Source organism: Eleutherodactylus coqui, chromosome 13 (genome assembly GCF_035609145.1).
Source record: "Eleutherodactylus coqui strain aEleCoq1 chromosome 13, aEleCoq1.hap1, whole genome shotgun sequence".
NCBI classification, from domain to species: Eukaryota; Metazoa; Chordata; class Amphibia; order Anura; family Eleutherodactylidae; genus Eleutherodactylus; species Eleutherodactylus coqui.
The window spans coordinates 83795404-83867492 of NC_089849.1; the positions used below are offsets into that span (position 1 = coordinate 83795404).

Sequence of the window (72089 nt, forward strand, 5' to 3'; positions counted from 1 at the left end):
TTAAACCCAGATTTTAATACGGCATACGGCAAGCATGTTCTAAACTAATTCTGCATATATTATAATATGATATAGCATAATCCATATAGCGTAATAATTAGAGATGAGCGAGCGTACTCTTCCGAGCTTGATGCTCGTTCGAGTATTAGGGTACTCAAGATGCTCGTTACTCGAGGCGAGCACCACGCGATGTTCAAGTTAATTCCATTTCCTTCCCTGAAAGTTTTGCGCCATTTTCTGGCCAATAGAAACGCAGGGAAGGCATTACAACTTCCTCCTGTGACGTCCCAGCCCTATCCCACCCCCCCTGCAGTGAGTGGCTGGCGAGATCAAGTGACCCCCGAGCATTCAAAGTGGGGCCGCCCGCGGCTCGCCACAGTCACACACTGGCAGATATCAGGGACAGTGCTGGTGCTGCTATAGGGAAAGTGTTAGTGTAGGATCCTGTGTACAAGAACCCCAACGGTCCTTCTTAGGGCCACATCTGACCATGTGCATTACTGTTGTGGCTGCTGGTAGCAGTTTTGCAAATATTTTTTTTTTGCATATCGGGCGTGCAGCCCCATTACAGCTATAGCGTTCTCAGGCTGCAGTCTGTACTACATAGTATAGGGACAGCGTTGCTGAGATAGGGAGAGTGGTAGTGTAGGATCCTGTGTACAAGGACCCCAATGGTCCTTCTTAGGGCTACCTGTGACCGTGTGCATTTTACAGGTTGTCTGATGGGAGTTATAGTCCATCACTATTGCACTTAGGCCTGTTTGCGGCCTTCCTGACTATTTTTTTCTGCCTGGAGTTTGCCTTACTATACTGCTCTCAGCGACAAAGTCTATGCACATAATTCCAAGATTATTTACACCGGCCTGTGTCTGCAGTGAATTAGAGACGCACAGCATACGGCCACAGCGACTGATAGAGGGAAAGAGATATACACACTATATAGCCTGTATTCTTTGACCAAAAAAAACCAAAAAGCTCCTTCTTAGGGCTACCACTGACCATTTAAATTTTACTGGGTGTCTGGTGGGAGTTTAAGTCCATCACTATTGCACAGTTAGGCCTGTTTGCGGCCTTCCTGACTATTTTTTTCTGCCTGGAGTTTGCCTTACTATACTGCTCTCAGTGACAAACACTACGCACATAATTCCAAGATTATTTACAACGGCCTGTGTCTGCAGTGAATTAGAGACGCACAGCATACGGCCACAGCGACTGATAGACGGAAAGTGATATACACAGTATATAGCCTGTATTCTTTTACCAAAAGAAACAAAAAGCTCCTCAGTTGGGCTACCTTTGACTGTTTACATTTCACTGGGTGTCTGATGGGAGTTGTAGTCCATCACTATTGCACTTAGGCCTGTTTACGGCCTTCCTGATTATTTTTTTCTGCCTGGAGTTTGCCTTACTATACCACTCTCAGCGACAAACACTACGCACATAATTCCAAGATTATTTACAACGGCCTGTGTCTGCAGTTAATTAGAGACACACAGCATACGGCCACAGCGACTGATAGGGGGAAAGTGATATGCACACTATATAGCCTGTATTCTTTGACCAAAAAAAACTAAAATTTCCTTCTTAGGGCTACCGCTGACCGTTTAAATTTTACTGGGTGTCTGGTGAGAGTTTTAGTCCATCACTATTGCACAGTTAGGCCTGTTTGCGGCCTACCTGACTATTTTTTTCACGTACGTAATCTAATTCTCTCACTTCCTGATGTCATAAAAACTTGCAATTTGCACGAGCATTGATTATGTCATAAATAGGAAAATTTAATGGGTCCCAACTCGATTATTCAATTCTATGCGCAAAAGAATTAGCGTCCACATTTTATGTATGGAATCTAATTCTCTCACTTCTTCATGTCGTAGAAACATGAAATTTGGCATGAGCATTGACTATGTCATAAATAAGAAAAGTTAATGGGTCCCAACTCGTTTATTTAATTCTAGTGCAAAAGAATTAGCGTCGAAATTTTATGTACATAATCTAAATCTCTCACTTCCCAATGTCATAGAAACATGAAATTTGGCACGAGCATTGATTATATCATGAATAGGAAAAGGTAATGGGTCCCAACTGGATTATTCAGTTCTAAGCAGAAAAGAATTAGTGTCCAAATTTTATGTACGTAATCTAATTCTCTCACTTCCCGATGCAACAAATCTTTACTGCACAAATGTGAAATTTGCCATGACCATTCTTTGCATAGTAAATATTGAAAATTTAAAGGCTTGCAACTTGATTATTCAATCCTATGCATAAAGGTAAGTGACCCCCTATGTAACGTAACTAATAACACACATCTGTACTGCACAAACTTGAAATTTGGCCTGACCATTCCTATGTTATGTAACTAATAACATATCTGCACCCCACAATATATGACACAGTTATCTTCTCAGCAAAACAAAATACATTTACAAATATGAGTATATACTGACAGTAATAAAACTGACTGTCGTATGTATTGGAAGGCTGTAAAGTACAAAACAAGGTGGACATGGACTGCTGGGATGGAGTATGCCTTTAAGTATAACAAGGGGCTGCAACCTTCAGTCTGGGTAGGAAATTTGAATAAAAAGGGGCGTTACCGTTCAGGGTAAAAATGAGGAGAGTGTGTGAGGTGGCATATTCTGTGGAGAGACATTATCACATACAGTCTGAGATAAATCTGTCTCCTATCTGCCTATACACTGAGAGGAATCTAACTGACCTGTGGGTAATAAACAGCGTGTGTGAGGTGGACATTTTTACATACAGTCTGAGATAAATCGCTCTCCTATCTGCCTATACACTGAGAGGAATCTAACTGACCCGTGTGTAATAAACAGCGTGTCTGAGGTGGACATTTTTAGATACAATTTGAGATAAATCGCTCTCCTATCTGCCTATACACTGAGAGGAATCTAACTGACCTGTGGGTAATAAACAGCGTGTGTGAGGTGGACATTATCACATACAGTCTGAGATAAATCTGTCTCCTATCTGCCTATACACTGAGAGGAATCTAACTGACCTGTGGGTAATAAACAGCATGTCTGAGGTGGACATTTTTACATACAGTTTGAAATAAATCGCTGTCCTATCTGCCTGTACACTGAGAGGAATCTAACTGACCCGTGTGTAATAAACAGCGTGTCTGAGGTGGACATTTTTACATACAGTTTGACAGAAATCTCTCTTTTATCTGCTGATAGACTGAGCAAAATCTAACTGACCTGTGTGTAATAAACAGCGTGTGTGAGGCGGACATTTTTACATACAGTTTGACAGAAATCTCTCTTTTATCTGCTGATAGACTGAGCAAAATCTAACTGACCTGTGTGTAATGAGCAGCGTGTGTGAGGTGGACATTTTTACATACAGTCTGAGATAAATCGCTGTCCTATCTGCCTATACACTGAGAGGAATCTAACTGACCTGTGTGTAATAAACAGCGTGTGTGAGGTGGACATTATCACATACAGTCTGAGATAAATCGCTCTCCTATCTGCCTATACACTGAGAGGAATCTAACTGACCTGTGTGTAATAAACAGCGTGTGTGAGGTGGACATTTTTACATACAGTTTGAGATAAATCGCTGTCCTATCTGCCTTTACACTGAGAGGAATCTAACTGACCTGTGGGTAATAAACAGCGTGTGTGAGGTGGACATTTTTACATACAGTTTGAGATAAATCGCTCTCCTATCTGCCTTTACACTGAGAGGAATCTAACTGACCTGTGGGTAATAAACAGCGTGTCTGAGGTGGACATTTTTATATACAGTCTGAGATAAATCGCTCTCCTATCTGCCTGTACACTGAGAGGAATCTAACTGACCTGTGGGTAATAAACAGCATGTCTGAGGTGGACATTTTTACATACAGTTTGAAATAAATCGCTGTCCTATCTGCCTGTACACTGAGAGGAATCTAACTGACCCGTGTGTAATAAACAGCGTGTCTGAGGTGGACATTTTTACATACAGTTTGACAGAAATCTCTCTTTTATCTGCTGATAGACTGAGCAAAATCTAACTGACCTGTGTGTAATAAACAGCGTGTGTGAGGCGGACATTTTTACATACAGTTTGACAGAAATCTCTCTTTTATCTGCTGATAGACTGAGCAAAATCTAACTGACCTGTGTGTAATGAGCAGCGTGTGTGAGGTGGACATTTTTACATACAGTCTGAGATAAATCGCTGTCCTATCTGCCTATACACTGAGAGGAATCTAACTGACCTGTGTGTAATAAACAGCGTGTGTGAGGTGGACATTATCACATACAGTCTGAGATAAATCGCTCTCCTATCTGCCTATACACTGAGAGGAATCTAACTGACCTGTGGGTAATAAACAGCGTGTGTGAGGTGGACATTTTTACATACAGTTTGAGATAAATCGCTGTCCTATCTGCCTTTACACTGAGAGGAATCTAACTGACCTGTGGGTAATAAACAGCGTGTGTGAGGTGGACATTTTTACATACAGTTTGAGATAAATCGCTCTCCTATCTGCCTTTACACTGAGAGGAATCTAACTGACCTGTGGGTAATAAACAGCGTGTCTGAGGTGGACATTTTTATATACAGTCTGAGATAAATCGCTCTCCTATCTGCCTGTACACTGAGAGGAATCTAACTGACCTGTGTGTAATAAACAGCATGTGTAAGGTGGACATTTTTACATACAGTTTGAGATAAATCTGTCTCCTATCTGCCTATACACTGAGAGGAATCTAACTGACCTGTGTGTAATAAACAGCGTGTCTGAGGTGGACATTCTTACATACAGTCTGAGATAAATCGCTGTCCTATCTGCCTATACACTGAGAGGAATCTAACTGACCTGTGTGTAATAAACAGCGTGTGTGAGGTGGACATTTTTACATACAGTCTGAGATAAATCGCTCTCCTATCTGCCTATACACTGAGAGGAATCTAACTGACCTGTGTGTAATAAACAGCGTGTCTGAGGTGGACATTTTTCATAGTCTGACAAAAATCTCTCTTCTATCTGCCTATGTGCTGAAAATCAGCAAGAAATACGATTTATGAGAGGGTTTATTTTCAAAAATATATAAAGCCTAGGAAAGTTCGTTTTGGCACACACGCTACCTTTAGGCCTTTAACTTCAGGTAATAGGCAGCTGTTTTTGAGAAATTCATTGTCCATATGTTATAATTTACAATAAAATTGTTAATCTTGAAAAAAATGTAATTTATTTCCCATTAAACTATTAAATCAATCTTATCTGAATTTATATGTAAACATTGAATTCATTATTGTTGATGGACGCGCTACCCCACACAAAGTGGTAAATATTCCTCCGGATGGTTCATGTCTTTTCCACTCTTTATCTTATTTACTTTATGGAAATCTGACTAGAAGCAACCACATCCGCTGTCTTACTGTCAACCATGTACTGTGCTGTTGGCAGAGGTTAAAAGTCTGGACTGATGATGGGAGAGGTAGTAATTATTTAACAGAAGAAGAGGGAGGAAGCTGTCAGCTTGAGAAAGACTCTGTTCTTTGTGAGTCGAAACGTCGGTGTAATTTGGTCGTTTGGGAATAAAGATATTATGCATTAAAGACACACAAGCTGTGCCAGATATATCTTTGATATCCACACTACAACATCGTTTGGTGCTGCTTCCCTACTACACTGCATCTCTGGATTTGTTGAGGACGTTGGTCCAGTCCTTTCAAGAAGCCTGTATCTGTGTGTATTTCCAGCAAAGAAAAAAACCCCTCCTGAGTAGGATTTGTCGGTGAGTGCTGCTGCTTATAAATAGCAAATCTGTAGCAAAGTACACTAAAAAAATCCACAATGTCATAGAGACGCAGCATCTAAATACACCCAACAACACCCTGATGTAAACAGGAAGGCAGTTGCTAAATACACCCCACAACACCCTGAGGTAAATAGAGCCTGTGTTAAAAAGTACACTGGGTCAAATCCTAAAGTTCATCAAGATGCTGCAGCAAAATATGTCCAGACTTATCCACATGTTAATCGAGCCGCTGTTTCCAGATATGATCCACACAATGAAAAACGACTTCAGTGTAAAAAGCAAGTTTGGAGTAAAAAGAAAAATTCTGGATTTACATATGATCCTGATATTTTATATGAAAGTGATCGATCTGTCACTATAGGAAGTATGGAAACTGTTTGTTTTCTGTGAAGATCTAAAGTGGAAAGATGAGACTCCTGGAATGTGGTGTTGTAGTGGTAAAGTTCAACTTCCTCCATTTACAGACCTACCCATGCTTCTTAATTCCCTTTTCATAGGGGAACATCCTGAAAGTGAACACTTTTTGAATTTAATCCGAAAATACCACAATGCTTTCCAAATGACTTCTTTTGGAGCTAAGCAGGTTGTGGAAGGAAATTTCATGCCTACCTTCAAAGTTCAAGGACAGGTTTACCACTTAATAGGTAGTTTATTGCCGTCTCCTGAACATCAGCATACGTTTTTACAAATTTATTTTGTCGGTGATGAAGAAGAACAAATTAATATAAGATGTAAAAATGCATCTGTTGTCAATCCTAATTTGATTCGACAGCTTCAAAGAATGCTTCATGACTGCAACCCATGCATTAAAGACTTTAAATCTGCAGTGGAAAGTCTACCCAGTGATGACAAGGATCAGTTTCAAATAGTCATTCATGCTGAAAGAAATCCTGTAAATGATCATAAGGGCTGTTTTAACAAACCTACAGTCAATGAAGTTGCAGTCGTCATAGTAGGCCAAACATTTGAAAACAGGGATATTGTGTTACAAGCTACAGACAGCAAACTTCATAGAATCAGCGAAATTCATCGATCATATGATGCTTTACAGTACCCAATTATGTTTTGCTATGGAGAAGACGGCTATTCCATATCTCTGCCTCAGGTACATCCTACCACGAAACAGCCACGTAACAAAACAATCTCAGCTTTGAATTTTTATGCGTATCGTCTAATGATAAGACAAAATAAACAAAATCACATATTCCACTGTAGATCTTTGCTTAGCCAGTTTTTGGTGGACATGTATGCAAAAATAGAAACAGAGAGGTTAAATTTCATCCGAAATAACCAGAAAACATTGAGAGTTACATTCACCTCAAAGACGCCATTGATAAAAATGATGCAGACCTCAGACAGTTGGGCCAGGCTGTTATCTTGCCATCGTCATTCACAGGAGGACCACGGTACATGCACGAACGTACCCAGGATGCGATGACCTATGTGCGTCACTATGGCCGTCCAGACTTATTCATTACCTTTACATATAACCCAAAATGGACAGAAATTACAGAAGCTCTACTCCCCAGGCAAAAACCCCAGCATCGTCATGACATCACAAGTCGAGTTTTCCATCTTAAAGGGGTTGTCCCGAGGCAGCAAGTGGGTCTATACACTTCTGCATGGCCATAATAATGCACTTTGTAATGTACATTGTGCATTAATTATGAGCCATACAGAAGTTATAAAAAGTTTTATACTTACCTGCTCCGTTGCTAGCGTCCTCGTCTCCATGGAGCCGACTAATTTTTGGCCTCCGATGGCCAAATTAGCCGCGCTTGCGCAGTCCGGGTCTTCAGCAGTCTTCTATGGAGCCGCTCGTGCCAGAGAGCGGCTCCGTGTAGCTCCGCCCCGTCACGTGCCGATTCCAGCCAATCAGGAGGCTGGAATCGGCAGTGGACCGCACAGAAGAGCTGCGGTCCACGAAGGTAGAAGATCCCGGCGGCCATCTTCAGCAGGTGAGTATGAAGACGCCGGACCGCCGGGATTCAGGTAAGCGCTGTGCGGGTGGTTTTTTTAACCCCTGCATCGGGGTTGTCTCGCGCCGAACGGGGGGGGGGGTTAAAAAAAAAAAAAACCCGTTTCGGCGCGGGACATCTCCTTTAAAGTTAAAAAGATCATGACTTTGTTAACCAAAGGGAGTCTTTTTGGAAAGCCCAGATGTTACATGTATTCTGTCGAATGGCAGACACGTGGTCTCCCTCACATTCATATTTTGTTATGGCTTGAAAATGCAATCACACCAGACCGGATTGACAATATAATTTGTGCAGAGATACCAAATCCAAAAGAAGATCCTATTCTGTACAACATTGTTAAACGTAATATGATACATGGGCCATGTGGAAACTTCAACCCACATTCCTAGTGCATAAAGGATGGCAAGTGCTCCAAGAGGTACCCCATGCCTCTCCTCAGTGACACCCAGACTGGTGATGATGGGTATCCGAAGTACAGAAGAAGATTACCAAGTGAGGGTGGGTTTACAGTAACTATTGAGAAGGCTTAAGGGACTTGGGTACTTGATAACAGCTGGGTAGTTCCTTTTAATCCTGTTCTTCTCCGCACCTTTAATGCACACATCAATGTTGAGTACTGGAATTCTGTCAAATCCATTAAATATATTTGCAAGTATGTGAATAAAGGTAGTGATCAGGCCACATTTGCAGTGGAGAATGAATGTGATGAAATAAACATATACCAGACAGGTCGCTATATTAGCAGTTCTGAAGCCATTTGGCGTTTTTTTTCTTTTCAAATCCATGAAAGATTCCCTTCAGTAATGCACCTTGTGGTTCATCTGGAAAATGGGCAAGGAGTCTATTTCACTGGAGATAATGCAAAAGACAAAATTAACACCCCTTCAAAAACTACTCTTATAGCATTTTTTGACCTGTGTAAGGTTGATGGCTTTGCAAGAACCCTCCTATACCACGAAGTTCCTTCATTCTATTTATGGAAAAAAGATAGATTTGTTCGAAGAAAGCAAGGAACGTTTGTTATCGGATATCCAGGAGTGAAAAAAGACACAGTTCTTGGTAGAGTTTATACAGTGCATCCAAATAACTCTGAATGTTACCATGTGCGACTGCTACTGCATGAGGTTCGGGGCCCCACATCTTTCAGTCATCTAAAAACTGTTGATGGTGTGCTTCATCTAACATTCCAGTCAGCATGTAAGTCAGTCGGCTTACTTGAGGATGACAGTCATTGGAACAGAACATTGGAAGAAGCAGCTTTGTCTGATTCAGCAGTTAGGTTGAGAGAATTGTTTGCCATCATGGTGGTCTTTTGTCAGGTGTCTTAGCCATTGCTGTTGTGGGAGACTCACAAAGACAATTTCTCTGAGGATATCTTGCGGCAAGTGCAGAGACATAATCAAGAAATAAACATACAAAATAAAGAGCATATTTATAACAAGACCTTGATTTTGCTGGAAGACATCATTCTGTCTTTGGGAGGTCGAACCTTACAAGAGTATAGCTTACCGGAATCAATACGAACTGATGACATTTTGGAAAACCGAGAATATCTGAAGCAAATTAATTACGATGTTGCAATACTGAAAGACACAGTGACAAAACACGAAGCATGCCTTACTGATGACCAAAAGATTGTCTACCATAAAGTACTACTAAGTGTTGAGTCTAATTCAAACAAAGTCTTCTTTTTGGATGCATCAGGAGGAACAGGAAAAGCCTATTTGATAAATTTGTTGTTGGCCAAAGTAAGGAGCACAAAAAACATTGCAATCGCTGTAGCATCCTCAGGCATTGCTGCTACACTACTACAGGGAGGAAGAACATCACACGCCACCTTCAAGCTGCCATTAAATTTAAATCAAGTTGAAGCCCCAGTCTGCAGTATTTCGAAGCAGAGTGACCTTGCACGAGTACTCCAAGACTGTAAACTTATAGTGTGGGATGAATGTACAATGTGGCATAAAGCCGGAATAGAGGCAGTTGACCACACTCTTCGAGATCTCCCTAACAGCAACAAACTTATGGGAGGAGTCACAGTGTTGTTCTCAGGAGACTTCAAGCAAACACTACCTGTCATGCCCCGAGGTACTCGTGCTGATGAGGTCAATGCTTGCCTCAAGAGTTCCTTCCTTTGGCCAAAAGTAGAAAAATTATCTCTTTCTACAAATATGAGGGTTCATCTGAGGGGTGACATCCATGCCGGCGAATTTGCTCATCTTCTGTTAAAAATAGGCAATGGAGATCTTAACAACATCCATAGCATCCTTAGCATCCCACCAAACCTGTGAACTACTGTCAACTCTGTAGACAGTCTTATAGCAGAAATATATCCTGACATTAAACACCTCAGACAGAAACCTGCCTCTTGGCTACGAGAAAGAGCATTGTTAACCCCTACAAATGCTTCTGCCTCTGAGTTAAATTATTGTTTGTTGGAACGTCTTGGTGGAAGTGAGACTGTTTACAAGTCGATTGACTCAGTTCTGAACAGTGATGATGCTGTCAACTATCCTGTTGAGTTTCCTAATACACTGGAGCCGCCAGGAATGCCAGCTCACCGCCTTACTCTCAAGGTTGGAGCACCCATAATGTTGTTACGGAATTTGAACCCTCCAAAACTGTGTAATGGAACAAGGCTGCAAATAAAGACACTGCTGCCGAATGTTATTGAGGCGACTGTGTTCACAGGCCGTGGTGAAGGTGAAACAGTGTTTATTCCACGGATACCTATAATCCCTTCAGACTACATTTTTAAATTTAAGCGGATTCAATTTCCCATTAAATTATGTTTCGCCATGACTATTAACAAGTCGCAGGGGCAGTCACTGACAAAGGCAGGTATAGATTGTGTTGAATCAGCACTCCAGGGGTTAATCATGAATAAAACAGCACTTTATTCCTCAATGGTAAAAGACATAGCTGCAACGTTTCGATCCTACACACAGGATCTTTGTCAATCTTTGTCAAAGGCAGGTATAGATGTCAGACAGGGCTGTTTCTCTCATGGACAGTTCTATGTGGCGTGTTCCCGAGTCGGCCAGCCAAGTAACCTGTTCATACTGGCTCCTGGGGGTGAAACTGCCAACATAGTATACAAAGAGGCCCTCACCACTTAATACCATTATTTGTTTTCTATTTGTAAAATTTATGAAAAATGTGAAGTTTTAAATGTTTCTTTTAAGCAAAATTTTAACCTTACCTATATTGAGAGTTAGATTCCTGAGTTTAGTATTTTACATTCATATTTGTTATTTACAACAAAAAACTACCTTTTTAGTTTTAATGAGGAATTATTATTTTCTTTTAAAATTCAATTATTTTCTTATTTGTTTTTCACAAATCTTTTTAATTTTATTTTACATAAAGGAAACGACGCATGGTTACCTTCCGTAGTGTTTCCTGGGTAACGCAAAGAACCATGCAAAATGGTGACCATTAGAGATGAGCAAGTATACTCGCTTCGAGTAATTACTTGATCGAGCACCGTGATTTTCGAGTACTTCCGTACTCGGGTGAAAAGATTCGGGGGGCGGGGGGAGGCGTGGCGGAGCGGGGGGTAGCAGCAGGGAACAGGGGGGAGCCCTCTTTCTCTCCCTCTCCCCCCCCACTCCCCATTGCAACCCCCCACTCACCCACGGCGCCCCCCGAATCTTTTCGCCCGAGTACGGAAGTACTCAAAAATCGCGGTGCTCGGGCGAAAAAGGGGCGTGGCCGAGTAGGTTCGCTCATCTCTAGTGAACATATTTTTTTCTTTGGTATCTCTAAAGTAACCACGACTTCATAAGATTTTTCGTGTGAACACCAGATAAACACCAGTACCAAATTAACTCGTGCGAAGCCGGGTATATCAGCTAGTCTGACATACTGTGGATGCAGGTGCAATGTACTTTTCTGAAGTATCTAAATAAGGAAGAAACACAAACCAATGATGCCAAGTGTTGAATGAATGTCTGAAAGTTTATTCCATGTTATGGTCTCCCAAAAGTGATTAACTGATGGGTATGGGGAGGGGAGAGAGTTGTGGGGGTGGGGAAGGGGTGTAGGGAGAGGGTTATGGGAGTGGGGAAAGGAGAAGATTATGGGGAGGGAAGGGGATTGGGGATGGGGTTGGGGAAGTTAGATGTTCTAGCCATTGTCATCTGATATTCTAGGTTTGCAGCAGCACAATAGTCCTCGGATGACTCTAAATAAAGAAGAAAAAAAGTGTGAGACATTTCTGAGAGGAGACTCTTATGGGAACAGTAGTAACTAGAGAACAGGCTTCATACCAGAGGATGGAGGGTCGGGGAGGTTTAGTGGGGACTGAAGCCAGAAGTGCAGTGCAGCTTCAACTCCAGGTAATACAATAAACCAATGTGAGGGTTTAGGGGCTGCTTGACCCCCATTATCCTTCCCTACATGGAGTAGATGTACTTATCCTTATCTTGCTAAATTGTGCTTTTAGCTACTGAACATGAATCTGCTCATTAGTGATGAGTGAACTGAAACAGTCCAACCCTGTTTTGGATAAATGTCACTAAAAGTTCAGTTCAGCATGAACCCAAATCTCGGGCGGTTTGTCTCAGCCGAACCTCCACCACGGTTATACACTAGTTTTAGGGGTATTGGTGAAGTTCTGGTTCAGTTTAAACTAATGTGGAATGAACCAAACTTTATGCTGAAATTCAGTGAACCAGCCAAACGGAACTTTTGAAAAGTTCACTCATCACTACTGGTCATTATATGTTCATATACCCGCACAACATATAACTCCCGTATACAGTAGTATACACTGAGCACAATACAGGTACCTAATAACCATTGGATCACCATTACCTCTTATCTGTACATAGACAAATGTAGGGAGAGAATAAAGCTATAAAGCTTTGTTCACATCAGTGCCAGTTTCTGTTCGGAGCCGCTGGCGCAGATCACACATGAAACGCTGGACAAAGAAATGCTGCATGTCTGGTAAAACGCTGCCGGATGAGAGCAACTGAACAGACCGCATTATAGTCAATGGGGTCAACTCACCGCCTATTATAAAAAGGTCCTATTATAAAAAGGAACCGTTTGGCTGAAGATTCTGTTTTCCTGATCCCATAATAGAGCAAAAAAAACTAAATCCCCATCCCCAATGCAAATGTGAGCATAACCGAAGTTTTATTACCCTACCTCCATGAACCTCACAGAAAAAATACCATCAGACATAAAGAATAAATAAATTTGTATTTACCTGGTGAATCTGGCCCATCGTCCGAGGGGTCGGCTGCTTCTGCTGCTGGAAAAAAAATGTACAAGATGATAAAACCCAATGTCCCAAAACTAAAACATTGTATTCTATGGCCGTCCACGGCATACCATGAACTGATGATGGAATGCTTGTATGAGAGGTTATTCGCATTACTTCCCTTTCAAAATCCTCCCCTTGTCTCTGAAGTGTGATTTCTGATGAGGGAGTGCAGGGGATATCCAGTGGGATGAGCCCAGATATTGGGGTAACAGTCACTGATGCGGGGTCCTACAATGAGATTCATCTCATCATGTATCCCAATAAGCCCATTAGAGATGATTCTGTACTTACACTGGGATGTTATCTGATTCATCCACAGATGTCTCGTGGCTGGAGGATTCTTCACCATCTTCTTCCTCCTCATCTTCATCGCTATTAAACAATACATAAATATTATATATATATATATATATATATATATATATATATATATAGTGTTGTGTGATACATGGGGTATTTATGCAATAAGCACATTGGAGATGATTCTGTACTTACACAGCAATGTTATCAGATTCATCCATGGATGTCTCGTAGTAAGAGGGTTCTTCACCATCTTCCTCGTTGTCATCATCTCTGTTGAACAACATATAACATATATATACATTTAGTTCTGCCATCTAATGTGACCAGAAGATAATCAGAATCATCCAAATAGAACTAGGCACAAATGTGGGGAAATGTACGTCACTGTATATGGCAGTCTAAATCCGAAGTGCGCCAAATCTATTGAGAGGCAATCATTTCTTACTAAATTTGGCATATCTCTGGCCAATCTGTGTGCCAGAATGTGGAGTCTATGTCAGCTGTCAGCTGCTACAGATTTGTTCCATAACTTATGCCAGGTTTTGGCATAAATCATAGTAAGTCCCTCAGGAAGTTGAACTTCCCTTTTGCGTTCTCTGATTTTTTTTTCTACAAAAGTGGTGATTGAGGTGAAAAAATATAAAACATCACGATTTTTGTTCAGTTCAGTGTGCTGTAAAATTAGCTATTTTTTTCCCAACAGAAAACTGGCCAAAGACTCTAAGTACATTCTTCCCCTTGTAATGTGTGGATATCCATGACTAAACTAATGGTGCCATGTCTTGTAATGTGCAGCACAAGAGCGCCACCCAACGGCAATAATAATCGTATGCTAACATAAGTCCTATCCAGTCATCCCGTGAATGTGTCCTGTGTACCGACCCAACTCATCATCTGTGTGATATCCAGTGTGTACCGCCATGTTATTTATTACCGTCTGGATAATACAAGTCATTATCAATGAACTAGGTGTAATGTTGTGTCATATATGGTGTGTACAATAAGCCCATCGTAGAGGATGTGGTACTTACAGATCGATGTCAGAATCGTCCAGGTATGCATAGTTATAAGAATGTTCTTCCTCATCTTCATTGCTATTAAACAATACATAAATATTATATAGTGTTGTGTGATATATGGTGTATTTATACAATAGACACATTGGAGATGAGTCTGTACTTACACAGTGATGTCATCAGCTTCATCCATAAATGCCTCGTAGTAGGAGGGTTCTTCACTATCTTTCTCGTTGTCATCATCTCTGTTGAACAACACATAACATACATATACATTTAGCTCTGCCATCTAATGAGACCAGAAGATAATATAACTGTATAAAAAGAAAATCTATAGATGAGGGTTACAAATGAACTGTTATCCCTTTTCTTTTTAGGAGGAGAATTAAAAAGAAAAAAAAAAAAAAAACAGCAGATCCAAAACCACTAGAACAATAGGGTAATCGTGCTAGAAGATAATTACCGGTTATACACAACTCGGTTGTCCTCGGTATATTGCAGCCAACTGTGCGAGAAGAAGAATCTAGAACAGACAAAACAAAGACTTTTCAGTAACAACCAATCAGATTGCAGCTTACATTTTCTGGTGACTGCATAAAGGTCTATTTTGTATGATTGGCCTTCCATGGCCAGTCGGTGTTATAGGCTTCTCTTGCCTTGCAAAAGAGCAATGAGGAAGTATAACATGATAATAGGGGCTCCTGGGTGATGGTTGATATTTGTGTTATATTTCCTTCTACATTCCGGCTCTTATCACTGTGTTATCTATAGCCCCCCTTGTCCCTGACGTGTGATTATCTGATGAGTGTGTGGTTATTTCTGTGAAGAATAGCACCAGATATTTTGGTAACAGTCACTCTCATGGGGGTCTTACAGTGAAATAATTACATCTTTTGCACGAAGTCTTTAAGTTCTTTCTGTGGCTCCTCATCAGCATATAGATAATAAGTTGGTTCCAGGGAGACCACCGCCACTTGCTCCTCCTGAGTCCTATTGGAGAGTAAAGAAGAGAGTGAGTATCTTGTACATTGTCTTCCTACTACAAGGTATATAATTGAGGCACATCAGCGCCAGCCGTCATTTTCCCGATACAGGCAGCACTTCTGATACTGATGGATGAATAGATGGACATTGGCGTGTCAGATGAGAAACATCAGAGAACAAACACCTTGCAACCACTGCTGGAAGAACACAAGCCGGTGGAGGCAGAGTTATGGTCTGGGGAATTTTCCGTGGCATTCTCTGGGCCGCTCATCCATGTGGAGGGCACTCTGAACCAATTTGGTCTGAATCCATCCTTGCAGATCACGTACGCACATACATGGTTTTTACGGGAATTTTGTTTGACTAATAAAATGTGTTATATGTTTGTGATATTTGAGGGCGCAACAGGTTCTTCCTTATGGACTCTTTGTTTTTGTTGCCATTATCCTGGTTTATGCCATAAGTTGGTTGCACCTCGTTACACTTGTTTTTGTGGTGTCCATCTATTTATCTATATTTCATGCAAGGGTCATACAATAAGATACTTACATTCTAACTGGATATGCTAGCTTGAACTTTTTCTCGATATTCAGCTCACTCTCTCTCTATCTCTCTCTCAAAACTGTAAAAGAGTAAATAAGATAGTGAGAATCCAGGTATGAGGGTCAGCCATTATTCCTCCTGGGTGATAGTTGATATGTGTTATATTTCCTTCTACATTCCCGCTCTTATCACTGTGTTATCTATGGCCCCCCTTGTCCCTGACATGTGATTATCTGATGAGTGTGGGGTTATGTCTGTGAAAAATAGCACCAGATATTGCGGTAACAGTCACTATCATTGGGGTCCGACAGTAAAATACTTACATCTCTTCCCAGCAGTTTTTAAAATCATCTTGGGCCTCCTCATCAGAACAATCTTCAAAGTATGCAAAGTCTGGGCAGACCTCCGACACTTGCTCCTCCTGAGGCCTATTGGAGAGTAAAGAAGATGGTGACAATCTAGCACATTGTCTCCCTACTACAGGGTGTATAATTCAGGAACATCAGCGCCCACCATCATTTACCAGATACAAGCAGTACTTTGGAAAATGATGGATGGGTAGATGTCCATCAGAGCAGTTCACACCCTGCGCCATCACCACAAGACGGACAACCCTCCATCAGAATCATCCCAACCCATCTTGTCTCTGATACATGGCTCTACATGGAACTAGTCACACACATTTGGGGAAATGTACATTGCTGTATATGGCAGTCTAACTCCAAAGTGCGCCAAATAGTGTTGTGTGATATATGGGGTATTTATACAATAGGCCCATTAGAGATGATTCAGTACTTACTCAGTGATACTGTCGGTATCATCCATAAATGTCTCGAGGCCGGAGGGTTCTTCCATATCTACCTCCTCATCTTTGTCTCTGTTGAACAACATGTAACATATATATATATACATTTAGTTCTGCCATCTAATGTGACCAGAAGATAATCAGAATCATCCCAATCCATCTTGTCTCTGATACATAGATCCAAATGGAACTAGGCACAAATGTGGGGAAATGTACGTCACTGTATATGGCAGTCTAAATCCGAAGTGCGCCAAATCTATTGAGAGGCAATCATTTCTTACTAAATTTGGCATATCTCTGGCCAATCTGTGTGCCAGAATGTGGAGTCTATGTCAGCTGTCAGCTGATACAGATTTGTTCCATAACTTATGCCAGGTTTTGGCATAAATCATAGTAAGTCCCTCAGGAAGTTGAACTTCCCTTTTGCGTTCTCTGATTTTTTTTTCTACAAAAGTGGTGATTGAGGTGAAAAAATATAAAACATCACGATTTTTGTTCAGTTCAGTGTGCTGTAAAATTAGCTATTTTTTTCCCAACAGAAAACTGGTCAAAGACTCTAAGTACATTCTTCCCCTTGTAATGTGTGGATATCCATGACTAAACTAATGGTGCCATGTCTTGTAATGTGCAGCACAAGAGCGCCACCCAACGGAAATAATAATCGTATGCTAACATAAGTCCTATCCAGTCATCCCGTGAATGTGTCCTGTGTACCGACCCGACTCATCATCTGTGTGATATCCAGTGTGTACCGCCATGTTATTTATTACTGTCTGGATAATACAAGTCATTATCAATGAACTAGGTGTAATGTTGTGTCATATATGGTGTGTACAATAAGCCCATCGTAGAGGATGTGGTACTTACAGATCGATGTCAGAATCGTCCAGGTATGCATAGTTATAAGAATGTTCTTCCTCATCTTCATTGCTATTAAACAATACATAAATATTATATAGTGTTGTGTGATATATGGTGTATTTATACAATAGACACATTGGAGATGAGTCTGTACTTACACAGTGATGTCATCAGCTTCATCCATAAATGCCTCGTAGTAGGAGGGTTCTTCACTATCTTTCTCGTTGTCATCATCTCTGTTGAACAACACATAACATATATATACATTTAGTTCTGCCATCTAATGAGACCAGAAGATAATATAACTGTATAAAAAGAAAATCTATAGATGAGGGTTACAAATGAACTGTTATCCCTTTTCTTTTTAGGAGGAGAATTAAAAAGAAAAGAAAAAACAAAACAGCAGATCCAAAACCACTAGAACAATAGGGTAATCGTGCTAGAAGATAATTACCGGTTATACACAACACGGTTGTCCTCGGTATATTGCAGCCAACTGTGCGAGAAGAATCTAGAACAGACAAAACAAAGAATTTTCAGTAACAACCAATCAGATTGCAGCCTACATTTTCTGGTGACTGCATAAAGGTCTACTTTGTATGATTGGCCTTCCATGGCCAGTCGGTGTTATAGGCTTCTCTTGCCTTGCAAAAGAGCAATGAGGAAGTATAACATGATAATAGGGGCTCCTGGGTGATGGTTGATATTTGTGTTATATTTCCTTCTACATTCCGGCTCTTATCACTGTGTTATCCATGGCCCCCCTTGTCCCTGACATGTGATTATCTGATGAGTGTGTGGTTATGTCTATGAAGAATAGCACCAGATATTTTGGTAACAGTCACTCTCATGGGGGTCCTACAGTGAAATACTTACATCTTTTGCACGAAGTCTTTAAGTTCTTTCTGTGGCTCCTCATCAGCATATAGATAATAAGTTGGTTCCAGGGAGACCACCGCCACTTGCTCCTCCTGGGTCCTATTGGAGAGTAAAGAAGAGAGTGAGTATCTTGTACATTGTCTTCCTACTACAGGGTATATAATTGAGGCACATCAGCGCCAGCCGTCATTTTCCAGATACAGGCAGCACTTCTGATACTGATGGATGAATAGATGGACATTGGCGTGTCAGATGAGAAACATCAGAGAACAAACACCTTGCAACCACTGCTGGAAGAACATAAGCCGGTGGAGGCAGAGTTATGGTCTGGGGAATTTTCCGTGGCATTCTCTGGGCCGCTCATCCATGTGGAGGGCACTCTGAAACAATTTGGTCTGAATCCATCCTTGCAGATCACGTAGGCACATACATGGTTTTTACGGTAATTTTGTTTGACTAATAAAATGTGTTATATGTTTGTGATATCTGAGGGCGCAACAGGTTCTTCCTTATGGACTCTTTGTTTTTGTTGCCATTATCCTGGTTTATGCCATAAGTTGGTTGCACCTCGTTACACTTGTTTTTGTGGTGTCCATCTATTTATCTATATTTCATGCAAGGGTCATACAATAAGATACTTACATTCTAACTGGATATGCTAGCTTGAATTTTTTCTCGATATTCAGCTCACTCTCTCTCTCTATCTCTCTCTCAAAACTGTAAAAGAGTAAATAAGATAGTGAGAATCCAGGTATGAGGGTCAGCCATTATTCCTCCTGGGTGATAGTTGATATGTGTTATATTTCCTTCTACATTCCGGCTCTTATCACTGTGTTATCTATGGCCCCCCTTGTCCCTGACATGTGATTATCTGATGAGTGTGGGGTTATGTCTGTGAAGAATAGCACCAGATATTGCGGTAACAGTCACTATCATTGGGGTCCGACAGTAAAATACTTACATCTCTTCCCAGCAGTTTTTAAAATCATCTTGGGCCTCCTCATCAGAACAATCTTCAAAGTATGCAAAGTCTGGGCAGACCTCCGCCTCTTGTTCCTCCTGAGTCCTATTGGAGAGTAAAGAAGATGGTGACAATCTAGCACATTGTCTCCCTACTACAGGGTGTATAATTCAGCAACATCAGCGCCCGCTATCATTTTCCAGATACAAGCAGTACTTTGGAAAATGATGGATGGGTAGATGCCTATCAGAGCCGTTCACACCCTGCGCCATCACCACAAGGCGGACAACCCTTCATCAGAATCATCCCAACCCATCTTGTCTCTGATACATAGTTCTACATGGAACTAGTCACAAACATTTGGGGAAATGTACATCGCTGTATATGGCAGTCTAACTCCAAAGTGCGCCAAATAGTGTTGTGTGATATATGGGGTATTTATACAATAGGCCCATTAGAGATGATTCAGTACTTACTCAGTGATACTGTCGTTATCATCCATAAATGTCTCGAGGCCGGAGGGTTCTTCCATATCTTCCTCCTCCTCATTTTCGTCTCTGTTGAACAACACATAACATATATATATATATATACATACATTTAGTTCTGGTGGCTTATTGGGGCCAGAGGATAATATAACTGTACATATAAAAAAAAAATCTATAGGTGGCAGGGTTAACCCTTTAAGGACGCGGTCCTCTTTTTTTGAGTTTACTGTGTTTTTATTTGCAATGGTCTCCAAACACCTGTGGGAGAAGAAAAAGAAAGAATTATAAATAAGGAATTTTCAGTAACAATCAGATTGCAGCTGACATTTTCTGGTGACTGTATGAAGGTCTACTTTGTATGATTGGCCTTCCATGGCCAGTTGGTGTTCTCGGCTTTTCTCCCATTCCAAGAGCGCAATGAAGAAGTGTAACATGATAATAGGGGCTCCTGGGTGATGGTTGATATTTGTGTTATATTTCCTTCTACATTCCGGCTCTTATCACTGTGTTATCTATGGCCCCCCTTGTCCCTGACGTGTGATTATCTGATGAGTGTGTGGTTATGTCTGTGAAGAATAGCACCAGATATTGCGGTAACAGTCACTCTCAAGGGGGTCCTACAGTGAAATACTTACATCTTTTGCACAAAGTCTTTAAGTTCTTTCTGTGGCTCCTCATCAGCATATAGATAATAAGTTGGTTCCAGGGAGACCACCGCCACTTGCTCCTCCTGGATCCTATTGCAGAGTAAAGAAAAGGGTGAGCATCTTGCACATTGTCTTCCTACTACAGGGTATATAATTGAGGCACATCAGCGCCAGCTGTCATTTTCCAGATACAGGCAGCACTTCTGATACTGATGGATAAATAGATGGACATTGGCGTGTCAGATGAGAAACATCAGAGAACAAACACCTTGCAACCACTGCTGGAAGAACACAAGCCTGTGGAGGCAGAGTTATGGTCTGGGGAATTTTCCGTGGCATTCTCTGGGCCGCTCATCCATGTGGAGGGCACTCTGAACCAATTTGGTCTGAATCCATCCTTGCAGATCACGTACGCACATACATGGTTTTTACGGTAATTTTGTTTGACTAATAAAATGTGTTATATGTTTGTGATATTTGAGGGCGCAACATGTTGTTCCTTATGGACTCTTTGTTTTTGTTGCCATTATCCTGGTTTATGCCATAAGTTGGTTGCACCTCGTTACACTTGTTTTTGTGGTGTCCATCTATTTATCTATATTTCATGCAAGGGTCATACAATAAGATACATTCTAACTGGATATGCTAGCTTGAACTTTTTCTCGATATTCAGCTCACTCTGTCTCTATCTCTCTCTCAAAACTGTAAAAGAGTAAATAAGATAGTGAGAATCCAGGTATGGGGGTCCGCCATTATTCCTCCTGGGTGATAGTTGATATGTGTTATATTTCCTTCTACATTCCCGCTCTTATCACTGTGTTATCTATGGCCCCCCTTGCCCCTGACATGTGATTATCTGATGATTGTGGGGTTATGTCTGTGAAGAATAGCACCAGATATTGCGGTAACAGTCACTATCATTGGGGTCCGACAGTAAAATACTTACATCTCTTCCCAGCAGTTTTTAAAATCATCTTGGGCCTCCTCATCAGAACAATCTTCAAAGTATGCAAAGTCTGGGCAGACCTCCGCCACTTGCTCCTCCTGAGTCCTATTGGAGAGTAAAGAAGATGGTGACAATCTAGCACATTGTCTCCCTACTACAGGGTGTATAATTCAGGAACATCAGCGCCCGCCATCATTTACCAGATACAAGCAGTACTTTGGAAAATGATGGATGGGTAGATGTCTATCAGAGCCGTTCACACCCTGCGCCATCACCACAAGACGGACAACCCTCCATCAGAATCATCCCAATCCATCTTGTCTCTGATAAATAGTTCTACATGGAACTAGTCACAAACATTTGGAGAAATGTACATCACTGTATATGGCAGTCTAACTCCAAAGTGCGCCAAATAGTGTTGTGTGATATATGGGGTATTTATACAATAGGCCCATTAGAGAAAATTCAGTACTTACTCAGTGATACTGTCGGTATCATCCATAAATGTCTCGAGGCCGGAGGGTTCTTCCATATCTACCTCCTCCCCATCTTTGTCTCTGTTGAACAACACGTAACATATATATATATATATATATATATATATATACATTTAGTTCTGCCATCTAATGTGACCAGAAGATAATCAGAATCATCCCAATCCATCTTGTCTCTGATACATAGATCCAAATGGAACTAGGCACAAATGTGGGGAAATGTACGTCTCTGTATATGGCAGTCTAAATCCGAAGTGCGCCAAATCTATTGAGAGGCAATCATTTCTTACTAAATTTGGCATATCTCTGGCCAATCTGTGTGCCAGAATGTGGAGTCTATGTCAGCTGTCAGCTGCTACAGAATTGTTCCATAACTTATGCCAGGTTTTGGCATAAATCATAGTAAGTCCCTCAGGAAGTTGAACTTCCCTTTTGCGTTCTCTGATTTTTTTTTCTACAAAAGTGGTGATTGAGGTGAAAAAATATAAAACATCACGATTTTTGTTCAGTTCAGTGTGCTGTAAAATTAGCTATTTTTTTCCCAAGAGAAAACTGGCCAAAGACTCTAAGTACATTCTTCCCCTTGTAATGTGTGGATATCCATGACTAAACTAATGGTGCCATGTCTTGTAATGTGCAGCACAAGAGCGCCACCCAACGGCAATAATAATCGTATGCTAACATAAGTCCTATCCAGTCATCCCGTGAATGTGTCCTGTGTACCGACCCAACTCATCATCTGTGTGATATCCAGTGTGTACCGCCATGTTATTTATTACTGTCTGGATAATACAAGTCATTATCAATGAACTAGGTGTAATGTTGTGTCATATATGGTGTGTACAATAAGCCCATCGTAGAGGATGTGGTACTTACAGATCGATGTCAGAATCGTCCAGGTATGCATAGTTATAAGAATGTTCTTCCTCATCTTCATTGCTATTAAACAATACATAAATATTATATAGTGTTGTGTGATATATGGTGTATTTATACAATAGACACATTGGAGATGAGTCTGTACTTACACAGTGATGTCATCAGCTTCATCCATAAATGCCTCGTAGTAGGAGGGTTCTTCACTATCTTTCTCGTTGTCATCATCTCTGTTGAACAACACATAACATACATATACATTTAGCTCTGCCATCTAATGAGACCAGAAGATAATATAACTGTATAAAAAGAAAATCTATAGATGAGGGTTACAAATGAACTGTTATCCCTTTTCTTTTTAGGAGGAGAATTAAAAAGAAAAAAAAAAACAAACAGCAGATCCAAAACCACTAGAACAATAGGGTAATCGTGCTAGAAGATAATTACCGGTTATACACAACACGGTTGTCCTCGGTATATTGCAGCCAACTGTGCGAGAAGAATCTAGAACAGACAAAACAAAGAATTTTCAGTAACAACCAATCAGATTGCAGCTTACATTTTCTGGTGACTGCATAAAGGTCTACTTTGTATGATTGGCCTTCCATGGCCAGTCGGTGTTATAGGCTTCTCTTGCCTTGCAAAAGAGCAATGAGGAAGTATAACATGGTAATAGGGGCTCCTGGGTGATGGTTGATATTTGTGTTATATTTCCTTCTACATTCCGGCTCTTATCACTGTGTTATCTATGGCCCCCCTTGTCCCTGACGTGTGATTATCTGATGGGTGTGTGGTTATGTTTGTGAAGAATAGCACCAGATATTTTGGTAACAGTCACTCTCATGGGGGTCTTACAGTGAAATAATTACATCTTTTGCACAAAGTCTTTAAGTTCTTTCTGTGGCTCCTCATCAGCATATAGATAATAAGTTGGTTCCAGGGAGACCACCGCCACTTGCTCCTCCTGGGTCCTATTGGAGAGTAAAGAAGAAGGTGAGTATCTTGTACATTGTCTTCCTACTACAGGGTATATAATTGAGGCACATCAGCGCCAGCCGTCATTTTCCAGATACAGGCAGCACTTCTGATACTGATGGATGAATAGATGGACATTGGCGTGTCAGATGAGAAACATCAGAGAACAAACACCTTGCAACCACTGCTGGAAGAACACAAGCTGGTGGAGGCAGAGTTATGGTCTGGGGAATTTTCCGTGGCATTCTCTGGGCCGCTCATCCATGTGGAGGGCACTCTGAACCAATTTGGTCTGAATCCATCTTTGCAGATCACGTATGCACATACATGGTTTTTACGGTAATTTTGTTTGACTAATAAAATGTGTTATATGTTTGTGATATTTGAGGGCGCAACATGTTGTTCCTTATGGACTCTTTGTTTTTGTTGCCATTATCCTGGTTTATGCCATAAGTTGGTTGCACCTCGTTACACTTGTTTTTGTGGTGTCCATCTATTTATCTATATTTCATGCAAGGGTCATACAATAAGATACTTACATTCTAACTGGATATGCTAGCTTGAACTTTTTCTCGATATTCAGCTCACTCTCTCTCTATCTCTCTCTCTCTCAAAACTGTAAAAGAGTAAATAAGATAGTGAGAATCCAGGTATGAGGGTCAGCCATTATTCCTCCTGGGTGATAGTTGATATGTGTTATATTTCCTTCTACATTCCCGCTCTTATCACTGTGTTATCTATGACCCCCCCTTGTCCCTGACATGTGATTATCTGATGAGTGTGGGGTTATGTCTGTGAAAAATAGCACCAGATATTGCGGTAACAGTCACTATCATTGGGGTCCGACAGTAAAATACTTACATCTCTTCCCAGCAGTTTTTAAAATCATCTTGGGCCTCCTCATCAGAACAATCTTCAAAGTATGCAAAGTCTGGGCAGACCTCCGACACTTGCTCCTCCTGAGTCCTATTGGAGAGTAAAGAAGATGGTGACAATCTAGCACATTGTCTCCCTACTACAGGGTGTATAATTCAGGAACATCAGCGCCCGCCATCATTTACCAGATACAAGCAGTACTTTGGAAAATGATGGATGGGTAGATGTCTATCAGAGCCGTTCACACCCTGCGCCATCACCACAAGACGGACAACCCTCCATCAGAATCATCCCAATCCATCTTGTCTCTGATAAATAGTTCTACATGGAACTAGTCACAAACATTTGGAGAAATGTACATCGCTGTATATGGCAGTCTAACTCCAAAGTGCGCCAAATAGTGTTGTGTGATATATGGGGTATTTATACAATAGGCCCATTAGAGATGATTCAGTACTTACTCAGTGATACTGTCGGTATCATCCATAAATGTCTCGAGGCCGGAGGGTTCTTCCATATCTACCTCCTCATCTTTGTCTCTGTTGAACAACACGTAACATATATATATATATATATATATATATATATATTTAGTTCTGCCATCTAATGTGACCAGAAGATAATCAGAATCATCCCAACCCATCTTGTCTCTGATACATAGATCCAAATGGAACTAGGCACAAATGTGGGGAAATGTACGTCACTGTATATGGCAGTCTAAATCCGAAGTGCGCCAAATCTATTGAGAGGCAATCATTTCTTACTAAATTTGGCATATCTCTGGCCAATCTGTGTGCCAGAATGTGGAGTCTATGTCAGCTGTCAGCTGCTACAGAATTGTTCCATAACTTATGCCAGGTTTTGGCATAAATCATAGTAAGTCCCTCAGGAAGTTGAACTTCCCTTTTGCGTTCTCTGATTTTTTTTTCTACAAAAGTGGTGATTGAGGTGAAAAAATATAAAACATCACGATTTTTGTTCAGTTCAGTGTGCTGTAAAATTAGCTATTTTTTTCCCAACAGAAAACTGGCCAAAGACTCTAAGTACATTCTTCCCCTTGTAATGTGTGGATATCCATGACTAAACTAATGGTGCCATGTCTTGTAATGTGCAGCACAAGAGCGCCACCCAACGGCAATAATAATCGTATGCTAACATAAGTCCTATCCAGTCATCCCGTGAATGTGTCCTGTGTACCGACCCAACTCATCATCTGTGTGATATCCAGTGTGTACCGCCATGTTATTTATTACCGTCTGGATAATACAAGTCATTATCAATGAACTAGGTGTAATGTTGTGTCATATATGGTGTGTACAATAAGCCCATCGTAGAGGATGTGGTACTTACAGATCGATGTCAGAATCATCCAGGTATGCATAGTTATAAGAATGTTCTTCCTCATCTTCATTGCTATTAAACAATACATAAATATTATATAGTGTTGTGTGATATATGGTGTATTTATACAATAGACACATTGGAGATGAGTCTGTACTTACACAGTGATGTCATCAGCTTCATCCATAAATGCCTCGTAGTAAGAGGGTTCTTCACTATCTTTCTCGTTGTCATCATCTCTGTTGAACAACACATAACATATATATACATTTAGTTCTGCCATCTAATGAGACCAGAAGATAATATAACTGTATAAAAAGAAAATCTATAGATGAGGGTTACAAATGAACTGTTATCCCTTTTCTTTTTAGGAGGAGAATTAAAAAGAAAAGAAAAAACAAAACAGCAGATCCAAAACCACTAGAACAATAGGGTTATCATGCTAGAAGATAATTACCGGCAATACACAACACGGTTGTCCTCAGTGTACTTCAGCCAACTGTGCGAGAAGAATCTAGAACAGACAAAACAAAGAATTTTCAGTAACAACCAATCAGATTGCAGCCTACATTTTCTGGTGACTGCATAAAGGTCTACTTTGTATGATTGGCCTTCCATGGCCAGTCGGTGTTATAGGCTTCTCTTGCCTTGCAAAAGAGCAATGAGGAAGTATAACATGATAATAGGGGCTCCTGGGTGATGGTTGATATTTGTGTTATATTTCCTTCTACATTCCGGCTCTTATCACTGTGTTATCCATGGCCCCCCTTGTCCCTGACGTGTGATTATCTGATGAGTGTGTGGTTATGTCTATGAAGAATAGCACCAGATATTTTGGTAACAGTCACTCTCATGGGGGTCTTACAGTGAAATAATTACATCTTTTGCACGAAGTCTTTAAGTTCTTTCTGTGGCTCCTCATCAGCATATAGATAATAAGTTGGTTCCAGGGAGACCACCGCCACTTGCTCCTCCTGGGTCCTATTGGAGAGTAAAGAAGAGAGTGAGTATCTTGTACATTGTCTTTCTACTACAGGGTATATAATTGAGGCACATCAGCGCCAGCCGTCATTTTCCAGATACAGGCAGCACTTCTGATACTGATGGATGAATAGATGGACATTGGCGTGTCAGATGAGAGACATCAGAGAACAAACACCTTGCAACCACTGCTGGAAGAACATAAGCCGGTGGAGGCAGAGTTATGGTCTGGAGAATTTTCCGTGGCATTCTCTGGGCCGCTCATCCATGTGGAGGGCACTCTGAAACAATTTGGTCTGAATCCATCCTTGCAGATCACGTAGGCACATACATGGTTTTTACGGTAATTTTGTTTGACTAATAAAATGTGTTATATGTTTGTGATATTTGAGGGCGCAACAGGTTCTTCCTTATGGACTCTTTGTTTTTGTTGCCATTATCCTGGTTTATGCCATAAGTTGGTTGCACCTCGTTACACTTGTTTTTGTGGTGTCCATCTATTTATCTATATTTCATGCAAGGGTCATACAATAAGATACTTACATTCTAACTGGATATGCTAGCTTGAACTTTTTCTCGATATTCAGCTCACTCTCTCTCTATCTCTCTCTCAAAACGGTAAAAAAGTAAATAAGATAGTGAGAATCCAGGTATGAGGGTCCGCCATTATTCCTCCTGGGTGATAGTTGATATGTGTTATATTTCCTTCTACATTCCGGCTCTTATCACTGTGTTATCTATGGCCCCCCCTTGTCCCTGACATGTGATTATCTGATGAGTGTGGGGTTATGTCTGTGAAGAATAGCACCAGATATTGCGGTAACAGTCACTATCATTGGGGTCCGACAGTAAAATACTTACATCTCTTCCCAGCAGTTTTTAAAATCATCTTGGGCCTCCTCATCAGAACAATCTTCAAAGTATGCAAAGTCTGGGCAGACCTCCGCCACTTGCTCCTCCTGAGTCCTATTGGAGAGTAAAGAAGATGGTGACAATCTAGCACTTTGTCTCCCTACTACAGGGTGTATAATTCAGGAACATCAGCGCCCGCCATCATTTTCCAGATACGAGCAGTACTTTGGAAAATGATGGATGGGTAGATGTCTATCAGAGCCGTTCACACCCTGCGCCATCACCACAAGACGGGCAACCCTCCATCAGAATCATCCCAACCCATCTTGTCTCTGATAAATAGTTCTACATGGAACTAGTCACAAACATTTGGAGAAATGTACATCGCTGTATATGGCAGTCTAACTCCAAAGTGCGCCAAATAGTGTTGTGTGATATATGGGGTATTTATACAATAGGCCCATTAGAGATGATTCAGTACTTACCCAGTGATACTGTCGGTATCATCCATAAATGTCTCGAGGCCGGAGGGTTCTTCCATATCTACCTCCTCCTCATCTTTGTCTCTGTTGAACAACCCGTGACATATATATATATATATACATTTAGTTCTGCCATCTAATGTGACCAGAAAATAATCAGAATCATCCCAACCCATCTTGTCTCTGATACATAGATCCAAATGGAACTAGGCACAAATGTGGGGAAATGTACGTCACTGTATATGGCAGTCTAAATCCGAAGTGCGCCAAATCTATTGAGAGGCAATCATTTCTTACTAAATTTGGCATATATCTGGCCAATCTGTGTGCCAGAATGTGGAGTCTATGTCAGCTGTCAGCTGCTACAGATTTGTTCCATAACTTATGCCAGGTTTTGGCATAAATCATAGTAAGTCCCTCAGGAAGTTGAACTTCCCTTTTGCGTTCTCTGATTTTTTTTTCTACAAAAGTGGTGATTGAGGTGAAAAAATATAAAACATCACGATTTTTGTTCTGTTCAGTGTGCTGTAAAATTAGCTATTTTTTTCCCAACAGAAAACTGGCTAAAGACTCTAAGTACATTCTTCCCCTTGTAATGTGTGGATATCCATGACTAAACTAATGGTGCCATGTCTTGTAATGTGCAGCACAAGAGCGCCACCCAACGGCAATAATAATCGTATGCTAACATAAGTCCTATCCAGTCATTCCGTGAATGTGTCCTGTGTACCGACCCGGCTCATCATCTATGTGATATCCAGTGTATACCGCCATGTTATTTATTACTGTCTGAATAATACAAGTCATTATCAATGAACTAGGTGTAATGTTGTGTCATATATGGTGTGTACAATAAGCCCATCGTAGAGGATGTGGTACTTACAGATCGATGTCAGAATCGTCCAGGTATGCATAATTATTAGAGTGCTCTTCCTCATCTTCATTGCTATTAAACAATACATAAATATTATATATATAGTGTTGTGTGATATATGGTGTATTTATACAATAGACACATTGGAGATGAGTCTGTACTTACACAGTGATGTCATCAGGTTCATCCATAAATGCCTCGTAGTAGGAGGGTTATTCACTATCTTTCTCGTTGTTATCATCTCTGTTGAACAACACATAACATACATATACATTTAGCTCTGCCATCTTATGAGACCAGAAGATAATATAACTGTATAAAAAGAAAATCTATAGATGAGGGTTACAAATGAACTGTTATCCCTTTTCTTTTTAGGAGGAGAATTAAAAAGAAAAAAAAACCCAGCAGATCCAAAACCACTAGAACAATAGGGTTATCGTGCTAGAAGATAATTACCGGCAATACACAACACGGTTGTCCTCAGTGTACTTCAGCCAACTGTGCGAGAAGAAGAATCTAGAACAGACAAAACAAAGAATTTTAAGTAACAACCAATCAGATTGCAGCTTACATTTTCTGGTGACTGCATAAAGGTCTATTTTGTATGATTGGCCTTCCAGGGCCAGTCGGTGTTATTGGCTTCTCTTGCCTTGCAAAAGAGCAATGAGGAAGTGTAACATGATAATAGGGGCTCCTGGGTGATGGTTGATATTTGTGTTATATTTCCTTCTACATTCCGGCTCTTATCACCGTGTTATCTATGGCCTCTTGTCCCTGACATGTGATTATCTGATGAGTGTGTGGTTATGTCTGTGAAGAATAGCACCAGATATTGCGGTAACAGTCACTCTCATGGGGGTCCTACAGTGAAATACTTACATCTTTTGCACGAAGTCTTTAAGTTCTTTACAATAAACCAATGTGAGGGTTTAGGGGCTGCTTGACCCCCATTATCCTTCCCTACATGGACTAGGTGAACTTATCCTTATCTTGGTAAGTTGTGATTTTAGCTACTGAACATGAATCTGCTCATTAGTGATGAGCGAACTGAAACAGTCCAACCCTGTTTTGGATAAATGTCACTAAAAGTTGAGTTCAGCGTGAACCCAAATCTCGGGCGGTTTGTCTCAGCTGAACCTCCACCACTGTTATACACTAGTTTTAGGGGTATTGGTGAAGTTCCGGTTCAGTTTAAACTAATGTGGAATGAACCAACCTTTATGCTGAAATTCAGTGAACCAGCCAAACCGAACTTTTGAAAAGTTCACTCATCACTACTGGTCATTATATGTTCATATACCCGCACAACATATAACTCCTGTATACAGTAGTATACACTGAGCACAATACAGGTACCTAATAACCATTGGATCACCATTACCTCTAATCTGTACATAGACAAATGTAGGGAGAGCATAAAGCTATAAAGCTTTGTTCACATCAGTGCCAGTTTCTGTTCGGAACCGCTGGTGCAGATCACACATGAAACGCTGGACAAAGAAATGCTGCATGTCCGGTAAAACGCTGCCGGATGACAGCAACTGAACAGACCGCGTTATAGTCAATGGGGTCAGCTCACCGCCTTACGGTTCTATTATAAAAAGGAACCGTTTGGCTGAAGATTCTGTTTTCCTGTTCCCATAATAGAGCAAAAAAAAACTAAATCCCCATCCCCAATGCAAATGTGAGCATAACCGAAGTTTTATTACCCTACCTCCATGAACCTCACAGAAAAAATACCATCAGACATAAAGAATAAATAAATTTGTATTTACCTGGTGAATCTGGCCCATCGTCCGAGGGGTCGGCTGCTTCTGCTGCTGGAAAAAAAATGTACAAGATGATAAAACCCAATGTCCCAAAACTAAAACATTGTATTCTATGTCCGTCTACGGCATACCATGAACTGATGATGGAATGCTTGTATGAGTGGTTATTCGCATTACTTCCCTTTCATCATCCTCCCCTTGTCTCTGAAGTGTGATTTCTGATGAGGGAGTGCGGGGGATATCCAGTGGGATGAGCCCAGATATTGGGGTAACAGTCACTGATGCAGGGTCCTACAATGAGATTCATCTCATCATGTATCCCAATAAGCCCATTGGAGATGATTCTGTACTTTCACAGTGATGTCATCAGTTTCATCCATAAATGTCTCATGGCCGGAGGGTTCTTCACCATCTTCTTCCTCCTCATCTTCATCGCTATTAAACAATACATAAATATTATATATATAGTGTTGTGTGATACATGGGGTATTTATGCAATAAGCACATTGGAGATGATTCTGTACTTACACAGCAATGTTATCAGATTCATCCATGGATGTCTCGTGGTCGGAGGGTTCTTCACCATCTTCCTCGTTGTCATCATCTCTGTTGAACAACATATAACATATATATACATTTAGTTCTGCCATCTAATGTGACCAGAAGATAATCAGAATCATCCCAACCCATCTTGTCTCTGATACATAGATCCAAATGGAACTAGGCACAAATGTGGGGAAATGTACGTCACTGTGTATGGCAGTCTAAATCCGAAGTGCGCCAAATCTATTGAGAGGCAATCATTTCTTACTAAATTTGGCATATCTCTGGCCAATCTGTGTGCCAGAATGTGGAGTCTATGTCAGCTGTCAGCTGCTACAGATTTGTTCCATAACTTATGCCAGGTTTTGGCTACATCATAGTAAGTCCCTCAGGAAGTTGAACTTCCCTTTTGCGTTCTCTGATTTTTTTTTCTACAAAAGTGGTGATTGAGGTGAAAAAATATAAAACATCACGATTTTTGTTCAGTTCAGTGTGCTGTAAAATTAGCTATTTTTTTCCCAACAGAAAACTGGCTAAAGACTCTAAGTACATTCTTCCCCTTGTAATGTGTGGATATCCATGACTAAACTAATGGTGCCATGTCTTGTAATGTGCAGCACAAGAGCGCCACCCAACGGCAATAATAATCGTATGCTAACATAAGTCCTATCCAGTCATTCCGTGAATGTGTCCTGTGTACCGACCCGGCTCATCATCTATGTGATATCCAGTGTATACCGCCATGTTATTTATTACTGTCTGAATAATACAAGTCATTATCAATGAACTAGGTGTAATGTTGTGTCATATATGGTGTGTACAATAAGCCCATCGTAGAGGATGTGGTACTTACAGATCGATGTCAGAATCGTCCAGGTATGCATAATTATTAGAGTGCTCTTCCTCATCTTCATTGCTATTAAACAATACATAAATATTATATATATAGTGTTGTGTGATATATGGTGTATTTATACAATAGACACATTGGAGATGAGTCTGTACTTACACAGTGATGTCATCAGGTTCATCCATAAATGCCTCGTAGTAGGAGGGTTATTCACTATCTTTCTCGTTGTTATCATCTCTGTTGAACAACACATAACATACATATACATTTAGCTCTGCCATCTTATGAGACCAGAAGATAATATAACTGTATAAAAAGAAAATCTATAGATGAGGGTTACAAATGAACTGTTATCCCTTTTCTTTTTAGGAGGAGAATTAAAAAGAAAAAAAAACCCAGCAGATCCAAAACCACTAGAACAATAGGGTTATCATGCTAGAAGATAATTACCGGCAATACACAACACGGTTGTCCTCAGTGTACTTCAGCCTACTGTGCGAGAAGAAGAATCTAGAACAGACAAAACAAAGAATTTTAAGTAACAACCAATCAGATTGCAGCTTACATTTTCTGGTGACTGCATAAAGGTCTATTTTGTATGATTGGCCTTCCAGGGCCAGTCGGTGTTATTGGCTTCTCTTGCCTTGCAAAAGAGCAATGAGGAAGTGTAACATGATAATAGGGGCTCCTGGGTGATGGTTGATATTTGTGTTATATTTCCTTCTACATTCCGGCTCTTATCACCGTGTTATCTATGGCCCCTTGTCCCTGACATGTGATTATCTGATGAGTGTGTGGTTATGTCTGTGAAGAATAGCACCAGATATTGCGGTAACAGTCACTCTCATGGGGGTCCTACAGTGAAATACTTACATCTTTTGCACGAAGTCTTTAAGTTCTTTACAATAAACCAATGTGAGGGTTTAGGGGCTGCTTGACCCCCATTATCCTTCCCTACATGGACTAGGTGAACTTATCCTTATCTTGGTAAGTTGTGATTTTAGCTACTGAACATGAATCTGCTCATTAGTGATGAGCGAACTGAAACAGTCCAACCCTGTTTTGGATAAATGTCACTAAAAGTTGAGTTCAGCGTGAACCCAAATCTCGGGCGGTTTGTCTCAGCTGAACCTCCACCACTGTTATACACTAGTTTTAGGGGTATTGGTGAAGTTCCGGTTCAGTTTAAACTAATGTGGAATGAACCAACCTTTATGCTGAAATTCAGTGAACCAGCCAAACCGAACTTTTGAAAAGTTCACTCATCACTACTGGTCATTATATGTTCATATACCCGCACAACATATAACTCCTGTATACAGTAGTATACACTGAGTACATTGCAGGTATCCCATAACCTATATAGGATCACCATTACCTCTAATCTGTACATAGGCAAATGTAGGCAGAGAATAAAGCTATAAAGCTTTGTTCACATCAGTGCCAGTTTCTGTTCGGAGCCGCTGGCGCAGATCACACATGAAACGCTGGACAAAGAAATGCTGCATGTCCGGTAAAACGCTGCCGGATGAGAGCAACTGAACAGACCGCACTATAGTCAATGGGGTCAGCTCACCGCCTTACGGTTCTATTATAAAAAGGAACCGTTTGGCTGAAGATTCTGTTTTCCTGTTCCCATAATAGAGCAAAAAAAACTAAATCCCCATCCCCAATGCAAATGTGAGCATAACCGAAGTTTTATTACCCTACCTCCATGAACCTCACAGAAAAAATACCATCAGACATAAAGAATAAATAAATTTGTATTTACCTGGTGAATCTGGCCCATCGTCCGAGGGGTCGGCTGCTTCTGCTGCTGGGAAAAAAATGTACAAGATGATAAAACCCAATGTCCCAAAACTAAAACATTGTATTCTATGGCCGTCTACTGCATACCATGAACTGATGATGGAATGCTTGTATGAGAGGTTATTCGCATTACTTCCCTTTCATCATCCTCCCCTTGTCTCTGAAGTGTGATTTCTGATGAGGGAGTGCGGGGGATATCCAGTGGGATGAGCCCAGATATTGGGGTAACAGTCACTGATGCAGGGTCCTACAATGAGATTCATCTCATCATGTATCCCAATAAGCCCATTGGAGATGATTCTGTACTTTCACAGTGATGTCATCAGTTTCATCCATAAATGTCTCATGGCCGGAGGGTTCTTCACCATCTTCTTCCTCCTCATCTTCATCGCTATTAAACAATACATAAATATTATATATATAGTGTTGTGTGATACATGGGGTATTTATGCAATAAGCACATTGGAGATGATTCTGTACTTACACAGCAATGTTATCAGATTCATCCATGGATGTCTCGTGGTCGGAGGGTTCTTCACCATCTTCCTCGTTGTCATCATCTCTGTTGAACAACATATAACATATATATACATTTAGTTCTGCCATCTAATGTGACCAGAAGATAATCAGAATCATCCCAACCCATCTTGTCTCTGATACATAGATCCAAATGGAACTAGGCACAAATGTGGGGAAATGTACGTCACTGTGTATGGCAGTCTAAATCCGAAGTGCGCCAAATCTATTGAGAGGCAATCATTTCTTACTAAATTTGGCATATCTCTGGCCAATCTGTGTGCCAGAATGTGGAGTCTATGTCAGCTGTCAGCTGCTACAGATTTGTTCCATAACTTATGCCAGGTTTTGGCTACATCATAGTAAGTCCCTCAGGAAGTTGAACTTCCCTTTTGCATTCTCTGATTTTTTTTTCTACAAAAGTGGGGTGAAAAAATATAAAACATCACGATTTTTGTTCAGTTCAGTGTGCTGTAAAATTAGCTATTTTTTTCCCAACAGAAAACTGGCTAAAGACTCTAAGTACATTCTTCCCCTTGTAATGTGTGGATATCCATGACTAAACTAATGGTGCCATGTCTTGTAATGTGCAGCACAAGAGCGCCACCCAACGGCAATAATAATCGTATGCTAACATAAGTCCTATCCAGTCATCCCGTGAATGTGTCCTGTGTACCGACCCAACTCATCATCTGTGTGATATCCAGTGTGTACCGCCATGTTATTTATTACTGTCTGGATAATGCAAGTCATTATCAATGAACTAGGTGTAATGTTGTGTCATATATGGTGTGTACAATAAGCCCATCGTAGAGGATGTGGTACTTACAGATTGATGTCAGAATCGTCCAGGTATGCATAGTTATAAGAATGTTCTTCCTCATCTTCATTGCTATTAAACAATACATAAATATTACATAGTGTTGTGTGATATATGGTGTATTTATACAATAGGCGCATTGGAGATGATTCTGTACTTACACAGTGATGTCATCAGGTTCACCCATAAATGCCTTGTAGTAGGAGGGTTCTTCACTATCTTTCTCGTTGTCATCATCTCTGTTGAACAACACATAACATATATATACATTTAGCTCTGCCATCTAATGAGACCAATAGATAATATAACTGTATAAAAAGAAAATCTATAGATGAGGGTTACAAATGAACTGTTATCCCTTTTCTTTTTAGGAGGAGAATTAAAAAGAAAAAAAAAAACAGCAGATCCAAAACCACTAGAACAATAGGGTTATCGTGCTAGAAGATAATTACCGGCAATACACAACACGGTTGTCCTCAGTGTACTTCAGCCAACTGTGCGAGAAGAAGAATCTAGAACAGACAAATCAAAGAATTTTCAGTAACAACCAATCAGATTGCAGCTTACATTTTCTGGTGACTGCATAAAGGTCTACTTTGTATGATTGGCCTTCCATGGCCAGTCGGTGTTATTGGCTTCTCTTGCCTTGCAAAAGAGCAATGAGGAAGTGTAACATGATAATAGGGGCACCTGGGTGATGGGTGATATTTGTGTTATATTTCCTTCTACATTCCGGCTCTTATCACTGTGTTATCTATGGCCCCCCTTGTCCCTGACGTGTGATTATCTGATGAGTGTGTGGTTATGTCTGTGAAGAATAGCACCAGATATTGCGGTAACAGTCACTCTCATGGGGGGTCCTACACTAAAATACTTACATCTTTTGCACAAAGTCTTTAAGTTCTTTCTGTGGCTCCTCATCAGCATATAGATAATAAGTTGGTTCCAGGGAGACCACCGCCACTTGCTCCTCCTGGATCCTATTGGAGAGTAAAGAAGAGGGTGAGTATCTTGTACATTGTCTTCCTACTACAGGGTTTATAATTGAGGTATATCAGCGCCAGCCGTCATTTTCCAGATACAGGCAGCACTTCTGATACTGATGGATGAATAGATGGACATTGGCGTGTCAGATGAGAAACATCAGAGAACAAACACCTTGCAACCACTGCTGGAAGAACACAAGCCGGTGGAGGCAGAGTTATGGTCTGGGGAATTTTCCGTGGCATTCTCTGGGCCGCTCATCCATGTGGAGGGCACTCTGAACCAATTTGGTCTGAATCCATCCTTGCAGATCACGTACGCACATACATGGTTTTTACAGTAATTTTGTTTGACTAATAAAATGTGTTATATGTTTGTGATATTTGAGGGCGCAACAGGTTTTTCTTATGGATTTTTTGTTTTTGTTGCCATTATCCTGGTTTATGCCATAAGTTGGTTGCACCTCGTTACACTTGTTTTTGTGGTGTCCATCTATTTATCTATATTTCATGCAAGGGTCATACAATAAGATACTTACATTCTAACTGGATATGCTAGCTTGAACTTTTTCTCGATATTCAGCTCACTCTCTATCTCTCTCTCAAAACTGTAAAAAAGTAAATAAGATAGTGAGAATCCAGGTATGAGGGTCAGCCATTATTCCTCCTGGGTGATAGTTGATATGTGTTATATTTCCTTCTACATTCCGGCTCTTATCACTGTGTTATCTATGGCCCCCCTTGTCCCTGACATGTGATTATCTGATGAGTGTGGGGTTATGTCTGTGAAGAATAGCACCAGATATTGCGGTAACAGTCACTATCATTGGGGTCCGACAGTAAAATACTTACATCTCTTCCCAGCAGTTTTTAAAATATTCTTGGGCCTCCTCATCAGAACAATCTTCAAAGTATGCAAAGTCTGGGCAGACCTCCGCCACTTGCTCCTCCTGAGTCCTATTGGAGAGTAAAGAAGATGGTGACAATCTAGCACTTTGTCTCCCTACTACAGGGTGTATAATTCAGGAACATCAGCGCCCGCCATCATTTTCCAGATACGAGCAGTACTTTGGAAAATGATGGATGGGTAGATGTCTATCAGAGCCGTTCACACCCTGCGCCATCACCACAAGACGGGCAACCCTCCATCAGAATCATCCCAACCCATCTTGTCTCTGATAAATAGTTCTACATGGAACTAGTCACAAACATTTGGAGAAATGTACATCGCTGTATATGGCAGTCTAACTCCAAAGTGCGCCAAATAGTGTTGTGTGATATATGGGGTATTTATACAATAGGCCCATTAGAGATGATTCAGTACTTACCCAGTGATACTGTCGGTATCATCCATAAATGTCTCGAGGCCGGAGGGTTCTTCCATATCTACCTCCTCCTCATCTTTGTCTCTGTTGAACAACCCGTGACATATATATATATATATGTATATATATATACATTTAGTTCTGCCATCTAATGTGACCAGAAAATAATCAGAATCATCCCAACCCATCTTGTCTCTGATACATAGATCCAAATGGAACTAGGCACAAATGTGGGGAAATGTACGTCACTGTATATGGCAGTCTAAATCCGAAGTGCGCCAAATCTATTGAGAGGCAATCATTTCTTACTAAATTTGGCATATCTCTGGCCAATCTGTGTGCCAGAATGTGGAGTCTATGTCAGCTGTCAGCTGCTACAGATTTGTTCCATAACTTATGCCAGGTTTTGGCATAAATCATAGTAAGTCCCTCAGGAAGTTGAACTTCCCTTTTGCGTTCTCTGATTTTTTTTTCTACAAAAGTGGTGATTGAGGTGAAAAAATATAAAACATCACGATTTTTGTTCTGTTCAGTGTGCTGTAAAATTAGCTATTTTTTTCCCAACAGAAAACTGGCCAAAGACTCTAAGTACATTCTTCCCCTTGTAATGTGTGGATATCCATGACTAAACTAATGGTGCCATGTCTTGTAATGTGCAGCACAAGAGCGCCACCCAACGGCAATAATAATCGTATGCTAACATAAGTCCTATCCAGTCATTCCGTGAATGTGTCCTGTGTACCGACCCAACTCATCATCTGTGTGATATCCAGTGTGTACCGCCATGTTATTTATTACTGTCTGGATAATACAAGTCATTATCAATTAACTAGGTGTAATGTTGTGTCATATATGGTGTGTGCAATAAGCCCATCGTAGAGGATGTGGTACTTACAGATCGATGTCAGAATCGTCCAGGTATGCATAATTATTAGAGTGCTCTTCCTCATCTTCATTGCTATTAAACAATACATAAATATTATATAGTGTTGTGTGATATATGGTGTATTTATACAATAGACACATTGGAGATGAGTCTGTACTTACACAGTGATATCATCAGGTTCACCCATAAATGCCTCGTAGTAAGAGGGTTCTTCACTATCTTTCTCGCTGTCATCATCTCTGTTGAACAACACATAACATATATATACATTTAGCTCTGCCATCTAATGAGACCAGAAGATAATATAACTGTATAAAAAGAAAATCTATAGATGAGGGTTACAAATAAACTGTTATCCCTTTTCTTTTTAGCAGGAGAATTAAAAAGAAAAAAAAACAAAACTGCAGATCCAAAACCACTAGAACAATAGGGTTATCGTGCTAGAAGATAATTACCGGTTATACACAACTCGGTTGTCCTCGGTATATTGCAGCCAACTGTGCGAGAAGAAGAATCTAGAACAGACAAAACAAAGAATTTTCAGTAACAACCAATCAGATTGCAGCTTACATTTTCTGGTGACTGCATAAAGGTCTACTTTGAATGATAGGTCTTCCATTGTCAGTCGGTGTTAAAGGCTTCTCTTGCCTTGCAAAAGAGCAATGAGGAAGTGTAACATGATAATAGGGGCTCCTGGGTGATGGTTGATATTTGTGTTATATTTCCTTCTACATTCCGGCTCTTATCACTGTGTTATCTATAGCCCCCCTTGTCCCTGACGTGTGATTATCTGATGAGTGTGTGGTTATGTCTGTGAAGAATAGCACCAGATATTGCGGTAACAGTCACTCTCAGGGGGGTCCTACAGTGAAATACTTACATCTTTTGCACAAAGTCTTTAAGTTCTTTCTGTGGCTCCTCATCAGCATATAGATAATAAGTTGGTTCCAGGGAGACCACCGCCACTTGCTCCTCCTGGATCCTATTGGAGAGTAAAAAAGAGGGTTAGCATCTTGCACATTGTCTTCCTACTACAGGGTTTATAATTGAGGCACATCAGCGCCAGTTGTCATTTTCCAGATACAGGCAGCACTTCTGATACTGATGGATGAATAGATGGACATTGGCGTGTCAGATGAGAAACATCAGAGAACAAACACCTTGCAACCACTGCTGGAAGAACACAAGCCGGTGGAGGCAGAGTTATGGTCTGGGGAATTTTCCGTGGCATTCTCTGGGCCGCTCATCCATGTGGAGGGCACTCTGAACCAATTTGGTCTGAATCCATCCTTGCAGATCACGTACGCATATACATGGTTTTTACGGTAATTTTGTTTGACTAATAAAATGTGTTATATGTTTGTGATATTTGAGGGCGCAACAGATTCTTCCTTATGGACTCTTTTTTTTGTTGCCATTATCCTGGTTTATGCCATAAGTTGGTTGCACCTCGTTACACTTGTTTTTGTGGTGTCCATCTATTTATCTATATTTCATGCAAGGGTCATACAATAAGATACTTACATCCTAACTGGATATGCTAGCTTGAACTTTTTCTCGATATTCAGGTCACTCTCTCTCTCAAAACTGTAAAAGAGTAAATAAGATAGTGAGAATCCAGGTATGAGGGTCAGCCATTATTCTATAACAAACCCATGCCCAACCTCTACCACCATGTCAAGCAAAGCTACAGACATTGCCAGAAGATAAAGAAGGACACAAAGGCGCTCCAGATACAGAGGACATACCTCCAATCAACTACAACCCTCAATGCAATGCTGGCTCTGCAGCTCTTTATTTAATATATATGATGTCATACTATGTGGGGGAGGAACCAACAACATTTGGTGACATCACAAGCAGCAGCAATTGGGGACAAGATGAGGCTGTGCAGGAAATCAAATTTCATATACATAAAATAGTCTCTAAATTCTTCCCCCAGCCTCCAAAACCTTGTACATGGGGCGACATTGTCATCTCCATAGAATGTAATTGTGGAGGATGAGTGTGAAGATGTTGGATGGTTGGATGATGGATAGCGAGATAATAGATACATATCAGGTTTATAGGACTGTACATTCTAAATAATACTATTATATAATAATTCATTACGGGCTCTTATCATTTCTGTGTATGCCCCTCCCAGACATTGAGGACTTTAACAGCAACTGAAATCCACTAAATGGTACCAAATGGAACAAGCTATAACATTCGTGGTTTAAAATGTTAACCCATCACTCTGACTCAGTAAACAAAATGATCACAATGCATTAGGGGTTTGAACCCCTTAAGATCGCGGCCTATTTCGGCCATTAGGACGCAATGGTTTTTGGGGGATTTTCATCTCCATTTTTCAAAAGCCTTAACTTTTTTATTTTTCTGTCGATACGGCCGTATGAGGGCTTGTGTTTTTGTGTGGCGAACTGTAGTTTTTTATTGGTACCATTTTTGGATGCATTTAATGTATTGTAAAACTTTTATTTATTTCTTGTCGAGAGCAGGGAGAGAAAACGCATCAATTCTGCCATTGTTTTTATTTATTTTTTACAGTGTCAATGATGCAGCATAAATGACACAATACATGTTTTCTGCGGGTCACTATGATTACAATGATAACAAAAATGTACTTTTTCAGTTTTTCCATTTTTGCACAATAGAATCCTATTTTTTGGAAATTAATATTTTTACTTCACTGCATACAAAGTCCCATAACTTTTTTATTTTTACATTAACAGAGCTCTGTCAGGGAATGTTTTTTGCAGTACAAGCTGTAGTTTTTATTGGTAGCATTTTGGCTTTTTTGATCATTTTTACTGCGCTTTTTGGGAGGTAAAAGAAATAAAATAAGTATTTTGTTTCCGTTTCTTGTAAGATTTTTGCTGCATAGGATAAATAGTGTGCTCAAATTATGGTACAAGTCATTATGGACATGATGATACCAAATATGTGGGGGTTTTGTTACAGTTTTAAATTTTTTATACAAATAGGGGGGGATGAGTAAAAACTGTTTTTCTTGTTATATTGTTACATTTTTTTTTTTTTACACTTTTTTTGTTTTCTTACTCTCTTTGTGTCCCTGAAGGGTACCTGATCCATGGCAGCTATGATCGTTATGGTAAGGCATTGCAGGACCTATGTACTGCAATGCCTTATTGCTTGTAATAGTTATCATAGGCAATGAGAAGCAAGGATGCCTGTATCTGGCACCCTGTTGCCATTGCAACATGTTGGCCATCCGCAATTACATCACGGGGTCTGATGACATCACAGAGGGAGCGCCCTTCCTCTGTGAACCTTTTACATGCCTCAATCTATACAGATTGCAACATATAGGGGGTTAAACAGGGGGAGCCACTGTCTTCATGTACCCCACTGCTGCAGCCGGAGGCCGGCAATCAGTAGCAGCCGACTCCCGCTACCGGATGCTGCGGGCTCACTTCCAGGCCCATCCACATGACATAAGGTTCTGTACTGACAGGATCCTACACTAACACTTTCCCTATCTCAGCAGCACTTTCCCGATACTGTGTATAATAGACTGCAGACTGAGAACGCTATAGCTGTAATGGCCTGCACAAAAAAAATTGTGCACTACTGCTCCCAGACAGCCACAACAAAGGGCATTACTGATATTATTATTTAAAGGGGCATTTCTGCTAAACGGGGCCACAAGGGGCAATTTTATTAAATGGGGCATTAAGGGAATTATCACTTAATGGAGGCCATAAGGGGCATTAATACTTAAAGGGTTTTTTCTAGCAAATAGTCGTTATGACCTACCCTCAGGGTGGGTCATCAATAGTTGATTAGCTGTGGTCCACCGCTTGGGACCATGGCTGATTAGGCACCTGCTCTCAGCGCCACAACATACAGGGTTACAGAACAAAAACTGTCAGCTCCAACCTCTGTGTAGTGACTGGTGTTGGTACTTGCTGGTGCATCTGTAATTAAAATCAAGCTGTGTCCCAGCTCATCAGCCTGGGTCCCAAGCAATGGTCCCCAGCAGATCCACTACTGATGATCTATTCTGAGGAGAGGTCATCAATAGAATTTGCTCGGAAAAACCCTGTAATGCCGGCCATAAGGGGCATTATTAATGAGTGGAGAAAATAAAGAAGGTAACTTTCTATGGTGTATGCATTTCTGGTTGCCAACTCTATTGATGGAGAGATTAATGATAAAATACATTTCTGCTCCCCGAGACATGTGCATTAGATTTTCAGTCTTCTATATTCTGCTTCCAGTTTGGCCAGCATATATATAGGTAAATTACCATATGGGAACTTGTCATCTTCCTAGATAAATGCTGAGAAGATGACAATTTCTATTTCCAATCTAGCGAGCGTGCATGTACCTTCAACACCGTGAGGTATCCATCTATATCAGTGATGGCGAACCTTTTAGAGACCAAGTGCCCAAACTGCAACCCAAAACCCACTTATTTATCGCAAAGTGCCAACACATCAGGGGGCGGGGCTTATCACGACGTACAATTTTACCCCCATCGTTCTAAAAAGGACAGGGCCGCACAGATTTTGACTGCTCTTTTGTACGCGGAAATACTGCACAATGTCCTCAGCGAAAATTTCTGTGAAAAATTCTGCAGCATTTCTGCATCCAAAAAGCAGTCAAAATCTGCAGGTTGTCTATTTTGAAACAGCCCTGCCCATACCCCAGCGATAATAGTGACCCCCCCAATGGCCCCAGCAATAATAGTGACCCCCCTAGCGGCCCCATAGATAATAGTGAAACCCCCCCAGTGGCCCAAGCGATAATAGTGACCCCCCAGCGGCCCTCAGCAATAATAATGACCCCCCAGCAATAATAGTGACCCCGCCCGCGGCCCCAGTGATAATAGCGACCCCCCAGCGGTCCCAGCAACAATAGTGACCCCCCAGCAGCCCCAGCAATAATAGTGATCCCCCCAGTGGCCGCAGCGATAATAGTAACCCCCCAGTGGCCCCAGCGATAATAGTGACCCCCTCCCCCCAGCAGCCCCAGTGTTAATAGTGTCCCCCCCCTCCAGCGGCCCCAATGATAATAGTGACCAAGCCACAAAGGTACCCTTAGCAATAATAGTGACATCCCACAGCGGCCCCCAGTATAATAGTGACCCCCATAGCAGTAATAGTGAACCCCCACAGTAGTCGCCAGTATCACCGTGACCCCCCACAGTGGCCCCCAGTATCACAGTCACCCCACACCCGCCCCTAGTGTCACAGTGATCCACCCCACAGCAGTCCCCAGTATCAGTGACACCCTACAGCGGCCCCCAGGATCACAGTGACACCCCACAGTGGCCCCCAGTATCACAATGATACCCCACAGCGGCCCCCAGTAATAATAGTGACACCACACAGCGGCCCCCCGTATCACAGTGACACCCCACAGCGGTCCCCAGTATCACAGTGACCCCCCACAGTGGCTTCCAGTATCACAGTGACACCTCATAGCTGGCCCCAGTATCACAGTAACCCCCCCACAGAGGCCCCCAGTATCACAGTGACCCCCTCACAGCGGCCACCAGTATCACAGTGACACCCCATGGCAGCCCCCAGTATCAGTGACACCCCACAGCGGCCCCCAGTATCACAGTGACATCCCACAGTAGCCCCCAGTATCACAGTGATCCCCTCACAGCAGCCCCCAGTATCACAGTGACCCTGCATAGCAGCCCCCAGTATCACAGTGACTGCCCAGAGTGGCTCCGAGTATCACAGTGACACCCCACAGAGTCCCCCAGTATCACAGTGACACCCAACAGCGGCCCTCAGTAATAATAGTGACACCCCACAGTGGCCCCCAGTAATAATAGTTGCACTCCACAGCGGCACCCAGTAGTAATAGTGACACCTCACGGCAGCCCCCAGTGTAATAGTGACATCCCACAGCGGCCGCCCATTCCCCCCCGAGACCCACATACTTACACTGCTCCTCCTCTGCCCGGCGCCTCCTCCCTCTGCTCTCGCGGAACCAAGTAGGAGATGTCAAGGGAGGGGGAGGAGGATCCCGGCTGCCACTAACGTCACAGTGCGCGCCAGGATTAGAGCAGATAGCAGCGCTGCTGAGTGAATGCTGGCAGGGGAGCCACGGCCCCTGTCGGTATTCACTATCATGGTGAGTGGCCGACAGCGATGCGTGCCAGTAGGGAGGGGTTTGCATGCCACCTCTGGCACGCGTGCCATAGATTCGCCACCACTGATCTATATCCTTTAATACATACATATATATTCCATTTGGTAATTTATGGTGCATCTCATTGGTTACCATATCTACAAGATCCATCAACAGAGTAATATTTTCATGAAAACTCCATGGGTTGTCAGGCCATGGTGGGCCATTGGACTATATTACTGAAGTGATTCACATCTTTTCATATCACTATTTGCTACGTTGTTTATATTTTCTGGTTCCCAGTTGCTGTGCTCATAAATCCAGTCTTCCTCTTGCATTTCTGCTCCAATAACTTTACAATATTGAGCATTTCCTGCTTGAAATGTAGTGACACTAGACCAGATGTAATTATGAATATGTCTCAAAGTGCATGATCCAAAAATATATCTCCATTCTCCATGAGGTTTTGTATATTGAGCCTAATTTTAGCCCCCTTGTCAGTATTTTCCCTACATTCATTAATGGTATTGGCCTACTGGCCCACATTCCAGCCTCTACCATAAATTTAAACTAATTACCCCTCTTCTTGTTATGTTCACTTGTCCCCATGGATCTTGCACCCATCATGTCACTGCCAATGCCACCAAAGTTCTACTATTTTTCTCTTCCAATTCCAAATCTTTTATCCTCTGGATTAGGGATCCACAGGTAAGGCACATCCTTGGCCGACACAGGAGAATGATCACAGATCCAACAATCAGATACATTTCTGATTTTTGTTACTATTTCATGATATTTACCAATGTATTGCCCCATTCATTTTCCAATTGATCATATACACTATTCGATAATGTTAACAATATTCCTATTATGTACAATGAAAGATACTTCCCCATAATCATGATCTCTTATGATCTGAGGAAAGTTCTTGCAATATAAAGCGTATATCCACACAAGCTTCCCTTCCACCTTCACAGAGGGTAGTTAGCTACACTTGATATGGCCCTTCAAAGCCAGGATCCAATGCTCTTCGGGCCAGTTTATTCATCATCACCCAGTCACCTGGCTCTCGATAATGAGTTCCATTCAATGAGGATGGATCGGGAATGGAACTAAAGACATGATTATGAATGATGAAATGCCACACAAGATGCAGGGAAATAAAACAAACTCCCCACTAAATATTGAATGCCTAACAGAGGAGGTTAAAGAGGATCAAAATCGATAAATCAGCAGGCCCGGATGAAATACATCCAAGGGTTCTAAGGGAACTAAGTGACATGATAGCTAGACCGCAATTTCTTATAATTATGGAAACTACTGAGACCGGGGTTGTACCACTGGATTGGCGCATTGCCAATGGGGTTTCAATATACAAAAAGGGTCTAAAAGAGAGCCTGGTAACTACAGGCTGGTAAGTCTCACTTCAATAATTGGAAAAATAGGGGTTTCTGAGAGATGCCATCCTAGAATACTTCAAGAAAAGCAGCGGTATAACTCCTAATCAGCATGGGTTCATGAGGGGTTGATCATGTCAGACTAATCTGATCAGCTTCTACAATGAAGTAAGTTCTAGGCTAGACCGGGGAGAGTCTATTGATCTCGTATATCTGGACCTCTCTAAAGCATTTGACACCGTGCCGCATACTAGGTTGATATATAAAATGAGACAGCTCGGTCTGGGCGAGAATGTGTGTAGCTGGGTAAAGAATTGGCTCAATGATAGAAAGCAGAGGGTGGTGATAAATGGTTCATACTCTGATTGGGCCACCGTCACTAGCGGGGTCCCACAGGGTTCAGTAGTAGGCCACATTCTGTTCAATATATTTATCAACGACCTGATAGAGGGACTGCACAGCAAAATATCAATATTTGCAGATGATACAAAATTATACAAGATAATTAATACAACGGAGGACAATGTGGGGCTACAAACGGACCTAGATAAGCTGGGGGCTTGGACAGAAAAATGGCAAATGAAGTTCAGTATTGATAAATGTAAGGCTATGCACATGGGCAGGAGAAACGGATGTCACCAATATACACTAAATGGGGTACTGCTAGGGAAAAGTGATATGGAAAAGGACCTGGGGGCACTAGTGGATTGTAGACTAAACTGGAGCAATTAATGCCAGTCAGCTGCTGCAAGAGCAAATAAAGTCTTGGGGTTCATTAACCCCTTAACGACCGCCCCATCGGGAAACTACGTCCTGCTGTTGCAGGACGTGTATGGAGGGAGGTAGCGCCGCTATCTCCCTCCATACAGCACGGGCATCAGCTGTTTATTACAGCTGACACCCGCGGGCAATAGCTGCGCTCGGCCGTTCGGCCGATCGCGGCATTTAAATCCCCCGAACGCTGTTCGGGGGTCCCGCACGGCCCCCCCGCGGTGAGATCGGGGGAGCCGTGCAGGTGTCACGGCAGCCGGGGGCCTAATGAATGGCCCCAGGGCTGCCTTAGCAGACTGCCTATCAAGCCATCCACACAGGGTGGCTTCATAGACTGCCTGTAAAAAAGCAGTATGACGTAATGCTATAGCATTACGTCATACTGCAGGAGCGATCAAAGCATCGCATGTTAAAGTCCCCCAGGGGGACTTCAAAGTAAAGTAAAAAAAAAGATCAATAAAGTTTTTTTAATTGTTAAAAAAAAAAAAGTTATAAAAGTTTAAATCACCCCCCTTTTGCCATATCCATTATTAAAAAATCAAAATCATAAAATAAAAATATGTATTTGATATTGCCACGTCCGTAAAAGTCCGATCTATCAAAGTATGTAGTGCATTATTTTTCCCGCACGGTGAACGTCGTGTGAAAAAAAAAAATAAAGAACGCCAGAAATACACTTTTTTAGTTACCCTGTCTCCCAGAAAAAACGCAATAAAAAGTGATTAAAAAGTCGTATATATTCCAAATTGATAATATCGGAAACTTCAGGATATCCCGCAAAAAATGAGCCCTTGGTCAACTACATCGACGAAAAAATAAAAAAGGTATTGCGCGCACAAAATTACCGCAGAAAATAATTGAAAAAAATTAAATATCTTAAAAAAAAAATAAAAGTACTACAGCAAAAAAAATACTATACAAGTTTGGTATCGTAGCAATCGTACTGATAGGGGTCAATCAATATTAATCAATAACCTAAAATAAGAAAGATAAGGAAACAGTGTAATAAATGTGACATTAGTTATTTGGTTATATAATGTTATGTATTATATGTAAAACATTCCGGAAGTTGCTAGTAGAATTTGGATACAGAATCATATGTAAAAAGGTATATTCAAGCGTTTATTTGAATATTGATTTTAAAATACTAAATGTATGATTAATTAGATTTTATTCAATTAGATTTTATTCAGTTATCTTACTGAATACCAACTTTGTGCTGACTCCCGAGTAGGTGGCCGAACCAGTTTTGTCTATGTGAAAACTAGAAACAATGTCCCCTCTTTTGATGTGCAAATTGTTGATGGATCTTTAAGATTACATTCTGATTAAGTAGGTACTCAGCCAGCCAGGAGACAACCTTTATTATCACATGTAATTGTTTTATGTATAGTTCAAACAGCTTTGTTGATACCTTTTGTTTAAAAGGCTTTTGATTTACAGCCCTATTGTAATCTGTTGGAATGAGGGTTTGGTCAGCAAAAGTAGAATGAAACTAGGTATTGGAAACGCCTTCTTTCCAACTTGCATATAAACTAGCAATGTACAACAATAAACAGAATTCATTCTGATCACTAGACGATCTGTGTAGTGGTTAATTATGGTTCTCAACTATGAGTACTCTATATAATATTTCCTCTTAATTTGGATACAGGCAACATTCGCATTACGGTCTGCGTTCCAGACCCCCCACAGTTTATTTGGCGCCCAACGTGGGGCAGAAGCTAACTCCTTACCTGCAGCCGATACCTGACTACACTACCTGCCGACCAGCCGGACGAGAGGCCACGGGACCCCAGATCTACAAAACACCGGTATACGGTAAGCTCTTGACTTGCCACTCAAGCTCTGGGCTCTCCTGACTTCATTCAGTCCTCGTGTCGACAGGGGGTGAGTTGCTGCATGTTATATAGGACGCTTCTGCCTGTTATTTACGGTGTTCTTAGTGACCGTGCTAGACGGAAGAACCCTTGTGTGTATATTGCCATGTTGCCTGTAGTAATTGTTGAAATCTGTACGTTGATAGTCTGTGTCATGTTAGCCATAATTTGCTTTTACTAAGTCTGTTATAATATCACCAGAAGTTCCCTTACAAATAGAGGTCTGGGTGACAAATAGAGGTCTGGGTGACAAATAGAAGTCTGGGTGACAAATAGAGGTCTGGGTGACAAATAGAGGTCTGGGTGACAAATAGAGGTCTGGGTGACAAATAGAAGTCTGGGTGACAAATAGAGGTCTGGGTGACAAATAGAAGTCTGGGTGACAAATAGAGGTCTGGGTGACAAATAGGGATATAAAATATAGAAAGATAGGACTTAGAAAAGCGGGAACCTTTAACTATGAGTTCTGGCAATAGTACGGGAAAAAGCATATGAAAGATATCAGAGACGCCGGTTTAGATAAAGGAACAGACAATATGGGAAACGTACAGGGCAAGTAGTATGCCTATATGGAAATCAACTAGAGAAATAGTAAAAGACAAAGAAGGCACGTTAGCTGTGGGAAGAAGAATGTAGTAAGGTGCTTAGAATTTTGGGAGTCTTAGACCAGCAAGTTTGGGGAAAAGATTCAGAGATAGTCAAAAGGTTGTATAAAAATATGTTAGACAGATGGATTAAGGCAAGTATAGATACGGCAGTAAGGGGTTATCAGAGAAAGAGAATCCTCTTATAGTTTGTGTCCCTCTGGGACATAAAGTAAGTTCATGCAAAATCTGTGGACAATTATGTGACAAATAACCACTATTGTTTGTCTTGTAAGTCTTGTTGTTATGTAAACTAATCTTTGTTGTACGTCTTAGTGTTCTTGTAATGTCTAATTTCTAAGTGTAAGAAAGTTATACCCCACTCACATCTGTGGGGGTTCAAAAGAACAATGAAGTATATATATACTGGGTGGTTTTTTTTTGTTTTTTTCCTGAGTGTAAAGTTGATGTAAGCAATTTTAGCTGAAGGTTATAGTAAAGAAAAAAAGCAAGTCAATGAGTTAAGGAAAGGTAGAAGGTTTAACAATGAACGGTGATAATAGTTGCTATCTGGAGTGGTGAATATAAGTATGTGGGTAGAAATGGGCATAAGTTGTATTGTGTTTGTCATTGGGTAGCCTATTCTGAGCGAATCGTGTAAAAACCGCGGTACTAAGAGTTTTTCTTATCTATACATAATTCGCTCATTATTGGAAGTCTGGTGTACAGTAAATACAATCCCAATTTCTACTTCACATATTATCAGTCCGTATAGGAATGAAAAAAAAAAAACCCTTAGTGAGTGTGAATTTGCAGTTTTGTAAGGTGGGGGCAAGTGTATTACATTCTGGGTTAATCTTAAATAGTCAGCCCAGGTTATTTACACACAATAGAAGATGGTCACAGGCAGTGGAACCTGTTATACAGCTTTGCTATCTGTCTGGAGAAGTTTCTCTGTAGACTAGAGGGCCTACTTGTCTTTGCAAAGAAATGTGAATTGAGAATTGGTTATATTTGGCTGCACAAGAAAAAGCCCCTATGTTGTATTATATTAAATATATATATATATATATATACTTTGTTCAATATGGGAAGTTCTATGAACAGTAAATACAATCCCAGTTTCTACTTCACATGAGATACTTGTGTTATATGGTATATACTGTCCGGTGGCTAGAAACTAAATGAGGCAAGAAAGACCAAACGCTGAGCCAGACCACAGGGGGTGGAGCTAGGTGATGTAAGGAGATGGGAGGGAAGAACAATAGGAAGAGGTGTTCCTCCACCCTCAACACAGACCAGCCTAGGAGAGAAGTATACGTCTAGTAATTACTAATAATTAATGCTGTTTGAAGTCTGAATGTTTTAGTTGCTTATTAATATCTTAGCTATTGTTTCATAGAGATAAAATTCAGTGTCATAGAAAGGAAGAAAGACGCTGATGAAATAAGAAACTTGTAATGAATTATGTGAATTATACGGTCTTAAAAATAGAGAACATAGGGATTTTAAGATATATATATATGTATTTTTGCTTTTTGTGTAAATGTCAGTTCTGTAATTGGTTGGACGTCTATATCACTGCTAAATGCTGTTAGTACTGCATTGTCTCTGAGAGAATGTTCTGTAGGAGAGACATGCAGATGACCAGCATCGAAGGGGTGGAGCTAGATAATGTAAAAGTAGGTAATGTTTCATCCTTCTTTTGTCTACAAAGGAGGGGGTGAGGAGCTTGGGCAGTTAGGAAGTTTTTTTTCCCTTCTCAAATTTGATGAGACATTGCAGGCAGGATCAGATTAATAATGAATTTGCTTAAAGAATATCATATTCCAATATGAATACATGTTTGTGGATTATTCTGCCTTGTTGTAATTCATGTCTCTGTTATTTGTATTGATATCTTACAAGCCTTATCTGCATCCATCAAATTTTCACTGGATGGATCGGTACGGGTTGAGACCTCAAGTGACAGTTCAGAGGAGGTTTGTAAACTAACTGCTCTCTTGGTAGATCCGGCTCATGTATTTGTCTTGATAGCTACTGCAGAAACTCAGCTTTCCGCAGGTCCTGACAAATAGTAAGCCACCTCCAAGACAAACTCCAATTCCTGAGTTATTATTTAGCCCAAGGAACTGGACATCTGACATAGTTGATCCAGGTATTGCAGGTCAGCAATTTCTAAATTTTTAAATGTTTAATTTTTTTTTTTTGCAACAAGGTTCTGATCTATTTGTCTAGCAGTAATTGGTGCAAGGGGTTTCAGGAATGCCAATTCAGCTGGCAGAAACTGAACCGCTAGAGGTAATGTTTAAAGGGTCACGATGCCTCATGCGCTTCCTTGTGCTGGAAAGTCCTGAAAGCATATTGGGAACCGAAATGATGGGATCCTTGGGATCTTGTATCGAATTTCACCCGTCCGGTGAGGCTCGTATACACCCCAGGTCTGAAAGTCACCCGACCTCCGGTCGGATGGCAGCAGACCTAGCGACACCTCTCCCTGTCTTCACTCTTACGCACGCAGAGAAACAAGTTCTTAGTGTCGTTCCTTTGAGCCTTTGGGCTACCAGTCAGACGGACCTCACAGACTGTCTGTATTTGTTTGTATTTAATTTCAGAGGGAAGCAGTACTGTTGGATAGTGCTGCCACAAGGGGCACAGTATAGCCCAATACCAGTTCACCAGATTCATGAAACTGGTATTAGACACCTGGCCAATTCGCGAGGGCACCGCCCTCTTGTAATATGTTGATGATTTGTTTTTAATTTACTTTTATGTACTGCTGACACAAATAGTTACCTCAATGCATCACTAAGCCTTTTGTGTTTCCTCCATCAGAGTAGAATGGCTGCAAAGCCAGCAAAGAGAAACTTCTTAGATCACACCATGGTGATCTACACCCCACATGACATACATGGTATCCTGACACAGGTAAGCCATAGACATCTGTCCCGTGCTAGACAGATCAAAAATGGAATTTGCAGTATACTCTTCATCCAATGTCTCATTTCAACGTTGCACCACTTTGAATCCGGCCACCTTATTGCCATTAGGTGACACTGATTCAAATGGGGGAGTAAGTACAGAGGACCAGCTTTTTGCAAATTCTCTGACTGATGATGAAGAGGAGGCCTTTGACGCAGAACACCAGCATGATTGTGACAGCTGGGTTCGCACATGTCACTGACAAACCCCTCCTAAACCCCCACCTTGAAATGTTTGTGGATGGATCTAGATACCTGAATGACAAAGGAAGGTTTGTAACAGGTTTTGAAGTAGTCACACTGAATGAGATGCTTACAAAAACCACTGCCGCCACACATGTCAGCGCAGGAACTGAAGCCTGTACGATTGAAAAATATACCACTACTAATATCTACACTGATTCCAGGTACGCCTTTGGTACTGCACACGATTATGGACCCATTTGGCGGTCCAGGAGCTTTCTCACGGCACAAGGCAAGCCCATTAAGCTATCATGTTGCCAGGACAGGTGGCCATAATAAAGGTTAAAGCACACACGCAGGGGCAGTCACCAGAGAACAAGGGGATAGGGCAGCCAAGGCTGCAGCCCTCCTGGACAGTACGCAAGACCCCTTGTGCTGTAAGTTGGATCTTGGTCCCACCACTCTTGTTGATTTGGGATTTGGCGTCCTACGGGACGTAGATGATGTACCAGCGGCTGCCTACCCCCACCTCGCCGTCCTAGCTCACGGGAAAGTGCATGCCTCTCGGAATGCCATGGTTTCTGTTATGGACAAGGTATGGTATGCTCCAGGGTTGGACAGGTTGGCGAAGGCATATGTGAAGGCATGTGAAGTGACCACTGTATCCTATTCAGAGATTACAAATCGATTACATCCAGTTTCCCAAATCAGGCAGGTATGAGTACGTCCTTGTGTGCGTGGACCTGTTCAAAGCCACCGCACAATGTACAGTGGCTAAACTTGTGTCAGAACTTGTATGTAGATTTGGGGTACTAGAGACAATTGAGAGTGACAGAGGTACACAATTTACAGGTTAAGTGATGCGAAAGGTGATGTCAGCCTTGGAGTGGAACAAGCATTTTACACTCCATACCACCCGCAGAGTTTAGACAAAGTTGAAAGAACTGAAATGAGATGCTTAAGTTAAAAGAAGTGTTGTTTGGCTCTATGCCAAGATTAGGCCTGTACCATCCACAGGCCCTACAGCGGGGGTGTGATAAGGTTATTGAATATGTACAAGAACTATGTCGTAAACTGAAAATAACACCCGATCTAGTGTTTTCCCCAATTCCAGACCCTGACAACCTAGAGGGGACTCATTTCTTGCCACCTGGAGATTGGGTGGTCGCAAAAAGACACGTAATAAAGGCCTTGGACCCAAGGTTTGACGGACCATACCAAGTTCTGTTGTCAACGCCTACTTCTGTAAAAGTGGATACATGCCTCCCACTGCAAGAAAGTTCCCGAGCCAGAGGAAAAGTGATGGGTGGGATCCCGGCGTTGTTTGGGTGGGGGAGGTAATGGACATTTTGATTTTGACTTTTGCATTTTTGTCTTATTGGACTGTCTTCTTATTGGGAAACACCACTACGAACGATCCACATGGAGAAGCGATGGACTGGATGGGCAAATATTTCCCACACGTGTATGCCCAACCTCAGGAGTGGAGAGGACATTTTGCGGACTTGTCTATTATCTGTCCCCACTCCTGTAGAGATTTTTTGAGACATACCCAAAAATACACCCCTTTAAGTGTCTAATATGACGATGACGATATTGATGTTGATAAATCTAAGATTACTGTATTGTAAACTTGATTGACTTGCAATATTTGATATTATGTCTTCATATCTTGATGGACATAGAGTGCACCATTCCTACCTGGGAACCCGGCACCTATGGGTGACAGAACCAGGAGATAATGGTGGCTCTGATGTCCAAATGGGGGAATGATAGGGGTCAATCAATATTAATCAATAACCTAACATAAGAAAGATAAGGAAACAGTGTAATAAATGTGACATTAGTTATTTGGTTATATAATGTTATGTATTATATGTAAAACATTCCGGAAGTTGCTAGTAGAATTTGGATACAGAATCATATGTAAAAAGGTATATTCAAGCGTTTATTTGAATATTGATTTTAAAATACTAAATGTATGATTAATTAGATTTTATTCAATTAGATTTTATTCAGTTATCTTACTGAATACCAACTTTGTGCTGACTCCCGAGTAGGTGGCCGAACCAGTTTTGTCTATGTGAAAACTAGAAACAATGTCCCCTCTTTTGATGTGCAAATTGTTGATGGATCGTTAAGATTACATTCTGATTAAGTAGGTACTCAGCCAGCCAGGAGACAACCTTTATTATCACATGTAATTGTTTTATGTATAGTTCAAACAGCTTTGTTGATACCTTTTGTTTAAAAGGCTTTTGATTTACAGCCCTATTGTAATCTGTTGGAATGAGGGTTTGGTCAGCAAAAGTAGAATGAAACTAGGTATTGGAAACGCCTTCTTTCCAACTTGCATATAAACTAGCAATGTACAACAATAAACAGAATTCATTCTGATCACTAGACGGTCTGTGTAGTGGTTAATTATGGTTCTCAACTATGAGTACTCTATATAATATTTCCTCTTAATTTGGATACAGGCAACATTCGCATTACGGTCTGCGTTCCAGACCCCCCACAGTACTGACCCATAGAATAAAAATATCAGGTCGTTTTTGTTGCAATTTGTGTGCTGTAGAAACAGGACGCACCGAAAGATGGTGGAATGTCGTTGTTTTTCCATTTCTCTCCGCTAAGAATTTTTTAAAAGTTTTTCAGTATATTATATGGTACAATAAATAGTGCCATTGAAAAATACAACTCATCCCGCAAAAAACAAGCCCTCATACAGCGACGTTGATGGATAAATTAAGGAGCTACGATTTTTAAAAGGGAGTAGGAAAAAACAAAAATGGGAAAAAGCAAAAAAGCTCCATCACTAAGGGGTTAAAAGAGGTATAGGGGTAAGGAATGAGAACATTATCCTCCCACTATATAAGGCACTTGTTAGGCCTCACATGGAATACTGTGTACAGTTCTGGACACCGATGCTCAGGAAAGATGTTACAGTGCTTGGGGGGGGGTTCAAAGAAGGGCAACTAAACTAATACATGGAATGAAGGGACTGGAATACCCAGAGAGGCTATCCAAATTGGGATTATTTACCCTGGAAAAAAGACGGTTAAAGGGCGATCAAATAACTATGTATAAATACATGAGGGGACAATACAAGGATCTCTCCCAGGATCTGTTTATACCCAGGACTGCGTTGGTAACAAGAGGGCATCAGCTACATCTAGAAAAGAACAGGTTGCATCAACCAACACAGAAGGGGATTCTTTACTGTAAGAGCGGTGAGACTGTGGAACTCTCTGCCTGAGGACGTGGTGATGGCAAAATCCATAGAGAAGTTTAATAAGGGACTAGATGTCTTTCTAGAGTGCTACAATATTACAGGATATAGACATTAGGTGACCAGCAGGGTTGTTTATCTCAATTTTGCCTTCCTTTGGACCAACAAGGGGAATGTTAAAACAGGCTGAACTAGATGGACATTGTCTTCATTCAGTCTAACACACTATGTAACTATAAAACTGTTGCAACTTTTTCTGCTAAGCTCCTACATATGAGCTTAAATCTGAATGAAGCATTTATAACTGCTGTGGGAAATATAAGCCTGTTTTGGAAGGAGTATCAAAAGGCACCTCATAAGGACTAGGACTGGTTTTCTTATTTGGAGTCGTCCTCACAGTATATAAAGCTAATGGGAGACATTCTGTTCATGGTTTATTTGTCTCTGCTATGGCTTTCTGAATTTGTATTTTCGATATAGCATGTAATCTCCCCACCTTAGCACTGCTCTGGGGATGCTACGGAGTATGAAAAGCCTGTTCTATTCACAGAGTTTATATAACTTCTTGACATACTTCAGAAGTAAAATGACTGCCCTTATCTCTTTCAATTACCTCTGGTACCCCGTATCTGCAGACTACTTCTAACAATATTTTCTTAGCAATGGTTTTTGCATTTGCATTTGCCTTTGCAGAGGCGCAGACCTTGACCTACCCCGAGAACAAATTGGTGCAAACAAGAACCTACTCATAATTGGCCACCTTTAGAAACCGAGTGAAATCAATCTACAGTTGCTGGAACGTGTGCAATGGCTTGGGAGTACACTTCATAGATTCCTTTACTGTCTTGGCAGCAGCATATTGGAACCCTGGCACTACCCAATACTATTTACCAGGTTTACCATCCTTAAACTGCTGGATAGGTACATGAGACAAGGCACACATTATTGGGTATATAACCCTAGGCAAGCACACCATTGTATGTACCTTCCATAGTCCGTCCTTTCCTCTTGGACCTCAGCTGCTTGGTCCATTCTCCTTTCACCCGATCAGTAGCATGCTTTTGGAAATTTTGTAATAACTGTAGGTCAACTTTCCCTAAGAAGAAGGGATAACAGGATAAAAGCCTTAGCTGTGGCATCAGCTCTCCAGTTTCTGTCAGCTTCTTCTATCTGTTCATCTATATGGGCTTGCACCTTAAGAACTGCAACCTGTTTTAGTAAAGCCCTAAAACGTTGAGTCACTAGTTACAAGAGGATCTGGATAACTTGGGGGTTGGGCAGAAAAGTGGCAAATGAGGTTTAACACTGATAAATGCTAAATTATGCACATGGGCAGAGGAAATACATGTCACCATTACACAGTAAATGGGAAACCACTGGGAAACACGGACATGGGAAAGGACTTGGGGGTTTTACTGTAAGCTTAACTGGAGCAACCAATGTCAGGCAGCTGTTGCCAAGGCAAATAGGATAATGGGGTGCATCAAAGGAGGTCTAAGAATACATGATGAGAAGATTGTTCTTCCTCTTTACAAGTCACTGGTCAGACCACACATGGAATATTGTGGACAGTTTTGGGCAGCGGTACTCAAGGAGGACATATTAAAGCTTGAGCGTGTACAAAGACGGGAAACTAAAGCAATTAATGGAATAGGTGGACTACAATACCCAGAGAGGTTATCAAAGTTGGGGTTTAGAAAAAAGACGGCTGAGGGGCGATCTAACAACTATGTATAAATATATCAGGGACAGAAATACGATGGTGTAATGTTTATGTGAGAATCAGTAAACAGATTAAACAAAAATATATCAGGAGACAATACAGAGATCTCTCCCATCACCTGCTTATACCCAGGACTGTGACTGTAACAGTTGGTTGCCCTCTATGTCTGGAGGAAAGAAGTTTTCTACACCGACATAGAAGGGGGTTCTTTAGTGTAAGAGCAGTGAAACTATCGAAAGAGGAGTTCATGAGGGGCCCGGATGTCTTTCTTGAGTGATACAATATTACATGTTACAATCATTAATAACTTCAAGGATCGGTGATCCGGGGATTATTCTGACTGACACAATGGAGTCAGGAAGGAATTTTTTACCATAAAAAAGGGAAGATTGGCTTCTACCTCATTGGTTTTTTTCCCCCCTTTATCTGGATCAACATTGGAGGGTAACGGGCTGAACTGGATGGACAGATGTCCTTTTTCAGCCTTACTTACTATGTTACAATGTAATTCTGTATGTCTGATGCACCTATTATAGTTTCTGCTATTCCATATTATGTGACGGCTATCTTTATAAACATTCACAGTTGAGTTTTCTGCCAGGATACACACTTAAGTGAGTGCTTTGAGCTCAGCTTCCCCATGGTGACATGCTCATCAATACTTAACCCCTTAAGGACCAAGAGTGGTAAATATATGGCGCTCGGTCCTTGTCTAACATTCCCAAACCTTACAGTGATACCAAATAATTACAAAAACTTTTAATTGAATAGTTTTTTTTATTGAAAAAGTTACGTTCTTATATTAGCAAAACGGACAGAACAAACCCATTGCCCCCCCCCCCCCCCAGTACCCCAAGGTACCACCTACAATGATGAAGGTGAGAACCATAAAGTGTTAGCGTATTATACAGTAACCTAAATGCTTCCTGAGCAGCAGCTGTCCTGCAGGAAATGTGAGTGTAGAGCGGGAACATGAAGGAGATTTATCATATATGACTTTTATGTGTGACTTTTTAGTTCAAAAGGCTTTTATTGGAACAGAGGATAACCAATACATATTTCACGATGCTTTGCATATTTTGGTACATTACAAATATGTATGAACTTTAAAATGCATCCGCTTTCTGGCTCCCCCCTCTCTCCTCCATGGAGCCTACTATTGATCTCTCTCTGTCTCCTTTTTTCTTTTAAAGAGAAAACTCTGTCCCCCCTCGCGGTAGGGGTCCAGTAGGAGGTGGGAGACGAACAAACAAACAAACAACACAAAACAGAAGGATTTATAACCAAAAATAGTGTTCCGGGGCGCATGATAAGGAGTTAGAAGGGGTTGGGGATGAGGGGGGGGGGGGGGGGTGAGGGTGGCTAGAAGCTAGAGTTATGACATCGCCGTTTCTTATTTCAATTGTCGTCCTATGTGTTTCCTGACTGGGGGTCGGGTTTCTGTTGAGACACGTCTCCTCCCTTCTATTCTAGGGGTAGGGCTTCTCTACCCAATCATCCTGTGGTTCTTTGTTTGTGTGCTGTCTACCCATGACACACCTATGATCGGGTAATCCACTCCCCCATTCCGGAAGAAGACCTGAAGTCCAGCCATGGCCGCCAAGTTGCATAGAACCTCTCCACCAGGGCCTCCTCCTCCGCCCTCATTTCCTCATATCTGGCCAACATGTTCATTGCCTCCACCCAATGGATTTTTGCCGGGCCCGCGGTGGCTCGCCAGAACCTTGGGATAATTTGCCTAATTGCCAGAATAAAGAATCCTAATAGGCCCTTTCTTACGTGGGCTATGGGCCCCTGGTATATGGACAGCAGAGCCATCTCGGGCGTGAACACTTCGTCCGCCCTACACAAATTGTTGTATAGCGACTCCACGTCTTTCCACAGTGTCGCGACCGGGGGGCAATCCCACCATATGTGAACCATGTTGCCCCTACCACTGGAGCATCTCCAGCATGAGGTGGAGGATTGAGGGAACATTTTGTGTATCTTTTCCGGAGTCGTGTACCAGTGTGACAGGACCGTGTAATTTAATTCGTGGAGCCTAGAATGAAGTGTACCTTTATGAGTTAATACAAAGGACTTCTGCCAGAGGTCTGCAGAGAAACTTTTCCCCAGCTCATTTTCCCATGTTCTTACATACCCCGGGGGTTCGTCCTCCATCTCACTGTCCAGCAATATCTTGTATAGTAGGGAAATTATGTGCCCAGGGGGTTCTGGTGACATGCATAATTTCTCAAAAGGAGTGAGGGCTTTAGTTAAGTTCGACCCAGGTGTCAGGGAGTCCAGCGAGCCCCTCAATTGCAAGTACACCATCCATGCTCCTGGTGGTGTCCGTGTTTCTATAAATAACTCTGTCAGGGGTTTGAGCCCCAATTGGTTTGATATGTCTCTCACTCTTGGCACTCTTGTGTCAGGAGTTAGTATTAGGGATCTGTTTTGTTCTAAGGCTTTAAATTGAGGGTTGGCCAGGATTGGGGTGAGAGGCCCTGGAACCGTGACCATCCCGTTCCGCCTAGCGAAGCTCGACCACGCGTCCACTAGTTGCCTCATCAAAGGAGATAATTTGGGTCAATCTTTAAGTAGGCCTCCCGGTATCCAAAATGCCCCTTGTGTTGCCTCTGGCTCCGTTTCAGTTTCCAACTCGACCCATATTTTAGACTCACTGTGTTTGAGGAGGTTGAGGACGCATTTTGCTATATTGGCCTTGTAGTAAAGAGCAAAGTCCGGTAGGCTGAGACCTCCCCTCTCCTTTGCTCTGACCAGCGTGCTATATTTTAGTCGGGGCCTGCGCCCTCTCCAGACAAATTTGGTAATTAGGCACCGTATGTGTAATAGGTATTGTCTGCTTAGTCTGATGGGAAAGGCTTGGCATAGGCAGAGGAATCTTGGGAGCGATAACATCTTGACTGTATTAATTCTACCACTCCAGGACAGAAATAGGGGGTTCCATTTATTTAGATCTTTTTCTATGCTTGTTAGAAATGGTTTGTAGTTTAAATCGAACGTGTGGGCGGGGTCTGCTGGGAGTTGGACACCTAGGTATTTTATCGCGTTGCCGTGCCATTTGAATGGAAACTGCCTTTTCAACCTTAGTTCCTCCTCTTGGGGAATTGACACATTTAAGATCTCTGTCTTTTGTAAGTTTATTTTGAAATTGCTTATTTTGCTAAATCTGTTGAACTCTTGTAGGAGAACTGGGATACCCACACTTGGGCAGGATAGATAGACCAAGAGGTCATCTGCAAACAAGGATAATTTATAATCCGAGTGTCCCACTTCAACCTCTCTGATGGACCTATTTTCCCTAATGGCGTTAGCAAGCGACTCCATAGTCAGAATGTAAAGGAAGGGTGACAGCGGGCATCCTTGCCTTGTTCCGTTGTGGATACGGATGGTATCTGACAGTGCCCCGTTGACCCTCACTCTGGCTGTGGGATCGCTATACAAGGCCGAAATCCAATCCCTCATGCGTGGTTCCAGTCCCACGCTCCTCAGGGTGGCCTCTAGAAAGCTCCATCTCACCCTATCAAAGGCCTTTTCTGCGTCAACGGCCATGAGGCAAAGAGGGGACCCTGCCCCTCTAGCCCTCGATATTAGGGACGCGGATTTGATCACGTTATCTCTGCCCTCCCTTCCCGGGACAAACCCCACCTGGTCCCTATGAATTAGCCTCGCGATAAAGGGTTGAATACGGGTGGCAATCAGTTTGGCGAAGAGCTTGATGTCTATATTTATAAGGGATATGGGCCTATAATTGCTGCAAACCGTGGGATCTCTCCCCGGTTTGGGTATGACCACTATGTGGGCCAGCAGCGCCTGGGATGGGAAAGTGCAGCCTCTATTCACTGCATTGAAGGCCCCCAGTATCAGTGGGGAGACCTCCTCTCGGAACTTTTTGTAGAATTTGGGGGTGAACCCATCCGGGCCCTGGCTCTTGCCTGCTTTAAGTTCCTTTATTAGGGCAGACAGTTCAGGGAGTGAGAAATCTTTCTCCATGTCTCCGAACTCGGATGGGTCCACGTGTTTTGGGGCGAAATTATTAAGATACTCTCGTGTTCCGTCGTCTCCTGTGTTGTGGGTTAGTTCAGGGTCCTGCTTTAGGTTATATAGGTCATTATAGTAGGAACGGAATGTCTCCAATATCTCAGAGGTCGAATGGGCAACTCCTCCTGCTGTTTGTATTTTAGGGATGTGGTTTATGGGCGCTCTCATGTGTAGTGTTCTGGAAAGCCACCTCCCGCACTTGTCACCATACTCGAAAACGCCTCTACGTAGCCTATCTCTGGCCCCTAGTGATCTTTGGTCAAGGATTTGTAGGATTTGATGTCTGATTGTGGCCCTTATTTAGGGATTCCTTCGCGGCCAACTCTCCCATGAGCTTCTGTAGCTTGGCCGATCTGTCTTTCTTAAGCCGGGCTCCATGCGAGATGAATACCCCTCTCAGAACACATTTTAGGGCTTCTCACTTAACTGGGGTTCCCGTTGTGTCGTTTCTGTGTATCTCCTCGAATTCCGCGATTGTTTTTTTAATTTTGTCGACACAGAGTGTGTCGTTAAGGAGATTCTCGTTGAATCTCTATTGATTTGTAAAGATCCGCCTGCCCATGTCTGCTAGCTCTCCATATTTTGGGGCGTGATCAGACCAGAGAAGTGGCCCTATCGAGCATTTTGGCTTCTGGTCGAGGAGGCTATGTGAGATTAAAATGTAGTCTATGCGACTATAGCTGTTGTGAGCCGCTGAATGAAATCTGTAGTCCCTGACACCTGGGTGTATAATTCTCCACAAATCTACCAAGTGCATCCTATCCAGTTCCCGTTTCAGTGCCCTCCGTGCTGTGTGTGAGATGGGGGACTTACCCGCCGACGCGTCCACCTCCGGGTCCATCACCATGTTCAGGTCTCCTACTAATATCACTCTGGAGCCGGCTGCAAAAGTGTCTAGTTTTCTCAAGGTGGACGTCCCGAAAGCGACTTGGCCCTGGTTGGGAAAGTAGACGTTAGCGAACATTAATATCATGCCCATTACTTCCAATTTTAAGAAAATATAGCGGCCCTCCTGATCTGTCTCGTGCTCTAGGACGACATGTTGCAGGGATTTGTGTAGCGCTATTGATACCCCACCTGCCTTTTTCGTGGGATGAGGGCCATGTACCCATGTTGTATAGTATCTGGAAGATATACGTGGAACTCCGTCCACCTTAAAGTGGGTTTCCTGCAACATGGCGACCATGATCTTTTTCTTATGCAGGTGATAGAGGATCTGGTTCCTCTTTTCCGGTGAATTAAGACCTTTTACATTGTAAGTACAGAAGGAAACATTAGCCATTTTTATCGGGTTCATTCAAAGGCTTATAGCCTCGTGGGGCCCACAACCCGGTAGGGTTGAAGGAGAGGGGGGTAGGGAAAGGGGTGGGGGAAAAAAAAACAAGCAAGCACGAGGCCTGGTGCCTCTCGGCTTGACCAAGCACAATATGTGAAATAACATTTCTGTATAGCACATAGGCTACTACCCCTAAGGAGGGGCGGGGTGAACCAACAGGAAAAGCCGCTTTCCCTAGCGGCTTAGACCATATAACAGGTATTGCATGAAAATAAGGCATTACCGGCAAAGGACTGTTTATCTTAAACAGAGGGTTCACGTCGTAGTAAATCCTGAAATATAAAGCAAACAAGAACCCTGACAGGCATACAGGCAAACATTGCATAACATTACAAGATTAGGTGAGATGTCGCTTTAAGTCAGCGTTTCGCTTCTTCTCCGACTTTCTGCCATGAGGAGCGCAGAGCTGGTTCTAGCGCCCCCTCTTGGCGGGGCCAATCTGGGAGTGCTATCATTGGGAGACCGAGGGAGCCCAAGAAGCCCGACAGGTCTCCTAGTGATCTGAAAGAGGCCCTTTTGTTTCCCTTACGCGCCAGGAGTTGAAAGGGGTAGCCCCACTGATATTGTATGTCGTTCTCCCTTAGTGCCATCAGCAGTGGTCTCAGCGCTTTTCTGAGTTGTAATGTACGTTGTGACAAGTCTTGGAGCAGTAGGATGGTGGAGCCTTGGGAGGTCAGCTCCCCAGCCTCTCTAGCTTTGCGCATGATCAGTTCTTTTTCCTGGAAGAAATGGATCCTGCACAGAATATCTCGCGGTCTTGCCGGGTCGAGGGACCTCGGGCCCAGGGTGCGGTAGATCCTATCAATTTCAATGGGTTTATCTGCCGGCCTCTGTAAAATGTCATTGAAGAATTTTTGGGCCCATGCTTCCAGTTGCGCATTTTCCACCTTCTCGCTTAGGCCTCTGATGCGCAAATTATTCCTCCTGTGGCGATTCTCCAGATCATCCAGGTGGACCGATAACTCCGCGATCTGCGCGGACTGCATTTGGATATCTTTTCTGTGAGAATCAACCGTTTCTAATATTTTGTCTTGCATATCCTCGACCTCTGTCAGGCGCTGACCCACATGAATTATATCTTTTTGTAGGACAGATATGTCTCTCTTGTGGGATGTCTCAAGCTTATGTAGTGCACAGTCTAGATCTCCCTTAGTGGGAGGGAACGCAGATGAGCCCTCCAATCCCACTCTTCTCCTCTTTCACTTTGGCTTGTGGGTCCAGGCTGAACAATGCCACCTTATCTGGATGCATGTAGGTGTCTGGGGGTGCGGGTGTCTGAGGGGCTTATGGACTCTCCCCTATTTCCCCTCTGGCTGCCTGGGCTAATGTCCTGGTTTGTGGGACTCTGAGCTGCAGTGTACAGGGGTGAAGTCTGACCTGTGAGATGGCTCTCCTGGTGCTGAGCGCTGCTCTCCCTCCTCTGCACGCTGTGGGACTCCTGTAGCAGTGAGTACTGCTCCCTTCTTCTCCCTGGTGATGCTTGGCTGCCGCTGACTGTCTCGGGGTTTTCCTCCCCAGCCGCTGTGTCTCGGGAGCTCTCTCCTGCTTGTCTGCCGCGCTTCCCGCCTTCTTCCCCCGCCAGCGCCATCCTGGAATCGCCGCGGCGGTCAGGCTCTTCTCTCTGCGGCCGCAGGAAGTGATCTAGGCCGCCTCTTTCTTTCCCCAGCGGGTGCCCTGGAGTACTCTGGGCTCTCCTGCGCCCCATGCTGCTTGCCTGAGCCATTGTGTCTGCCGGTATTTGCCTTGCTAAGGCCGTTGCCATAGGAGCCTCTCTACTGTGCGACCTGCTCCAGTGTCGGCTAGCTCCGCCCTCTATGTGTGACTTTTGATCTATTATTAGACAAATTCATCAAAAAGTTGCACACGGTATGTTATATTAAGATAAATACCCTCATTCTCTCTGTTGTGAAAGTTGGAGCTGGAAATCCACCTCCACACCACCGGAGGAGCTGTGGGACTTTTTATACAACTTTTTTAAAAGTTGCACATTATAAATCAGGTCTAAACCACGGCACCACCTAAATCATGGCCACGAGTTTAGACTAAAAGTAAAATGTCTTGACCAGGCGTGAATAATAAAAAATAGTCTCACAGCTTTCATAAATCTGGCACATGTCACTAAGGCCAGCTGCACATGGGCGGATTTGTATTGCGGAATCCGCGGTCGGCATTCGTACGGAGGATCCGCAGCAAAAAAAATATATATACTTTTCCTTCAGACTCGCGGAAAAGAATTGCGATTTCCGCGAGTGGAAGAAAAAAATCACAGCATGCTTTATTTTGTGCACATGGCCTTTAGTTAAGTCAATGGAAGCCGCCCGACCTAAGGCCCATCTGCAATTGACACTGCATGGGACACTGTGCGGTTGCTAGGCAGCTGGGGGCCTTCTGAAAGGCCCCAGGGCTGCCTATGCAGAGTGCCTTTCAAGCGCATGGCTTTATATCATACTTTGCAGACACCGGACAGGCTTCTATCAATCCTGATAGAAGCCTGTCCGGTCAGATCGTGGGACACTGTGCGGTTGCTAGGCAGCCGGGGACCTTCTGAAAGGCCCTAGGGATGCCTATACAGAGCGCCTATCAAAGCCGTGCGCCTGATAAGCACTCTGCATAGGCAGCCCTGGGGCCTTTCAGAAGGCCCCCGGCTGCCTAGCAACGGCACAGCATCCCAAAATCTTATGGCAGAACACTCTACCGTCCCCTGAACGTCAGGTGCTGGCTGTTATTACTGCCGGCACCTGGTGGCAGCAGTTCCGACGAGCCCCATGCCGCTCATAGGAACTGTTAACACTTTAAATATTGCTGTCGGTATTTAAAGTAATAACAGTTCCGACGAGCAGCGCGAGGCTTGTCAGAACTGCTGCCGGCGGGTGTCCAATGTAAGAACAGCCGGCACCCGACGTTGTATGGAGCGGGATCCACCCGCGATCCTGCTCCATACAAAGATTTGCTTGGACATACGAACAAATGGACTAGCGAACAGGTGGAACCAAACCTGTTCACAAGTAGGGGACCATCTGTACTCACAAAGGTGATTTTTCAATAGTTATCATCTGAAATAGTCAAAAAAAGGCTCTTTAACCCTTTAAGGATGTGGCCTCTTTTGTCCTGAAGGACTTTTATTTTTCCATTGACACGGCTGTATGAGGGCTTATTTTTTACGTGCCGATCTGTAGATTTTATTGGTACCATTTTTGGGGCATATAATGTATTGTACAACTTTTATTAATTTTTTTGAGGTCAGAGAGATAAAACATCAATTCTGCCATTTTTTTTAAAAATTAATAGTTTTTTTTACAGCATTAATCATGCAACATGAATGACGTGATACATTTTTTTTCCCTTTGGGTCAATACGATGATAATGATACCAAAATGATTTATTTTTTAGCTTTTCTCTCTTTTACATAATAAATCCCCCTTTTTTTCTTTTGTTAATATATATTTTTTCCTCTACTTTGTTGCATTCAAAGTGCCATACCTTTTTTTACCATCTAATGGACGGAGCTCTGTGAGAGCTTGTTTCTTGCATGATGAGCTGCAGTTTTTATTGGTGCCATTTTGTTCATACGGCTTTTTGTTCACTTTTATTGCATTTTTTTGGCAGGCTAAACAAACAAAATAAGCTGCCACAGTTTTTTTAGGTGTATTTTTACAGTTTATGCAAGATAAATAGTGTGTTCGATTTATTGTACAGGCCGTTACAGACACGATGATGCCAAATACGTGGGATTTTTACAAAATTTTCACTTTGTATTAAAAAAATAATTTAAAAAGTGAACAAAAAACCTATGTGATTTGAACCACAACAGCTATGATAATTCAAACTACTCCATAAGTGTAGTCCAGTTCTTTCATCGCCTGGATTCACTGCAGAGGAAGGAACAGTGGCGTCACCCGTGACAACTTAAAGCCCAGGAAAACTGCACCGTGGGTTCCCTGTTTGCAGGCTGTCCTTCAGCTACTTGGACGGGTCCCCTTGTACCCTCAGGGTGGGAGATGGTAGAGCCCCATGACAAGGCCCAAACTCTACCCCGCTGTCTTCTAGGCAGAAGGCCCGCTCCTCAGACGCTGCACATGTACTTACCTCAGGGTCAGCAGGAGTCTGTCCTCAGGAGATATACACCGATGCATGTTGATGTTAGTGCATGGAATTCCAGATCGCACCTCCTCCAGAACTTTATCGAACAGCTGGACCAACAGAAGGTGATTAACTTGTCTGGATGGTGCCTCACCTCAGCATAAAAAGTATGGAAATGCCCCTTACATTCACACTGCAACAGAACCACCTCCTTGTAAACCTGTTCTCCAGCATCTCACATGACTGTCCAAAATGGCGAGTCAGCAATCAAAGCAAAAGAACATCCTTTTCATCAGAAGTACAGGAGGTGGACAAAAATATGGAAACGCCAAAATAAACACAAAACCTTGACTAATACGCTGTAGGAAAACCTTTTGGCTGTCAGAACTGCTTGCAGTCTCCTCGGAATAGATATAAAGAGGTCTTGTATTGTTTGTAAGGGGATCTTGTACCATTCTTTCTGCAAAACATTGGTAAGTTCCGATAATGATGATGGAGGTGGATCGCACGCTGGAACATTTCTTTCCAACACTTGTAATGTCCTGTTAGAGACGCCAAATATAGCAGTGTCACGGAGAAATGAGCACTGTGGGTATGGCCGGAGGCCTAGTCCTTGTCACGGTGTAATGGAGTGCTAACACAGAGGGAATGCTTATGAAAGTATATATATATTTATTTATATCACGACGTGACACCACTGTTCCCACACCATTATTCTATGCGGAGGAGTAATAAACACTGGACAAGTGTATGGTACCTCGGGTCCTCAGGAACGGTTGAGGCCCGGTAAAAGATTACTTGAATAAACGTTGCATACAGGTAATTACAGGTACATTCACAGCAGCAGTTACAGGCAGAAGCTCAGAGGTTGGGAGGCAAAAATACACAGGAACAATACGGTCCTATAGTCCACGTTATCTGTAGGTCACCGGTCCTGGACATTAAATATACTCCGGAGGAGGTAAAAAGACAGGAACCTCTCCACATACTCTCTGGAAAGACAAAATTATTTATAAGAAGGCTTAGCCTAGATACACCCCGCACATTCTCTGCGTGGGTGTCACAATCATGTACCTCTGTGTGGTGATCCTATTGGCGGATGGCCACACAGGAAAAATAATGCCTGTAGTGTGAATGGGTACCTGGTCTGTGTGAGGTATGATGATGGGGTTGTGCGCTCTCTTTCTTTGTAATGGACTCACTCCTGTTACATCCACTCTCCATATACTACACGTAGTTGTTCCTCTTCCTCCATCTTCGCCAACATGGAAGCTGATGGTGCTCCCATGCGGCTCTGTGTTAGCTCTGAGCAGCAGGTAAGATGGAATCCTACTCCAACACAGAAAGAAGAAGACCCCTTCCCGCTCTCAGACACTAACATTTATAACCTCACTTGTACCATAGGAAAGATACATTCAGCAGCAGAGCTGACAGGTGGTGATTTTAAGGGAGTTAACCCTTCAGACACTGCAGCTGTGCAACACACATACAGAAAATAGACATGACAGCTTTGCACGGTGCATCTACATCAGACAATACGTGTAGGACAATTATGGAGGGGACCAGGATGTTGTTCTGGGACACTACACACTGACCACAATGGCTGAATGATCTTGATATTAGGCTATTGTGAAGGCCATTGCAAATGTGACACTTCATTTTCATGCTCCGAAAACCAGTCCTGGAAGAGGTGATAAACTACATCACCATCAGGGAACAAACTTTGCACCATAGGATGGACCTGGTTGTGCAAAATAGTTGGTGATGCGACCGTGCAAGGCAATGATGAGTCTCACAGAATACCACGATATGGCTGCCCATCACAACCCTACGCAATGATCGTCTGTCTCTGCCACTCAACACATATTTCCGTCCACGCTGGTGTTTGTTGGGTGCAGTTTTTCCAGTCTTACTATATGTGGTCATAATCTTGGACACTGTCTTATGATACAGCAAAAGCCTCCGCTACCCTTGTTATAGAGGCACCCACCATAAGTGCCCCAACAATTTGACTGCATTGGATTACCGTCAGCTCTGCCTTGATTTCCTCACAACAGTGCAGAGCGCTGTCTTGAAGACAAATGATGCTTACCACGTGTTGTTGCATGATGCAGTGATCTGTATAACAGTACTAGAGATGAGCGAACACCAAAATGTTCGGGTGTTCGTTATTCGGAATGAACTTCCCGCGATGTTCGAGGGTTCGTTTCGAACAACGAACCCCATTGAAGTCAATGGGCGAACAGAGCATTTTTGTATTTCGCCGATGCTCGCTAAGGTTTTCATGTGTGAAAATCTGGGCAATTCAAGAAAGTGATGGGAATGACACAGAAACGGATAGGGCAGGCGAGGGGCTACATGTTGGGCTGCATCTCAAGTTCACAGGTCCCACTATTAAGCCACAATACCGGCAAGAGTGCCCCCCCCCCTCCCAACAACTTTTACTTCTGAAAAGCCCTCATTAGCATGGCATACCTTTGCTAAGCACCACACTACCTACAACAAAGCACAATCACTGCCTGGATGACACTCCGCTGCCACTTCTCCTGGGTTACATGCTGACCAACCGCCCCCCCCTCCCCCCCACAGCGCACACCAAAGTGTCCCTGCGCAGCCTTCAGCTGCCCTCATGCCACGCCACACTCATGTCTATTTAGAAGTGCGTCTGCCATGAGGAGGAACCGCAGGCACACACTGCAGAGGGTTGGCATGGCTAGGCAGCGGCCCTCTTTAAAAGGGGCGGGGCGATAGCCCACAATGCTGTACAGAAGCAATGAGAAATAGAATCCTGTGCCACCGCCATCAGGAGCTGCACACGTAGGCATAGCAATGGGGAACCTATGTGCCACACACTATTCATTCTGTCAAGGTGTCTGCATGCCCCAGTTAGACCGGGCTTTTTAATTCATAGACACAGGCAGGTACAACTCCCTATTGTGAAGTCCCTGTGGACCGACAGCATGGGTGGGTGCCAGGAAGCCACCGGCGGTACATAGAAATATCCCATTGCATTGCCCAACACAGCTGAGGTAGTAATGTCGTGCGTAATACAGGTGGGCTTCAGCCCACACTGCATGCCCCAGTCTGACCGGGGTTCTTTACAAGTGGACACATGTAGGTTAAACTCCCTGTGGACCCACTGCCTGGGTGGGTGCCAGGAAGCCACCGGCGGTACATAGAAATATCCCATTGCATTGCCCAACACAGCTGAGGTAGTAATGTCGTGCGTAATACAGGTGGGCTTCGGCCCACACTGCATGCCCCAGTCAGACTGGGGTTCTTTAGAAGTGTACAGATGTATTAAAAACTCCGTGTGCACCTACAGCATGGGTGGCTCCCTGGAACCCACCGGCGGTACATAAAAATATCCCATTGCATTGCCCAACACAGCTGAGGTAGTAATGTCGTGCTTAATGCAGGTGGGCTTCGGCCCACACTGCATGCCCCAGTCAGACTGGGGTTCTTTAGAAGTGGACACATGTAGGTTAAACTCCCTGTGGACCCACTGCCTGGGTGGGTGCCAGGAAGCCACCGGCGGTACATAGAAATATCCCATTGCATTGCCCAACACAGCTGAGGTAGTAATGTCTTGCGTAATACAGGTGGGCTTCGGCCCACACTGCATGCCCCAGTCAGACTGGGGTTCTTTAGAAGTGGACACATGTATTAAAAACTCCGTGTGCACCTACAGCATGGGTGGCTCCCTGGAACCCACCGGCGGTACATAAAAATATCCCATTGCATTGCCCAACACAGCTGAGGTAACGTCAGCTGTAATGCAGGTGGACTAAAAATTAATTTGATTACACTGTAGGCGAGGGCCCACAAAAATTGCTGTATCAACAGTACTAATGTACATCCCAAAAATTGGCCATGGCCAGCCAAGAGGGCAGGTGAAACCCATTAATCGCTTTGGTTAATGTGGCTTAAGTGGTAACTAGGCCTGGAGGCAGCCCAGTGTAACGAAAAATTGGTACAAGTTACAGTTCCAACGCTTTTAAGCGCATTGAAACTTATAAAAATTGTTCAGAAAAATTATTTGAGTGAGCCTTGTGGCCCTAAGAAAAATTGCCCGTTCAGCGTGATTACGTGAGGTTTCAGGAGGAGGAGCAGGAGGAGGAGGAGGAATATTAGACACAGATTGATGAAGCAGAAATGTCCCTGTTTTGGATGGTGAGAGAGAACGTAGCTTCCATCCGCGGGTGCAGCCTACGTATTGCTTACGTATCGCTGCTGTCCGCTGGTGGAGAACAGAAGTCTGGCGAAATCCAGCCTTTGTTCATCTTGATGAGTGTTAGCCTGTCGGCACTGTCGGTTGACAAGCGGCTACGCTTATCTGTGATGATTCCCCCAGCCGCACTAAACACCCTCTCCGACAAGACGCTAGCCGCAGGACAAGCAAGCACCTCCAGGGCATACAGCGCTAGTTCAGGCCACGTGTCCAGCTTCGACACCCAGTAGTTGTAGGGGGCAGAGGCGTCACCAAGGATGGTCGTGCGATCCGCTACGTACTCCCTCACCATCCTTTTACAGTGCTCCCGCCGACTCAGCCGTGACTGGGGAGCGGTGACACAGTCTTGGTGGGGAGCCATAAAGCTGGCCAGGCCCTTAAAGACTGTTGCACTGCCTGGGATGTACATGCTGCTCGATCTACGCACATCCCCTGCTACCTTGCCCTCGGTACTGCGCCTTCTGCCACTAGCGCTGTCGGCTGGGAATTTTACCATCAGCTTGTCCGCAAGGGTCCTGTGGTATAGCAACACTCTCGAACCCCTTTCCTCTTCGGGAATCAGAGTGGGCAGGTTATCCTTATACCGTGGATCGAGCAGTGTGTACACCCAGTAATCCGTCGTGGCCAGAATGCGTGCAACGCGAGGGTCACGAGAAAGGCATCCTAACATGAAGTCAGCCATGTGTGCCAGGGTACCTGTACGCAACACATGGCTGTCTTCACTAGGAAGATCACTTTCAGGATCCTCCTCCTCCTCCTCCTCCTCAGGCCATACACGCTGAAAGGATGACAGGCAATCAGCCGG

The 72089-nt window shown here is 42.5% G+C and overlaps 2 protein-coding genes, 1 long non-coding RNA gene and 1 pseudogene across 3 annotated transcripts; 1 reads left to right on the forward strand and 3 right to left on the reverse strand.

Moving 5' to 3' along the window:
* The first annotated feature begins 7908 nt into the window (after positions 1-7908).
* Positions 7909-10059, forward strand: LOC136587411 (uncharacterized; annotated as a pseudogene).
* Positions 10060-11881: 1822 nt separating this feature from the next.
* On the reverse strand, positions 11882-15601 carry LOC136587412 (probable DNA-directed RNA polymerase subunit delta). The gene is made up of 9 exons (XM_066585980.1): positions 15531-15601; positions 15251-15352; positions 14826-14885; positions 14530-14607; positions 14378-14440; positions 13539-13616; positions 13335-13415; positions 12987-13028; positions 11882-11954 (listed from the first exon to the last, which is right to left on the reverse strand). Exons 1-9 carry the CDS (start codon positions 15599-15601, stop codon positions 11897-11899), a joined length of 633 nt encoding a protein of 210 aa, XP_066442077.1. The 3' UTR covers positions 11882-11896.
* A 326-nt stretch (positions 15602-15927) lies between these two features.
* Positions 15928-20869, reverse strand: LOC136587414 (uncharacterized). Its single transcript, XM_066585981.1, has 12 exons — positions 20799-20869; positions 20519-20620; positions 20076-20141; positions 19872-19952; positions 19396-19500; positions 18432-18533; positions 18010-18066; positions 17714-17791; positions 17562-17624; positions 16689-16766; positions 16213-16317; positions 15928-15968 (listed from the first exon to the last, which is right to left on the reverse strand). Exons 1-12 carry the CDS (start codon positions 20867-20869, stop codon positions 15941-15943), a joined length of 936 nt encoding a protein of 311 aa, XP_066442078.1. The 3' UTR covers positions 15928-15940.
* A 322-nt stretch (positions 20870-21191) lies between these two features.
* On the reverse strand, positions 21192-22033 carry LOC136588023 (uncharacterized). The gene is made up of 3 exons (XR_010787529.1): positions 21953-22033; positions 21477-21581; positions 21192-21232 (listed from the first exon to the last, which is right to left on the reverse strand). It is a non-coding gene; the product is annotated as an uncharacterized lncRNA (long non-coding RNA).
* Positions 22034-72089: the final 50056 nt, after the last annotated feature.

Coding starts and splice junctions, on each gene's coding strand:
- LOC136587412 (XM_066585980.1), bottom strand. CDS start 15,601: ATGCCACGGAAAATTCCCCAGACCATAACTCTGCCTCCACCGGCTTGT. Junction 14,886..15,250: donor AAAGACTTCGTGCAAAAGAT/GTAATTATTTCA, acceptor TGTCTGTTCTAG/ATTCTTCTTCTCGCACAGTT. Junction 13,029..13,334: donor GAATCAGATAACATCCCAGT/GTAAGTACAGAA, acceptor TTTTTCCAGCAG/CAGAAGCAGCCGACCCCTCG.
- LOC136587414 (XM_066585981.1), bottom strand. CDS start 20,869: ATGCCACGGAAAATTCCCCAGACCATAACTCTGCCTCCACAGGCTTGT. Junction 18,067..18,431: donor AAAGACTTCGTGCAAAAGAT/GTAAGTATTTCA, acceptor TGTCTGTTCTAG/ATTCTTCTCGCACAGTTGGC. Junction 16,767..17,561: donor GACGATTCTGACATCGATCT/GTAAGTACCACA, acceptor GTTGTTCAACAG/AGACAAAGATGAGGAGGTAG.